At 35.7% G+C, this 55,943-nt stretch overlaps 3 protein-coding genes and 4 long non-coding RNA genes across 9 annotated transcripts; 4 read left to right on the top strand and 3 right to left on the bottom strand.

Moving 5' to 3' along the window:
* Positions 1 to 6,314: 6,314 nt before the first annotated feature.
* LOC147568072 (uncharacterized) lies at positions 6,315 to 8,919 on the top strand. 2 transcript variants are annotated; one of them, XR_015230953.1, is made up of 4 exons: positions 6,315 to 6,617; positions 6,759 to 6,822; positions 6,959 to 7,008; positions 8,169 to 8,919. It is a non-coding gene; the product is annotated as an uncharacterized LOC147568072 (long non-coding RNA). The 2 variants fall into 2 exon arrangements; XR_015230952.1 differs by having other exon boundaries at positions 6,358 to 6,617; positions 6,787 to 6,822.
* Positions 8,920 to 9,911: 992 nt separating this feature from the next.
* On the bottom strand, positions 9,912 to 11,199 carry LOC147568071 (uncharacterized). The gene is made up of 2 exons (XR_015238069.1): positions 11,073 to 11,199; positions 9,912 to 10,152 (listed from the first exon to the last, which is right to left on the bottom strand). It is a non-coding gene; the product is annotated as an uncharacterized LOC147568071 (long non-coding RNA).
* An 8,567-nt stretch (positions 11,200 to 19,766) lies between these two features.
* LOC147568070 (uncharacterized) lies at positions 19,767 to 25,520 on the top strand. Of its 2 annotated transcripts, XM_086654513.1 has the most exons (8): positions 19,809 to 20,064; positions 20,401 to 21,584; positions 22,027 to 22,145; positions 22,969 to 23,673; positions 23,790 to 24,081; positions 24,717 to 24,885; positions 24,995 to 25,097; positions 25,197 to 25,520. In XM_086654513.1, exons 2-8 carry the CDS (start codon positions 20,439 to 20,441, stop codon positions 25,312 to 25,314), a joined length of 2,652 nt encoding a protein of 883 aa, XP_086510639.1. In that variant the 5' UTR covers positions 19,809 to 20,064; positions 20,401 to 20,438; the 3' UTR covers positions 25,315 to 25,520. The 2 variants fall into 2 exon arrangements, with proteins under 2 accessions (XP_086510638.1, XP_086510639.1); XM_086654512.1 differs by having other exon boundaries at positions 19,767 to 21,584.
* LOC147568069 (RING/U-box superfamily protein) lies at positions 25,460 to 26,571 on the bottom strand. Its single transcript, XM_086654514.1, has one exon. It carries the CDS (start codon positions 26,436 to 26,438, stop codon positions 25,608 to 25,610), a length of 831 nt encoding a protein of 276 aa, XP_086510640.1. The 5' UTR covers positions 26,439 to 26,571; the 3' UTR covers positions 25,460 to 25,607.
* A 10,720-nt stretch (positions 26,572 to 37,291) lies between these two features.
* Positions 37,292 to 38,266, top strand: LOC147568068 (uncharacterized). Its single transcript, XR_015238067.1, has 3 exons — positions 37,292 to 37,353; positions 37,434 to 37,571; positions 37,761 to 38,266. It is a non-coding gene; the product is annotated as an uncharacterized LOC147568068 (long non-coding RNA).
* Positions 38,267 to 39,369: 1,103 nt separating this feature from the next.
* On the top strand, positions 39,370 to 40,980 carry LOC147568067 (uncharacterized). Its single transcript, XR_015230951.1, has 4 exons — positions 39,370 to 39,859; positions 39,953 to 40,124; positions 40,215 to 40,561; positions 40,637 to 40,980. It is a non-coding gene; the product is annotated as an uncharacterized LOC147568067 (long non-coding RNA).
* Positions 40,981 to 42,352: 1,372 nt separating this feature from the next.
* On the bottom strand, positions 42,353 to 46,821 carry LOC147568066 (uncharacterized). Its single transcript, XM_086658945.1, has 9 exons — positions 46,804 to 46,821; positions 45,268 to 45,320; positions 44,607 to 44,687; positions 44,394 to 44,438; positions 44,153 to 44,233; positions 43,815 to 44,034; positions 43,182 to 43,636; positions 42,963 to 43,073; positions 42,353 to 42,890 (listed from the first exon to the last, which is right to left on the bottom strand). Exons 1-9 carry the CDS (start codon positions 46,819 to 46,821, stop codon positions 42,353 to 42,355), a joined length of 1,602 nt encoding a protein of 533 aa, XP_086515071.1.
* Positions 46,822 to 55,943: the final 9,122 nt, after the last annotated feature.

Here is a 55,943-nt window from a genome sequence, read left to right as displayed (position 1 = left end):
TAAGAAACTCTATAGAGGCACCCATAATTGTTAGTGGCACTTCTTCGGACGAAGTAGTGTTAAATGTAGAAAAGGGAAGAGTGGAAAGCACCCCATAAATTTAAAGGCACCTCCCAAAAGCATGTGAGAAGAGAGCCCCTAACTAGGGGTGGGAAAAAGATCCGGAAGACCGCTACCCGACCCGTTCGACCGAGATAAAAAGTGTCCATGGACACCCGATGGTCATAACGGTCAGTGTCCGACCGGCCCGAAAGAATTGGCGGACGGTCACGGTCAAAATTCTATGTCGAAGGATCGACCGCTAACCGACCGGTACGAGTGACCGAATAGGTTGACCGACTAAATTGTCCTCATTTTTAGAAGTTGACCGTTGAATTTTATAGACATATGAATATATGATGGTCATTGGCTATAGTCATATAGTCCTCTGGAAGACCAAACATTAGTGCATGGCTTAATTATATCTTGTCAAATGATGATCAACTGTGTTTCTTCTTTTTTATATTTACTTTTGATTTCTTGGCTAAACATCTTCATTTGTAAGTAATTTTGCTTGTGGTAATAAAAATAAAGCTCTGAATTAAGTAAATTTATTGGAAAGCCCGGACCGAGACCGTCCGGTGTCCGACTGGCCCGGTAAAATAAACGGTCTTGGACGGTTAATGGACAAAGAATTCTTGAGAGTGACCGTCCGAGTCCGCCCGAGTAAATAGGTGGTCACCAACAATTTATGTCCGAGTCGACCGGTTCGATGAAGTTAGAGTCCGGTACCGACCGGTCCGGACCGATTCCCACCCCTACCCCTAACGCTTATGGGGTGGGGATTAAAAAATAATTTTGTACCAAATAGGCAACTAAGAGGCGCTTTTAGCAAATAGGAGAGATGCCTATAGAACTTGCCCTCACTAGATCCCTGCACTGCCAATGGTGCTTTGTTGGGCAATTTGGAGCTATAGAAGCAAAGGTCAATGTTAGGCTTGTAACCTATTTATTTCCCAACCCGAGTTGGTTGGTGAAAAAAAAAGAAGCAACATAAAGTGGGCCAATTGATGTTGATAGTAGAGAACTAGAGGCGCTATTAAAACCCTAATACATTTTTATAGATTAGGTATAAATGAGAAGGAGACAAGGTAGATAGTAGACGGGCATGAAGTACAAAATGACAGATGAATCTTGTTGATATTCATTCCTCTTTTTCTTATCTCTTTCATTGTTATTGTCATTTTGCCAATTGCCAAATGCTAAAATTCAAATTAATATATAATTCACTTTACTTACTCTTAATCATGTAACTTTTTCTTTGTAATGTGGTCATCCTAACCAAATTTCATGTATGTTAAGATGTTGACTACCAATTAGATGATCGAAACTCTACAATAACATATAAGGAAATTGTGCAAGTCATGTTTTGGTTTCATTTTAGGCCATGTTACAAGGTTGTGCGGGTTAAGAACACTCGTGAATGTACTTATGTGTCTTTTATTCCATTGAATCTCGTCCATGAATTTATACGATCAATGATGAACCATATTTTTTGTATGATTTAATACCCATACGCATGCATGCACCATAATTACCTCTCTCCATTGATAATTTATATTTTACTCGCCGTTCCCATGTATGATACATGGATATTATATTTTACTTGTTGGACCATTCTTCTGTGTTTGGATCCCCATGTATCCATAGATATTTTGTACTTATAAATATGTTCAAACTTCTAGAAACACATACATATATTATGAACTATCAATTTTTAATTTATGGAGTGGTTACTAATATAGAATCTAGAGCAACTTCGTATAATATATTGAATGTATATCATTTGTGTAGAATATAATTTTTCTCTCATCTTAAGCAATTATATGTCTTATCACTTCTTAGATTCTGTATAATATAGGGCTAAGATTTGAAATTCAATATATCAACTAAACATAAGTATATTTATTATTTATATAAGCCATTCACGTTTAAAGAGGTTGTGAAAAGAATGAAAGATAGGTTCCTCCTCTTTTAAGCAAGGATATATTATTAATAAAGTTAATATTAAGGACTCGATGCACATGAACCTAAAGTACAGGGGTGAAGTAGGTGGGTCCTTTTGTTAGGCTTTCTCCTTGTTTTTTCTTTTGATCCACGGAAGTCTTGTTATGTGGTCACGTATGTTGGTGATCAAACGACCACACTGTCTTTCAACTAAAAAAAAAAACGACCACACTGTCTTATTTTTTTCCTACCACTTTAGGCATTTTATATTTTTGATTATCCTAATGGCTTGTAGTGTTTAATCATATGTGGGTTTAATTATCCTATGGGGAGAGAAGGGATGTAGATGAAATGTCTGAGTTCCTAGCTTGTGGTTGGTCATGTCATTCAATATCTTTTTTTTTTGTTGCAAATGTCATTCAATATTTTTTTTTGTTGCGAAGCCATATTTCATTCATAAGTGATACAATTACAAAGTTACATGGATGATAATTGTTATTCCTTTGAGAACTACATGAGAATTACATAAGATAAGTTCATAGAACTCTACACAGACTCAAAAAAACCCTAAAGGTCGACAAAAGAGATCCTAAAGATCGAGAATTAAAGACCCTGAAGTTCGACAGCGCAGAATAATATTATACAAATAAAATGGAAAATTAGAAGTAGTAAGATGATACTGAAGGAGATATATTCTAAGTCCGAAGGTATGACCTTCCTGAATAAAATATATCCTAAAGTCTGAAGATATAACCTTCCGAAGGAGTGTCCTTAGACCAAGATGGCAATGCATATGATTTGACTAATAGGATAATGATGACCTTATTTGGAAGATCAATCAATCCGGTTCAATTAGGCGTCGTAATGCTTAGCTAGAAGCCGCTTACGATTGTCGGATCACTTCGGTTATCCGCGGCTAACATAGACCGGATCCTACAACGGGTTACACATAAGAATGGTAACTTGAACAGTGAGATTAGACTGATGGGAACTACTATATCGATGGATATGATCCAGTCTGATAATACTTAAAAGATAGAAAAGAATCGGACTCGAAAGAGAAGACCGAGAAGACAAAAGCACACTTTTTAGGCCGGGAAGGGAATCCCTTATAAGCGTTCCCCTGGCCGGCCATATAAGAGAAGTGGGCCGGCCAAAACAAACCCATAAGGGGCTGTTGTGGCCGGCCACACTAAAGGGGAAATCCCTAATTAGGGAATCCCAGATAAATAAAACTCTTTTGTGCTTATCTTTTCTGAGGGACTTTTAGGATTCCTTATTTGAGTAGGATTCTATTAAGATAATGTCTATATAAGGACCAGTTTAGAGTTCAGAAAAGGTGTGGAAATTTCTTAGAAGGAAATCCCTCTCTTCACACAACTATTAGAGAGAGAAGATTTTAGAGAAAATGTTCCCAATCTATCTATCAAGTCTAGAAGAAGGAGTTCTTCATCTCAACCTTCAAGAAGGTCCTAGTTGACTGAAAAGAGGGAGTTCAAGTTATACATTCGGTGTCTCAAGTAGAGGAGCTACACTTGAAGCTCTATATCTTCTGAATACTAGTTGGGATATAGTTCGTGGGAAAGCGAATCCTGGTATTTTTCTTTTTTCTAGTTCATGTATATGATCATGGACAACATATTGTTAATCATATGATGATTGAGATTCCGCTTACAACACTAGTAACATGATTAGGATATGTATTAGGTACATGTAATTCCCAACAGATACAAGTATTAAAACCAATCCAATGAAGAGATTACTTAGTCAATTCCCTTCGTTTGATTTTATTCTTTTAACCCAGATCTACAATGATGTTTATGTATGCACCTTATCCGAAGTCCATCTTCTCCTCTCCACGAATCACAACCATGAAGAGAGCGACTATGAAACCTTCAGAACCGTCTCTAAATCCGTTTTTAGAGCGATAAGGTCTCATGAAAACCGTGTTTGAATCTTCATCAATACCGTCTTTGTGCCATTACAAAACCACCCGACAATGGAATTGTTGTTAATGAAGTCTTCATCTCCCTCATTTCTTCCTCTCTGACTACTACAAAATTTTCTTATTATAGATCTAAAAGTAAAACAAAACTAGAAAAGAGAATCCGGAGGAGGGATCCCTCATCCTGTAAGCAACAAAACTTTGAAATTGCCTAAATAACTAACTCTCCCGTTGAAAGCTCTTATTCTTATTTAGTCCAGAAAAAAAAAATATTATTTTAGAAAACAACCCTATGTTTTAAGCAGTTGGGGATGCACAATTTGGAATTGTGTAAGCAAAGTTATATATTTAAACAAAAAAATTGCAAACACAATAATCATTAATCAACAAAAGAAAAGATGTCAACACAAATACGTTGTATATTATAGTGCATTACAAGTATATATCAAATTAAAAGCATAACCAGGATTTTAAGTCAGACATGACTCACCATAAGTTAAAAAAAAAATAAGAAGAGAAAAACGATTCACATGACAAATTTTGAAGGAGACACTTTCAAGTTTAATACATTCATTTAATTGTCAAACGATTTTAGTTTCTTTTTTAAGGTCAAATGATTGTTTAGAAAACTAAAACTCATAATATTTTAAATTATTTTTCCATCTAAAAAATCATCAATGACTTTTTATTGGCCTTAACACCTCTCTCAAATGTTCGAAAATCCGGAAGTTACAAATTCGATTCATTTATTCCCTTATATTAAAGGATATAAATAATAATTTTTGAGTTCCTAGTCCAAAAATCTACACCTAAACACGCAGTTAGTCCACCCTAATATTAATATAGGATTTTAAGCCAAAATAATAATTATAAAGGATATTTAGTCCAAATTAGTTAAAGTATGTCTAGATGTCAAAGTTACAGTGTTTTTCTGTTTATTGATTCTTGTTTTGTTTCATAAATTACCTGTTATTTATTGTTAAAGTTTCATATTTTATTTCATTTTTTTATGTGTTATACATAACACATTATGTATCAACAATGTTTCTTTCAAAACGGAAAAGGACTAAAACCCCATTTTCTGGAAAGATTGGACCTTAAACCCTTTTTGAACTTTATTTTGGACTTAAAACCCATGGACCCTATGAATAATATAAAGGTAAAAGGGCTTGCAAATTCCCTAGGATAGACATATGGGCCTTTATATGGCCTTTAGGGCCGAAGATGTATGTTTTTTATTATGATAGTTATAAAATTTATTCAATTCATGATGTCGTTTCGTACTATTCTTGCTGTCTGCATGGCGTACTTAATGTAATGATTCTTCGAGTTCATTTGAAAAAAAATAAAACTAAAATTAAGTATCGTTTTAGAAATTTAAATAATTACAACTGCAACTGATTATACTTTTGATTAGAAGAAGAATTTTTTTCTTTTGTGGAAAATCGAAACGTTGAAGTAGCTGAGCACAAAGCACACCGTCAATTAGTGAACTAAAATTTTATTTAAAACTATATAATTTGAAAACATAGAACTTAATTGAAAGTTAGATGAATGATGAAGAGATTTAACCCTAAGACGTCTAATGCCTCAATTAAACTAAAAGCCACTAAGCTACTACTTACATGCACAAAAATATTCACTCATAATTTGTTTTCCTTCCAAATTGCATATCTAGAATTCCCAGTTTATTCTAATATATCTAAACTTCTGAAAAAAGAAGCTCCGAGTGGATTCCGCCTATTCTCTTGTTTTCTTCTCTTCTGAAATCAATATTCTGGTGTGTCTGAAATATAATTCTGATTTCAGAAATGTATTAAGGAGATTGTAGATCAACCAAATTGCATTGTACATCAAATGGAGTGTGAAAGAGTCGTTGCGTTAAGTTGATTAATAAAGTTTAGAAATGATTTTCTTGAAATAATTTTTTGGAATGAATTTAGGGTGATTTTATGACAAAAATAAATATGACATGATATAGAACTAATTTTGGAAAGATTTTGGGAATAATAAGATATGATTTACATAAATAAGTTTAGAAAAGATTTTTGGGAAGTGATTTTAGAAATTACTTTTTAGAAATAATTAATAAAGGATGATTTACATAACAATTTTCGAGTCTAAGGTGCAAATACAGGAGGAGTAATTAGTCATATATCCACTCTTAAATCTATATAACAAAACACAATGTTTTGTGCTGACTGGGACAAACCAAGAGACAAATCCGGCCATTCGTTGCGTTTGATCTTAAATCTTGTCCAGTTGATCGCTTACCTACCTCTAAAAAACAAAATTCGTTTACCCACCCAAAATGCGTTTGATCTTACTCACATTTGCACACGTATCAAACGAACCCTAAATCTCCACCGTCCAATTTCACATTAACACCCGTTATTATTAATTTATCATTAATACCCGTTATTAATTCTTCAGTTTTGTTCTCTAATTTCTCCAGCCCATAACTTTCTCCCTAAATGCTTCGTTAGGAAAATAATGAAATCGTCCCTTCCTCTCTAGAACGGATGATATCCAATTTGTAACCGAAATTCCACTTGCTCTCTCATTAATTCGTCCAAAAGTGAAGAAATTACTCCTATTTGTTGATTAATTTTCCTTTACCCTCTAACTATTATTGTTTTTGGTTTTTTGGCTCTTCAAATGTTCTAGGTTTGTGGATTTGCATCAGGTATTCCTTCTTACTCTCTTTATCAGATTGGTTGCTTTATGATTTGATTTGCTTGCTCATTCATGGTATTAGGGGTTTTTTTTAAATTTTTGTTAATGGTTTTGAGCTTTGAGTTTTTGTCAATTTGTATCTTGACTATAGTGGTTTATTTGATGGATCCGTGATATAGGAAACCGCAACTACAGAATCTGGGTGATTAATTAAGGTAAGCCATCATCAAGCTCTTGATTTGTGAAAGTATGGGATCTTGAAGATTTTAGATTTTCAACACTTTACTTTCAAGCTTGCTACTATTCTTCTTCTTTTACGTATCTGTTTAGTCTTCCCTTCATTGATTGCAGATATCTTTATTCTACTTATATCTCTTACCTCTTAGGTTTCCATCTCAAAGGTACAATTCTTTTTTTTTTAGTCTACATTTCAATGTTTATTACTTAGAGTATTTCTTCTTGGTTTAAGAACTTTAATATTTGCTTAGAAAGTGTTTCTTCTTGGTTTTCTCTTGCTTCGAAAGTGTTTCTTCTTGGTTTTCTCTTGCTGAGGAAGTGTTTGATAAAATGTCAAGGTGAAATTGAAATGCTTCCGTCTTGTTTAGAAAGTGTAATGTGATTCAGTTTCGAATTTTCCTTCGTTTGGGTGTGAGTTACCGTTTTAGAGATCCGAAGTGCAGTCCTACTACTTTGTGTTTTACGAAGTGTTGAGATACTGCGATTTGTTTAATGGTAAAAAGCAACTAATGTACTTAGTACATGTGCCACGGGAGAGATATGTTTTTATATCTCCCATTAAAAATCCTTCTTTATTGTAATTGTAATACATATATGATAAGATGCATAAGTAGTTAAGGAACACTTGTGTTTTCTGCGGAATTCCTAATAACAATGGATATATGCAACGACTTCGTAGATAAGATTCCCCTTTCCTTAAAACAGTAAAAGACACCCCCTTCAGTCAAGTAGTACATCACTAGAAAAATTAGCTTATGGATCCAAATAGGATGAAATAAGAGTACAGCGGAGTAGTTCGACCGTGTGACATTGGGCTACTTATCATGAAGGAAAACAGTTCCTGAGTACCAAAATAATGTACAATATCTCTTAGTTCAGACCTCAAACAGAAAAAAGACATTGTGACATTGTTAGTATGGTTTTCAAATGGCAATTGAAATAATATCTTTGGTAGTGTATCTATTCAGATATTTGTGTTTAGTCATGATAGTTGGAAGTTAATTGGACCTAATAGTAGGCAGTGATGTAAATTTTCATATTTCTGAAACTGTAAATTTTTGTTGTTAAGATTATAATAGGGATTTTGGAAAATTACAACTTAAAGCAATATATGTTGCTTGAGGGAGAATCGGAGAATTACTCGGTTCAATCATCTGAACCTTCATGGAGACTTCGCATAAAGTGTGTCTTTTCTTTTTTGCTTCACCTTGTAAAATATACGAGTATTTCAATTTTTAAACCGATTTTTTTAGCCTAATTTTTGCTCTCTTTCTTTCTCCGCTCGTGATTATATTTATGATGTATGTTTATTTGTTTCTGAGAGCTATGAAGCAAAGAAAAGCAACTGCCAAATCTGTTCCGGATAACGAAAAATCTCGTGGAGAAATGGTTTGCTGCTAATACTATTCATATTTAATCAAATTTCTGTTCTAAGATACAGTTTGCTACTTGTTTATGTCCATTTTCATTTCTTCCGAGTTATGGTACCTAAATCCCTTTAGTTGATTTGTTTTTGGTTCTTAAACTTTTTATAAATCCTAATACTAGGAGAACATAAACTTTTTATAAAAAAGTTCTAAAGTAAAATATGTCTTTCCCCACTTAAAGATATTTAAGGGTCATTTCTTACCTAAACCAAATATTATAAAGGTCTGATTTCCTATACATCCATACAACCATTTTTTCAAGTAAAATGTCACTGTTTTACTATATTTTACAATGTTGTTAGTGAGGTTCATCTTTATGCCCCTACATATTCTAACTCAGACCTATGTATATGCATTTGGTATTGTGTTGTGTAATTACAGATATATATCAGAAAAATTTGGGAGAGACATTTGGGCGACATTTTAGTGCTATATTGCTTATCGTAGAGAAATTGTATGAATGTATACTCATTAATACTTAGAAGAAAAAATTCCACACCTGCAAAAACTTTACCTTGACTAAATTTGAAATGCGGAGACTGTAATTAAAGAGAATGCACCATTTTTATTTATTTTTCTTATGTTAGTCTCATGCACTTGTGGTATTTGTTTGACACTATTATCTATCAATACTTCTTTTTGTTAAAAGATTATCTATCAATACTTGCGTGTCTATAATTCTTAATGTTGGTGATCAATAAATTAAAAATGGACAGAAACAAAGAATTATATGAAATAATTTCAAATTTAGAATTTGAAAGTAGCGCACAGACTTCATAATGTACTTTCTCTCAGGCGAAGTCACGGACAATACCCAGCTAAAAGAAAATTGTGCTAAGCCAATTTTGTAACAAAAGAGTCACCACTTAGAACACTCAAGTTCAATAAGAATGCCCGTGCCATAGGCACGGGTTATACCTAGTGAATAAATAAAATAAAACCAAAATAAACAGAAAATGGAAAATAAATCCAAAAATTCACTTTTTCGTGGGCCTCATGCCATTTATTTTCTCCCATTGTTGCTCTTTTATAAGTATATTTTTGACCTATAGTAAACCAAGGGTTTCTTGTGGTCGAGTTAATAAATATATTCTTTCTATAAAGTTTAAAATAGAAAATTCATGGTCAAAATTTACTGGGTTAATTCCGTTTTGGCCACCAATTCGTGACCAGCTGGCCGTTTTGGCCCTCAATTGTCTATGGCATTTGTTTTGGCCCCCATATGTGTCCGGCAGTTCGTTTTGGCCCCTAATTTTTGTAAAATGTACCAAATCTGTCTTTATGACATTTTTGTAAATCCTATTTGTTTTTTTTAATTTCTATTTCTGATTTTTTTTCATCCTCCTCTCTTTATTTACGGAGATGATAAAAATCTCCACCACTGCCATTTTCTCTCTTGTAAATCTTTATATTCTAAAACATCTTCCCACCATCATCTTCATCATAAAAAAAGCTCCAAAACATGTTGCAAAGAAAAATTCATGAAAAAAAAAAAATTTTCAAGAAGAAAAAAATTTGAAGAACACATCATAGAAAAACAAATCTAAGGTTGTGTTTGTTTTTTTTTTTGTCTGAATCTGAATTGGCTGAACTGAACTAGCTGAATCTGAATTGGCTGAATAATTTTACGAGTTAGCATGTTTGTTTTTTCATCTGAAATATTATGTCTGAATTGAATTTTTTACATTTATACCCTTATAGTAAAAGAACAATTACTTCCAAATCTTTCAACAAAAAAAATCCAAATCTTTCAACAAAAAAAAAAAAATCTGAATGTGTGTTAATTTAACACTAATAACCCCTTGAATTAAAAAACTTCCACCACCAACACCACTACCACCACCACCACAACCGAACCAGCACCACTAACCACCACAAAACCTGAAACATGGCATGCAAGGAACTGTCCACGTCAGCAAAAATAAACACGTCAGCAAAATAATTGTCTCCACAAAAGGCATATACTGAAAACACAATCTGCAGACAAACTGCACACTGTAGTATTAAGGTTTCGTAGTTAGTGACTTAATCGATAACTATTCGAAAGTAGGAGACTTGGGATCTGCTAAGAAATGCTTCAAGGAGTTTTTTATAATGGATATTGTGGTTTGGACAACTATGATAGTTGGGACAACTGCGATGCAAAGTACAGAACCTTGTAGACACAATAACTTGGTCACTGTATGAGTAGATACTTGGGTCTACCAAGTGCGTCAACATTTAGCACGTCTATAAAAATATATTTGGATTCATCCTTGGCTGCATTACACTCTCTACCTATTCATGCCGGCAACTTCATAAAATTAGGAAACCTATCAAATAAAATTATAAAGATCCAACCATGACCAAGTCAAGAGTACTTGACGACTTATTACGTGGCGTCAAAGGAATAACTCCATAAAAAAAAATTAGATGATCATCAATCACCTTATGAATAAGTACTCAACATGTTAATGGCAATCACCGCCCACAAATATAACGGACATAAAGAGAATAACTTCAAAATTTTAAAGAAGAACCAAACCCCATTTCAAATAACAGATAAAACATTTTTCTCTCACCAAATAAGTATCTATCTTCTTTGTGGCATTTAATCAAACAACAAGTATGCAGTTTCAGTCCATATCAAACATATAGCAGTAACAGCATAAAAGGGACCAAATCATCTCAAAATTTCAAGGGTTTTCAGTTAAATGTGTTGATAAAGACTATAAACATAAACAAGGAACATAAACAAGGAAGAAGAGTTTGATTTTAAAACTTATAGCAGAAATTTGAACTTTCTAGAGAGAGAAAATTACCTGAGCAATATAGAAAATGATTGAAGAACGCCGAATCTATAGAGAGAAAGCTATCAGCAGCTGGAACTCCGGTGGTCTGGTGTCTCGAACTCAGCTGGAACCCTAAGGTTTTCTGAGTGAAGAAGCCGAGAAGAGAAGAGAAGAAACTCGTTTGTTTTGATTTCTAATTTTTTTAAGAGGGTTAAATACGTCATTTTACTCATTTCAGATAGTGTCCTTCATTTTCAGACTTGTTTTGAAGTCTGAAAATATCTGGACTTATTTCAGCCGAATTCAGACTTTGGGACTATTCAGACGTCAATTCAGATTTTGTAAAAAAAAAAACAAACGTCTGAAATCTGAATTGGAGACCAATTCAGATTTCAGATCTGAAATTTTGAAAAAACAAACACAACCTAAGTAACATGTCAAAGTATTCAGTCTTCACCTTCAATTTCTTTCTTTCATCTTTCTCGTCCTAAAACCCTTCACTTTCTCTCTAAAGCCCATGATTGCCATTCTATTGATCCAAAATAAACAAAATCCCTCGATATTCTTTTCAGATTTATTTCTCCTATTATGCGATTTCATAACACTTGATCATATTGGGAGAGGGAAACCCTTGGAGCGGAAGGGAAGAATCTTGATTTGGTAACAAGAACCCTTTATTTAGAACAGGATCTTAAAATAACTACTCATCCTTTAGTTAATAAACTATTCCTTTAATAATTACTCCTATTTAGCTCCCCTGTGTATCCTTATCTACAACAACAACTATCATCCTATTTTTATGTTTTATTCATCATCCTTTTTTTTTTTGCTTCCACATCACATCTCATCCTTCCCCCTTTTAATCACCACATCAGATGAGAGAGAGTTAAAGAATCTACAAACTGAACGGGATATTAAATTTCAATAACCCCAAGATTCCTTTTAATTTGCTTCAGGATCTGTTACAAAAAAATAAAGACGACGATGGTGGTGGAGGTAGTGGAGGTGGTGTTGAGGAAGATAATTTGGAGATGAGATACGAACATTACATAAAGGGAAGAGAAAAAGCAAGGAGAGAGAAAAACTTAAAATTTAAAGAGACGTAAAAAAAAACGAATTTGGAAAAAAAAAACATGAATAATTTATAGGAATGCCATAAGGGCAAAAGTGGTACATTTAACAAAAATTGGGAGCCAAAACGAACTGTCAGACACAATTGGGGGCCAAAACGAACTGCCAGACACAATTGAGGGCTAAAACGGAATTAACCCAAATTTATTCTCCATATTTACTTCCAAAATTTATACCTGTCAAACCCAACATACCAAATCAAACATTCTTGTCCTAAAAAAGAGATTTCATTCCCTCTTTATGTTCTTACAACATTTATAGTTCTACAAACTATTTTGTCTAAAAAATCATTATGAAAATTATATGTATGTTGATTAAATTTCGAATCTTCTTAAAACATTTATTTAATTCTAACAACATACTTAAATGTAGTTTTTCTTATCATTTTTTTTTTGTAATAAAAGAAGTTGAATTTTCCATCAATGCAATCTTATTTTCATAAAAAACATAATGTAAACTGATATTTATTTTGCTGATATTTTCAGTACTTTTCAACCATTTTTTTTTTGAGTTAATTCCTATATGGCCCCCTACTTTGTGACCAGCTTCCTTTATGGCCCCATTTTTTTTCGTAAATTAAAATATAGCCCCCTATTTTCAAGTAAATGTCATTACTACCCTTCTTAATTCTAAATTTAAAACATTTAAAAAAAGTTATTTCCACCTCACCCCTCTCTCTCTCTTTCCACCTCATCTTTCTCTACAACTCACCCCTCTCTCTTTCCAACTCACCTTTCTCTCTTCCCAACTCACCTCTCTCTCTCTCTCCAACTCACCCCTCTCTCTCTCTCCAACTCACCTTCATCTTCTCCGATTGAAGTCGTCCGGCCGGCGACTTCCAAAAAAAAAAAAAAAAATTTTTTTTCTCTCATCTCTCTCTCTCTAAAAATCCGGCGAAGGGGGTTTCCCTTCGCCGGAGCCGTGAACAGACCGATCTGGAATTTTTTTTTTAGAGAGAGAGATGAGAGAAATTTTTTTTTTTTTTTTTTGGAAGTCGCCGGCCGGAAAAATCTCCGGCCGGCGACTTCAATCGGAGAAGATGAAGGTGAGTTGGAGAGAGAGAGGGGTGAGTTGGAGAGAGAGAGAGAGAGGTGAGTTGGAGAGAGAGAGAGAGAGAGGTGAGTTGGGGTGATGTGGAGAGAGAGAGGTGATGTGGAGAGAGAGAGTTGACATGGAGAGAGATGTGTGGTGGAGAGGAAATGAGGTGGAATTATAATTTTATTTTTATTTTTAATTTTGAAAAAAGATTTAAAGGAAGGATAGTTAGGACAATTACATCAAAAAAGGGGGCCATATTTGAATTTACGAAAAAAAGGGGGCCATAAAGGAAGCTGGTCACAAAGTAGGGGGCCATATAGGAATTAACTCTTTTTTTTTTGCAAACACCTGGGACCTTCAGGGGTTTTTGGAGTTTATGTCAACACCTTGGAACCACTTAGGCTACCAACTGTTGACGTTTTTTCTAACATTTTATTGATTCTATTAGCATAATATGTGTGACATATGTTATTAATTAGTTAGAATAGGTAAATAAAAGTTTGATTATTTATCTAGCATCTTATTAATTCTAACATTCTTAGATATAACAGAATTTAAAATTTTTTCTAGCATTTTATTCATTTTAAAAGATACAATTATATACTTACGCTAAAAATTACTTCTAAGTTTTTAAAACAACTTAGGTGACGAATCGATGTAACAACAACATAATAATGTATCATATGTTTTCTAACTTACTTACATTATGTTAACCAAAATTTGAACACTTCTCTGGCATTTCCTTGATTCCCCTATATTACTTAAATTAGAGGAACAACATTTTAAATATTTTTCTAGAATTTTTTTTATTCTTATTATGCGTAATGCTTTTACATTTTTATGGATAATTATTCAATTCTAACAACATAATATGAGTTGTTAAATTTTTTTCATAAATTTTCTTATAGCATTTCTTTGATTTTTGCATATATTTTGGCAACTCTACCAACATCTCCTAAACTCTGAAGAATCCATCATAGAAGTATATAGATTTCTCGCAAAATTTTACATTTTTATTCTTTTACATTGATACTTTCGTATCATTCAATATTTATTTATTATGTAAATAAACATGTTACACGATCATGTTTTGTCAGAGTTTAGAAAATGTTGGTAAATTTTTTAAAATTTATACAAAATCAATAAGTTCTACACAAAATTTGAGGCCGTTGCCGACTGCATAAACAAAGCGTCAATGATTTTCTGGGTAAGTCAGAAAATTACAAAACCCAAATATGTTGTTAGAATCAAGAAAATGCTACGAAAATATACAAAACGTTCGCAAAATAATTACTTTTCATGTAAATTTTCTAAAGAAAACAAGATTGTAGTGAGAGAATTAGTGGGACAAGATCTGAAAGATTGTTTTTAAGAAAACGATTGATATCATCACTTTAAGAATAAGAACAACAAAATCATGAACGGTGCAACAATCCATCGTTAAAAAAAAGAAGAATATGGTAAAAGAAGAAATTTAATCCATTGAACATCATGTTTTTCTAGGTGAAGACTAAAAAGCGTGGATGATTTTTCTCTGCGATTTCTCTAGATTTTCTCTCGGTGAACTGAAGAAGAGAGAGGTATGATAGATTTTCTTTGGGTAAAAAAGTTATGGAAACATTCATTTAAAAGGTAAAGATAACTTTTTGTAGGGATGGAAACTTCTTATTGAGGAATTATTTTCATGAAACTGAAAATACATTTGAATCTTCTAATCTAAGTAATTTTATTTAACTTGGGATTGGTTAGGTAGTAGTAGAAAAAAGAGAGGTTAGACATGTAAATTACTCCTAGTGGATTTATATATATTTAATATTATCTTTGGGATTTAAATTAACCTATTGACCCTGTGATTTTGGACCTAAAACTCATCACCTCTTTACATAAATAGGTTAATAAGTTTAAGAAAGATTTTTAAAAAGATTTTGTAAAAGTGATTTTAGAAGTTACGTTGGAAATAATCAATAGAGGATGATTTACACAGATAAGTTAGGAAAGATTTTATGGAAATGAATCTTTTAAGAATGTTGTTGTTGGACAAATCTTTTCGGAAAGGAATTTTTTTCAACTTATCTATTGAATTTTAGAAAACAAAGAAGGGAAAAAAAAAGACGGGCTTTGACAGACTTTTGACGAGTCGGGCCCAAACCATAGGCCTAGCCCGGGCTCGGGCAGTACGGAACGGGCCGGTCCTGGGCCTGGCCTTTATAACATCACTAGGTATAGCCGATGTAACTTGAGAAACGAACATTTGACTGGTTTTAGTAATAATACCAGGGTGTTTCACTTTCTTAAGGAAAGAGAAAACTCGATCGACTCGGCTTTCTCCCTCTAACCTTCTATTCTTTGTTTTAAACTATATTATCTTCCCTTTTGATCGTGTTAAAAACAGTAAGAATTTTAGACATAAAAATCTATATAAGGTGATCTTTGAATTTATTTCAGAAAGATACTATAAAGTGTATCCCTGTTTTCATCAAGATAGAAAGATCTGGTTCTCGAGTTTCCATAATATTAGGAGAACAACAATTATCACTACCGTTAAAGAAAAATAGCAATTCGACGATACCCCCTCATCAGTAATGTCCAATTAGCGATACCCCTTTTTAATTGGATATTAGTGAAATCTCTTTTTTTTACATTTAAAAGTAAAAAAAACCCATAAATTGTTTGATGTATCTTTTTTCTTCGATCTCTTATACCTCTTCGATGTGATGTTCAGCCGACGTATCTTCATTTCTCATATTTTTTCTCTCCATCTATTTTTTTTTTTCTAATTTACCAACTCAAAAATTTAAAATTAATAAATCAAAAATTTAAAATAAAAATCATAAAATTCTAAGAAATTGTTATAAGTATTCATTTGTTTTTTTATTTTACGTTAAAAATTGATGTTTCCAAGTGTAACCAGTTTGAAAAATACCTCTTCATATTACAAATGTTAATTGAAATTATGAATTGAACGAAAAATTAAGAAGTTAGACGAAAAATTATTAATTTAACTTGAAAATTAGAGAAAAATTCATGGAATCACCGAAGGTAGAGTATTATGTCAAGACGCTAACTTAAAATTAGATAAGAAAAATTATAGGAAGACCGAAGCTAAAGTGTTATGTCGACCGTGGTTGATATGAGAGGGAAAAAAGAAAATATAATAGTGTAGGGTTATTTTCGTACCCTAAAGTGAAAGAAAGGAAGTGTCACTAAAATTCGATTAAAAAATAGAGTATCGCTAACTAATATTAGTGGTGAGGTTAGGGGTAGCTAAATTCCCCAAAGGAAAATGGGGGAGCGCCTATTTCATAAAGGATATTTTCGTACCTTAAAGTGAAAGAAAGGAAGTGCCACTAAAATTCAATTAAAAAAAAGAGTATCGCTAACTAATATTAGTGGTGAGGTGAGGGGTAGCTAAATTCCCCAAATGAAAATGGGGGAGCGCCTATTTCATAAAGGACATATAATTGCTGAACTAGATAGATTCATGTCGCGTTTAGCCCCACAACATAAAGCTAATGACTAGCATTTCTTCGGCTGTTGGGCCCGAAGGACAACTCTTACTAATTAACTATACACTAAAAGACCTTACAATATAAATTAAGTGTCTTCTTAAAGCATATTAATACACTATGATGAACCAAATGATTCAAACATAAAAGAATCATGTCTTTCGGTATTGATATCATGATCACTTATAATATCTAACTACTAGATTCTTGTAACCAAATTGGTTTGCCAGGGGAAATATGATTTATCAAAAGTTCGAACATTGTTTAAGATGTCAAAAAGTTGGATATTTTAATTCTATTATAAACTATATACATACTTCACTTATATTTAAGATATATTTCATAAATAAGAGACAGCATGCCTTATTTTGAATAATAATTGGTGTATTATTTCAAAGTAATTGAATAAGGTATAAGAAACAATTTATGATCTTTAATCACCTTCAAATAATAGGACAGTCAGTAGAAATGTTCAAAGGTAAACAAATTTTGCATACTTGGCTATTAATAATAAAACGGTACCTTTGAAATAGTATTTCATGCGAGATACTACACTAAAATAGGCTGTTTGCAGAATTAACCCTTATTTTTATGTTAAACAATAGACAAAATCCTATTGTTGATCCCTTCCTGCTCACATTGCTATTATTTTTTTTGTTAAAACCACATTGCTAGTTCAACAAAAATAAAATAAAACCACATTGCTATTGTTTGATCTATAAACTAAGGTCCACAACATACATTTGTCCAAAAATTATGAGATAGATTAAGAGAGAGTTGCTCAAGCAATGTTGGATATAATTAACAAACTCGTACTTGGATAAGATAATATTGTTAGATTTCGTAATCATATTGCTTTGTCAACCATTCTAATGATGTGAGTACGACAAATTCTATACATATATAGATCAACAAAATCAAAACTTATATAGATTGAGCCCTTCTGATATATGCCCTAATGACAAATCATAATCTTCTTCTAATTTCAACATATCAAAGTGTTAAATTTGCGATCATACAACTCAAAACCAATTAACAATGAATAGAGAGGACTTAGATATCATATCTTTCGTTACTATAGCATTATTCTCTCATGGTAAAGTTCAACTTGTGACTATGCAGTTTCAAAATTTTGAAACTCAATAGAAATAAATAAGAATCTATGTCTCATTATTGGTGTATTAGGATAATCTCAAACACATCAAAGAATCCTACAACTATAACAAGTGCCACGTTGGGCAGTATCTACATGTGCGAACTTGATTTTAGATTGAGATAGTTCATTTTTGGCCCCCTAAAGATGATTAGCTCACTAAAATGCCCTCCTAAGGATGTCCAACTTCCATTTTGATCCTTTTTTATTTTTTTTGGCGGTCACCTTTAACTGTTGAGTTATTTTTTCCGTTTCTACCCTCTCTTTAGAACTCTTTCCCTCCCAATCCCTTGTCACTTTCTTCTTCTCGGTTATCGGAGGTAGCCCAGTCATCCGTCGACGACCGTCATTAAAAAGAACTTTTTCTTTTCTTCACCTTTCTCCCCTCCTCCTACCACCACCACTAACAGTTCTTTCGGTCGACCACCTCCATCTCTCATTCTTTCACTCTCTCCCTTATATCATCTTATCTCTTTTCTAGTTTCTTTCTCTTCTAAATTCATTATCTTCTGATTCTCTTCAATTTCCAAAATTTCAATAATCAAAATATAGTGAAGTAATACATAATATCAGTTAATTAGAAAATGGACAACCACCAATCTAATTAGGTCAAAAATTCAAACACAACACATATCACCTCAGGCTCATGGCTCTGAAACAAAGTTTCAAATGATAATTACGTCACTTTCAAGCAACATAATCTAAATACTCCAGTTATTTTCTCAAACCGAACTAATTCAAATTCAAAAGTAAAACTATAAAGAACTTGGAAAATCTAAAGTAGACTGAATTACGATATGATTGAAAATTTTGAGTTGATTCCACTTAAGTTTATTAATAGGAAGCATCAAAATCACCAATTAAGATGCATAAAAAAAAATTCTAATAATAAGAGAGAATTTAAATAGAGCGTACTTCGAACATATTAATCAGTTCCAAAATCACAACATGACCACCTCAATCACCATCATCAAGATAATCGCCTTTCTTCTCGAAATTAATTGTAGATATAACATCAAGTAGGACCGAGACGGCGAAATTTGTTCAATCAGTGAACAAAACATATCTGAAAATAAAAAAATGTGAACGAACTTATTTATACCGCCGCGAATTTAGTAATGAAATTGAAATTAACAACACTCAATGGTATTAAACATACAATAGTTTCAACAATTGAATCAAAACAGAGATAACAATTTAGTTTGGCAACCCTAACCATCTTTAACTTCCTCTCATGGAGAGAAAGAGAGTTTAGTATGTCGTTGTTCCTCATTCTATCTTCTTTCCTAATTGAGAAAACAATTTCCTTCTCAGTGATGAACTCAAACGAGAAAAAGAGAAGGCGTAAAATAGCGAGACTTCTTTTTTGTCTCTCTAAATCATCACGGGAGTTTCCTACCATACGCTATGGGTGTTATATGAGCATATTTAGATTTCCAATAATTACCGCTTTCTTTCTGCTCGTACAACAACAAGATAAATTGTCCACCTTCGAAGAAGAAAGACAGAAGAAGAAAGAAAAAAATGGATAAGGAGAGATGGTGGTGGCTAGCTGGAGGAATTGGTGGTGTGAAGGAGGGAAAATAGGAGAAGTTTTTTTTAAAGATATGGTCGTCACCTAGTGACTGATTAATCTCCAATGATCGATAAGAAAACAACAGATAGAGAATGAAATAATCTTGAAGAGAGGACTAGAAAAGGATAATATAAGTCAACAATTAGAGTTGACTAACCGAAAAATATAAAAGAGGTTAAAAAGGAAGTTGGTTATCTTTGGGGGACCATATTGATGAATTAGTCATCTTTAGGGGCAAAATGGAATTAGCCCTTTTAGATTCTCTCGTACAGGTAATTGCCAACCACGTCTATTTAATCGTTGGCCCACAAATACACAATGGGACCTATCTTATTAGGTCAAATTGGCATCAAATTGGCGCCACGTTCTGCTTGAAAGTTTCCCGGGGAAAGCGATAAGTTGTCTTCAGTACTCCTCGATGTATAGGATAATAATAGGCACTCTCTCACTCTGCTTGCTGTTTTCTATTAGTTTCTTTCTCTCTCACACCACAGACCTGTTCTGTGATTTTGAATCCTCTTTCTCTCTCTAAAAAAATCTCCGTTTTATTTCAAGAAGATTAGGGTTTCATTTCTTTCTTCCTATTCTTCTCCATTTCAAATTGCGGTAGTTTCAGAGGTGAGTTTGCTTCATTACCTACTACTCTATTCTGATTCTCTTCTTATTGATTATCTCTTCCTATTGATTCTCATTCACTCTCATTACTCTTGTGTTTCCTGATTTTCAATCTTGATTTGATCGAAAATCTTTTTCAGAATCATTTTGACTGTAAACTGAAACGGATCGATTTTGTTTCGAGATGTTAATTTTAGTCTAATTTTAATGACAATCAATGTCGATTTGTGTATCGTTTTCTTATTGAAGAAATCGGATAAGACTGCCAAAGTTGTGATCTTTAAGATTTTCGCGTGAGGCGTGAAATGTTGGAGTTTTTAATTTGTTTTGGTTTTTTAGTTTGAGATTGCGGAGTTTGGCGAGGAAAATTACTTAACATGACTGAAATCAGATCGGTTCAGCGAAAACTAAAGGGAAAAGATCTGAGGAAGGAATTTCACAGAGGATTAGAGGAGTTTATGCGTCGTCAATTAGATGATTGCATGCAATTTGAACAGGAAGAAGAAGAAGAAGATGTCGTCGACGATCAACTAATGCGACGGGGTAGACATTCTGATATTGACCAAGATGATCTTGCTGAATCTTCCGCAGTAAGGCTTCGTCAGTCTCGGATATTGAGTAGATGGGCTGCACGTCAGGCTGAGGAGATGATAACCACTCTAGAGAGACGGAATCGCGAGTCTGAACTTATGGCACTCGCCCGGTTACATACTGTGTCGACTCGCGATTCTACATTCCCAGTGGCTGAATCCGAATCTCAGACATTGCGAAGTGAAGAGAGGAGTGAGAGAGTGAGGAACAGTTCATCTTCTATCTTGCAGATGTGGAGAGAACTGGAAGATGAGCACATTGTTGAGAGAGCCAGAGAAAGAAGAGTGAGAGATAGGTTAATTAGGCAAGAAAGACTTGTTAATACAAATACCAATCTTTCTAGCATAATTAGCACAATAGAGAGTGAAGGGGGCAATGAAAACGGGGCTAATTCGGTAGATGCAAGTGAGAGTGAGGACTTTGGGACATGGTCACAAGGGAACTTTGGATCAGAGAATGGCCGTGGGGATCATGAAATATCAAGCAGGGAGCAATCTCCTGATATCGGGGAAAGCGAGAGGGAAAGAGTAAGGCAGATAGCTCGGGGATGGACGGATAGTGGAGTAAGTAATAGAGATTCGGATGTTCGCCGGAGGAGCAACAGTTCGAGAGCCAATTGGCTGGGAGAAAATGAACGCGAGAGGGTGAGACTTGTGAGGGAATGGGTTCAAATGAACAGTCAGCAAAGAGGTAATGGTGGTCGGAGAGGGGACGAAAGATCAGCAGGAGTGACTGGACAGATTGATCGGATTCAGAACGGGCTTGCTGATGATGGGCAACAAGAGCATCTTCGAAGTGACAGTCTAAGAGTACGAGGAAGACAAGCTTTTCTCGATTTGCTTGCTAGAGGTGAGAGGGAAAGAGAGAGGGAGTTGCAGGGTTTGTTGGAGTACCGTGCTGTTTCACAGTTTGCTCACCGTAACCGCATTCAGGTCAGGTGTATAAAATGAATAGATGAATTCATTTTCCATTCTTATGATCATGCCTTCTACATGTTTTTGTTTGATATTTTGATGATACCATTCCTGACCTAGTAATGAATATCCACTTAGCTATGAAATAAGGACTCTGGAACCATGTACTTGATACATTCCTCTATCATTTGCCGTGTTTAAGGATATAAGTTCTCAAAGTATATAGAACTAGATATATATATGAACGATCCTTATAAGTTTTCAAATGAGAAATAGTAGATTTAGTTTGGACTTATATGGTGACCCAGGGGGTGTTCTCTATCATTGTATAACATAACATGTATTCCGAAAACTGTAGTATCCTGTTGTTTGAAATATTGTTTTCCCCTTGTTATTTAAAACCCCAATCACCAATACATTGTACTCAGTCTTGACAATCGGAAACTGCTCAATATTTCAGGCATTACTAAGGGGTAGATTCTTGCGAAGTGGGAGACCTACTGAAGATGAGAGACCACTTTCAGTGACATCAAGTGAATTAGGTTTCTTAAGTCGAAGGAATACTGTATCTGGTTTGAGGTATTGCCCTCTTACTTTATATCTTTACCCTTTTAAACTGCTTGGATGATTTTTCACTAATCTAGTGCGCCTTCCCCTGGTCATTTGTATTTCTTGCAATAACCGCCAAACTTCCCCTATAGGCGGTTGTGGCAGCTTATATCTCCTTACTGCAAACCGAGTTAAAGATGATGACAGGAGTATAAGAATTTGTCTTTGAATATCGTGCATGTACTCTAATTACCACCCCGAATCAGATATACAATTTCTTCAGCTTCATAATCTTCAGCTACTCACTGCGACTACCACAACCACACGAAGTACACAAGTGCATCGTAGGATAGAGAAGAGTGGTTACATATCTTAGGCGTCCTTTACGGAAATTTGTCAAGTAGCCTTTTTATCAGTTTCCTTTAATCGGTTTAAATCTGAAAATAGTTATCTCTGGTGAGTGGCTAGTTTCTTCTTCTGTACTATCTAATAGATCTTTTTAAACAAAGCTGACTATCAAACTTATACAGATAATAGATAGTAGGTTGCAGCTCTTCCCGAGGTAAACTAATGGCCCAATTGTATATTTTTTCTGTAGATAAGAGTTTTTATTCATAGTCCTGTGGAAGGATATCGTCCATTATATACTGTTATTATCACTTGTTAATAGTTGTTGGGTTATAGTTTTCAAACCTTCAAAACATACTTTGCGGAGGATTTATGCTGAGATAACAAAACAATACATTGACCTTTAGTATAGAGTTTTGGTGACATGTGTGCATACATGGATTTTTTATTTATTGTAAAGTAGATTAGTTGGATGACTAAACGAGGATAATATTTCTGCAATCAGGGAGGGATTCTGGTCCAGATTGGAAAATACTGTTTGTGAGCAAGTAAACACCGATCCTGATACTCCGTCTAGCAGTAACTGTAGTGGTTCGGCAAACGTGGACAACCACTCACACAGTCCACAAGAGTTCCCAGATGTAAACCATGAATCCTCCCCCTCCCAACCTAGGATTCATGAAGATTCACAAGAGTTCCTAGATGTAAACCATGAACCTTCCCCCTCGCAATCTAGGATTCATGACGGTTCACAAGAGTTCCCAAATGTTCATCGGTTCTCAGAACATATGGGAAGCAACTCAGTCAGTGAAGAGTTAACTTGGCAAGAGCCTGATTCTCATGGAGCGAACCAGGAGAACCAAGTTAGTGTGTATGAAAGTAGAGAGCTGGAGCAGTCAACTGAAACAGAGACCCAAGAAGTGCAAGATAATAATGATGAAGAGATAGATGGAACCTGGCAGGAATATGCAGGAACAAACTGGCTCCTGATAAATCCAGGAAATGAAGTTGAAGAAGATAGTCAACTTCAAGCAGCACATGAGAATTGGCCAGAGGATGAATCTCAGGAGGCTGTCAATGCTTGGCCTGATAGTCTTTATGGTGAACCTCAAAGAACTCAGATTGATGTTCCTATTAGAAGGATAAGTTCATTTGATTCACCTGATGATGATAATTCTTACAACACAGAGATCAGGGAACTCCTTAGAAGGTACTTGATCATTATCTCTTCTCAGATTACTATATTTTTGTTTGAACTGTTCATTTTATCATTGATTTCATGTAAAATTTTAGTCATCTAAATTGAAATTTGTATCCTCTTTGTAGGAGAAGTGTTTCTAATCTTCTAGACAGTGAGTTCCGCGAGAGCTTAGATCATATAGTACAGTCATATGTGGAAAGGCAAAGGCGTGCTCCCGGTGACGAGGATCTGCATATAACCTTTTCCGCACCTATTCTATCACAGCAAGATCAGGAGCATCAGATTGAGGATCAAGATGAGGGTCAGATAGAGATCAGACCTTTTCCGCTACCTCCACCTCCCCCACCACACCCACTTTGGCACCGGGAGCTACGTCATGCTAGTTGGCCTCGACAAAGCATGCAACAGTCAGAATATGTACGCTGTTTTTCTCTTTACCCTTCTTTCGATAACGTTATGACACTTTGCTTGACTTTGAGTTCTAAATTAAGGTCTAATTTTATAATCTTATTTGAGATTGTCTGTTAAAGAGTTAGTAATGCCCCTCTTTCTTGATAGGAAGTGTTCATCCTAATTATCTAATACCAATACATGCAAAATATCCAAGATGTGTCTTGATTCTGGAGACTTGGATACTTTTAGGGAGATATCCAGGTTGTGCAAGTTTTTTTGTTTTTTTAAATTTAATCATAAACACATATAAAAATAATATCTTTCAATCATAGAAAAGAATCATAGAATGGTGGGTATTGAAAGCTTTCCCTGTCAGAGTCACACTTTTGACATTTTAGTTCGCCTTTGGACAGTCCCTGTCCTAGATAGTCTGTAAATGGTCCACATTGATAATGATCTATACCAGTTCATGTTCAAATGTTTGTGTTCAATTCTGATCACAGAAATAATTTTGTTAGTTGCCCTCTTCCCTTATTTCATAAGTTTCAATCTGGTCTACCTAAAATTCTTCTGATCGATATTTAAACAACCTATTCTGCTACAGCTAGTGCTCTTATATTTCCAGTCTTAACGGTACCTCTGTGTTGGTCATGGAACAGGAGTGGGATATAATAAATGATCTGAGAGCAGATGTGGTCAGGCTAAAACAAGGAATGAGCCATATGCAGAGGATGTTGGAGGCCTGCATGGATATGCAACTGGAGTTGCAGAGATCCGTTAGACAAGAAGTCTCTGCAGCTTTAAATCGTTCAACTTCCGGGGAATCAGGTACTAAATCCATTAATTCATTCATGAACAAATGGACTTCGAGTTCTAATTGTATCAACGGCTTCGAGTCGAAAAGAATTTTGACTCAGATAGTTTCTCATCTTTCCAGGGTTAGCAGGTGAAAAAGAGACATCAGAAGATAACTGGGTTCATGTAAAGAAGGGCATCTGTTGTGTTTGTTGTGATAGTCATATTAATTCTCTATTGTACAGGTATAATCCACTTATTCCTTCAATTTTTTAATCTTGCGTATTTCGGATCAAGGTTTAAATGCTTATTTTCTCGAACTTGACTGTTTTTTTTGGTTGTAGATGTGGGCACATGTGTACATGTTCAAAGTGTGCAGTTAAGTTGTTTGAAGGGGAAGGAAAATGTCCATTGTGTCTTGCGCCGATCGTCGAGGTGATCCGAGCTTATTCTATACTGTAATATATATAAATTTATATGTTAAAAGAATAAACTATTAAAGTCAAAGAAAGAAGATTGAAGAAAAAGAAGATGCTTGTGCTTTCTCATTCTTCACTTTTTCTTCAAATTCTTCTCCAGGTTTTCATCTATAAAGATTGTTGTTATATTTCTTTATTGCAAGAATTCATGAAAAAGTGTTATAAGAAAAAAATAACAAATTTCTTCAAGTATCTACTGTTTTAGAGATGGATAGAGAGAGAAAGTATAGGTACATTATACAACAGATTTAGGTATGTACACTGATACATATGAAGTCAAAAGCTAAAGCTTCTTGTTAGTGACACTTTGTCTCTTAATCTCGACAAGCTAATACTCCTTCGAAGTCCACCACTTGATTCTTGTTCTTGTTCGCGATCTTCTTCAACTTCAATTCTTCCTTGTAATTGATTTGTACAAATGTCACCGTTCCTAGCCGGTGATCTTTCCACTGTACTTTGACCACATTCAAGATCAACCCCTTTCTCCAAAATATCCTTCTTCATCTTCTTCTTCTTGAGAGAAGTAGAAGGAAATAAGCTAGTCGAACGACAAAGTGGACATGAAACATGAGAAGAAAACCACTTATCAATACATTCAGGATGAAACAAATGCCCACAATTTGGTATCATCTTAACTGTTTCTCTCTCTTCAAATTCACTCAAACACACAACACAATCCATTGATTCTTTCGAATTCCCTTGGTAAGCAAATAATGGTAGAGATTTTACAGTTAATGGGTCTAACCCTTGTGAAGAAGACAATGAATTAGAACTAGTCCCTGACTGAAAAGAAGAAGAAGATAAAGATGAAGAAGATGATGAATTCCTTCTTCTTCTTTGTCTTCTCATTGATGACAATTCTAATGTAGAAATGTGTCTAGATGCCGCGAAGCGGCGAAGGTACATAGCGAAAAAAACCATGAAGAAGATAGCTGTTAGAAGAACTAAAGCTGTTAATGCCATGGATGAATCAAAACCTAGTGATGTTTGTACATAAGGTTTAATTGTAGTAGAATTTGATGTGTTGGATGGGAATAAAGAATCAGATGGTGTGGTTGGTGAATTGCCATCTTGGTTGTCTAGTATTTTCCTATGTTGGTTCCTCATGATAGTTACTTATTGGAAGATAAAAGTTGATCTTTTATAGAGAGAAAGGGTTTTAGAGAGAGGAAGTGGGGGAGATGGAAGGGTTTTTATGGTTGTGGTTTGTGAGAAAGAGAGTGTGGAGTGAAGAGATAGTTTGCCAAGATTGAAAAGGAAGAGCTAGAGAGAAGGTGGGGGGGTAAGACAAAAGGATAAGAATGGGGTTTTTTGGATTAGAAAGAAAGTGCTTCTATTTTTGGTGTTGGCTTTGTTGCCTTGTTTTCTTCACTTTCCCCGTTTTCTACTACTGGATCTGGTGCTTAATTGCACAATCACCCAATGCATTTGGACAAAATTAGATAACCGTCTCTTTTGTATTTACTTGTTACCCTAATTCCACTTAAATTAAATCTACATAGGTTGACCTAGTTTGGACCCTACATCAACTTTAAACAAGGATATGATAGTTTACTAAAAACATATACTCCATTAGGCCAATTTTGATTTGTTTTAATCCTACCCCTCTAAATTCATTAAGTTTTTGAATTACAATTATTCTATTTAACCATCCGTACGCTCTAGATACACTTGCAAAAAAAAAAAAAAAAAATCCACCTACACGAAGTTTTTAGAGTAGAATATTGAACGTTGGTAAATTAGTCGTAATTTTGTCTAGTATGTTAAGAAATATAACGATAGACTTTCCTAAAATATCACGATAATCTTATCTGATCCTCCACCTACAAAAGCACATCTCATGATAGGTAATTGGGTGAAAATGGGATTTAAAATATGGTCCCAAAATTCAAAAATGGAAGTGGGATAAGATGGAATGGAATAATATTGAGAATGATATTTAGTGGGATTTAAAGAGAAACACCAATTCTATCCTTATCTCTACATCTAGAAGTATCATGCACTAAATAAAACTAGGGTTTTGTTACTATATAGAGATTTAAAGGACCCACAACTAATCCAAAACAATAAGTGCTTTCTAGATAGTTCAACAACAAAAAAAAAAAAAAAAAGTGCTTTCTAGATATTAAATAATTTTATAAATAGCCATATTTGCATGAGTAAAGAATGGGAGTTATTGAATTTTTTTTTTTTTGTTGAAGGGGAGTTATTGAATTTGATATTATCCCACTTGAGATTATGAATAAAGGTTTAAAATGTAATATCTTTCATGATAATTATACGCTGAATCTTTCCGTGACATACTGGCCCAGACCTGTCTTCTTTTGCAGAATTTAAGTAGAAAAAACACAATAATTTCTCTAACTGTACACGTAAATGAGAATGGTTAGCCGACTATAATCATTTGAGATTATCGAAAATATTATCCGTAACACATTTAGTAGTAAAAATACAATAGCTTTCCAAGTGGTCACACAAGAGAAATGGTCTTTTTGCTTACTTTTGCTTGTTGGTAAGAGTCACACAATTATCTTTCTAGAAAGAGAAAGTCTCATATAATAAGAAGCATGGAAGGTTTAGGATGCTTACTATTTTTCTTCTCTTGCTTGCCTTATCTGGTTTTAAATTCAATGAACTTATGAACAAGATAAAGAGTAATCCGCCTGGTAAGAGGTGCCTACTTAAATTTCATAAATTTTATAGGCACCTCGAAGTTTATGAAGACCACCAGTAGCTAGAGGTCAAACAAGGCATTCTGCGCACTAGTAGAATTTGTAAGCGAAACCCCCTCCATATTATAAGCAAGTCATTGACTTTCATATACAAAAATTACTGTGCACACAAACAGTTAGCCACGTACACCACCCGAACACATTTTTACTACTCACACACACTACCTTCTTCTCCAATTTCAGTCGGCCACTCATCCACGACCACCACCGTCTCTCTCGTTGACTCTCTCTCTCTCTCTCTCTCTCTCTCTCTCTCTCTCTCTCTCTCTCTCTCTCTCTCTCTCTCTCTCTCCCTCTCTGTTTTGGCTTAGTCTCTTTGTCTCGCTCATTCTTTCCTAGCTAATCTTTCTCTTCCTCATTGCTTACTCAAACTATATTCTTAGCCTCGTACCAATAGGATTAAGGTTCTCGCAAGAGACAAAGAGATCCCAAAAACGTCTGGGTCGAAATATGGCTTTCAAATAAAGTTCTGAATTCGTGGATGCTGCCAAAGGGAGTGGCGATGGCAGAGGGAGGATACACACGGAGACATGAGAGGGAGGTGATGGTTGGTGAGGTTGCTGACGTAAATGGTAAGAAGGTGGTGGTCATTGTTGGGTGGTCTTGGGTCTCTCTTACCCCAAAAGCTAGCTCAAGAGGTAAGGCTTCCCCCACACTTATTACCACACCCTCGCCCCTTCCACAACCAATGTGGGATTAACCTAACAATCTCCCCCTCACACATTGGCTCTTAACATCAATAGTTATTGGGCCGAGACTTGTTATTATCCAGGCTCTGATACCAGTGTTGGGTGATCTTGGGCCCCTCTTACCCCAAAAGCTAGCTCAAGAGGCAAGGCTTCTCCCACACTTATTACCACACCCCCTGCCCCTTCCACAACCAATGTGGGATTAACCTAACAGTCATGGGTTGGTGTGTGAATAACAAATGACTTGATCAAAACAAAGTGACCAAGTCAAGTGATATGCATGTATGGGCAACAAAAAGTGTATCTTAAATTTTCCGTTCTTAGTGTATGAAAAATTCTGTTGGCACTCCTTTTATGTACACACTTCTACTTTTCGAAGAGGTAATTTCTAAAACGGTCAAAATAATATTGAAAATGAGTAGAAAAACACAAAACATTTGAAAATTATTATTCAGGTCAAAAAGTGTGTAAATACTAAAATACCCTTTTTCGTCATTTTGTGTAACTAAATTCTTTAATTTTTCTTTAAATTTTAAATCGATATAACTTTTGTTTGAGATGTCGGATTTCTATAAAAATTATATATTTAGAAATGATTTTTCATTAGCTTTCTAACAAGATCCACTTTCAATATTTTTTTTCAAAAAAAAAAAACCAGAAAAAAGCGGCGCTTTTTTCCTTTACGTTTTTCTGCAAACGTGTTTGCAACAATCTGTTCTGCAAACGTGTTTGCAACAATCTGATCTGCAAACATGTGTTTGCATAATATAAACTGCAAACTGTGTTTGCAAAATGTAGATTGCAAACATGATTTGCATAATGTAAACGAAACACTTGTTTGCAGGCAAGAACACATACGAAGAAGTTCGGGTCTAGAACTCCTTCGTGAAGACTAAGGCTTTTTCCTTTGTTGAAGTTTCTGTCAGCGAACAGAAACTAGAGAGAAAAAATTGGAGGTGGTGGTGTAGTAGGAGGAGGAAGAAGATTAAGAAAAAAAAGGTGTGGGCGTGAATAGAAGGCTGGGAGGAATCAGATTTTCTCATCGAAATCTTCTTGTTTCCCTAAAAATGTTCAGTTTTGCCAAATCACACACCACAATAGATTAGTCAACTAATTCAACCAACATATCTTAATTAGTCTGTGTGTGTATGCACAATATTTATTTGAATAAAATCTAAAAGGATCGTTCCATCACGAAGCTTCATCTGAGACCAATGTTTGTTAACCTAAGCTTGATTTGAAATTTTCTCTTTCTCAAAAACAAGAGAAGGAGATGTTTCTTTGAGACTACTAATTTTAAACTTGAACATGATCTGGAAATGGATTATAGGAGATTGTTAACCTCTATCCAGGAACTAGAGTGTTCAAGATCGGGATTATTCAAGATGGCTCCATCACGAAGCTTCATCAAGTCTGTGTGCATCAACATCCGATTCAGCACAATATGGCATCTCCCATCATTAACATAAGATTTAATGTGAAAATCGATGCCTCATCTAGAGTGAAAATAGTCATATGGAAAATCTTCATCTGGAATCATCACCAGTTCTTCTTCATTCTGTTTTATAGCTAGAGAGAAAATAATGAATCTTTTGTTAATAGAGAATAACATCTCTTAACAACAATGGAGATGAATGAGATAGATTCAAACGAAGATTGGGAATTAAAGGCAGAAGCATGAAGAATCCGGGATGAAGAAGAAGAAGGTTTTGGGGTCAAAAGTCGGGAAGAAGAAAGAAGAACAGAAAATAATATCCCTAAATTTCTTTTTGGTTTTTTTAGAGAGAGTGAATTTTAATAAGGGTATTTTGGGAATAGATTTAATAGAAAATGACCTTAATCCTAATTATCCATATTATTTTAAGCTTAATGTATCTTTACTCATAATATTTTGGTCATTTTTAGTAAATATGAAAAGATGCCTGTTTTTTTTAGTTATTATTAATAATATTTTGACCTAAATAACTATTTTCTACTTTTCGAACCCAAATCGAAAGTTGCGCTTGGTCAACTATTCGTAGTTATTGTCTGATTGAGGTATGATTGTTTTCTTTAAGATGGGTTTTATCTTATACCCACAACATTTATTGCGTCAACTAGGATATCGTCAAATCATACCGCCAGCACCTCTTCGGTCCAACTTGACGGAGCACCACTGAATTCCTCACTATAGTCGATTAGCTGTTTGGGACTGGAGTAATTGGATATGTCATTCATTAAATCATGATCTCCGTATTCCAACAACATTCTCCCACTAAAATATTGATGGTTATGATCAGTTGTTTGCACGCCATTCACATTCGGTTGTCTCAAATCCAAGTCGAATCAGTCAAGTGGATTACAAATCATAATACCAAAGAACGGTAAAAAGTTTGAATATTTCTATTAAATACTTTCTTACTTACCTTCTGCAGTTATTGACATCTTCTTCGTATTCTAATGGCAAAGAGAATCGTAAAAAATGTTGAGCAGAAACAAGATGGATTCGGTGGTTCCGAGTTAGAAGATGACGTGGAGAAAGAAGATGGATCAGATGGTTTAGGCTCAAAAGATGATGGGAAACAGGAATATGATAGGAAAAAGAAAGATGAATTCGGTACTTCGAACTCTGAGGAGGATGCCGAATATTGAGTTTTATTGTCTTTTATTATGTTTTTCGTGACAACTTCAGCTTGTATGCGATTTATGTTAGTTACTTTACGATGATACTATGTTCTTAATGCCAACATTTAGTTTTGTGTGCGGTTTATGTTTATGGTAATACTATATATTTTGGGCAAACTCGTTCTTTCATAAGGAATACACAGTACTATTTAAGATAAAATAACTAACAAGAAAAAAACATTATTCAGAGACCAAGACGATGGAGTTTTCAACTTCCTCACTTGACACCATCCCTTTCAAGTTTCCAGATTGCGTTTCAAATTTGTTGCACCATGGATCCTAATTTTGAATATTTCATCTTCTCGTAATTATGCGATTTTAGAACTGGAGGAAGCGAACACTGTGCATTGAGCTTGACTGAAATGTAGTGGTTATGATTAACGTGACGAATTACCACTTCTTCTTCTTCTGTAGTGGTTATGATTAACGTGACGAATTACCACTTCTTCTTCTTCTTCTTCTTCTTCTTCTTCTTCTTCCTCTTCTTCTTCTTCTTCTTCTTCTTCCTCTTCTTCTTCTTCTTCTTCTTCTTGTTCTTCTTCTTGTTCTTCTTCTTCTTCTTCTTCTTCTTCTTCTTCTTCTTCTTCTTCTTCTTCTTCTTCTTCTTCTTCTTCTTCTTCTTCTTCTTCTTCTTCTTCTTCTTCTTCTTCTTCTTCTTCTTCTTCCTCCTCCTCCTCCTCCTCCTCCTCCTCCTCCCCCTTCTTCTTCTTCTTCGAGTTTAAGTTTTCAATCTTCGTTCACATCTAATTTCTGTAGATTCTACTTCTTCTAATCCAAAGTAAATAGCTCATCACTTAAAAGAACTCGATTTCTTTCCTCCAGTCGATCACAGATACAGGTTTTGTAAAAACTATTTTAGTGTTCTTGGGGTTTATGCATGTAGTTTACGAACCAAATTTTTTGTAGTAGATCTTAAAAAATTATTTCTAAACCCTATTTTGTTGGTCGTTTTTTGGTAAGAGGTTTTCAAATCTTATTTGCAGTAGTAGATATGCAAATAGGGTATGTAAATGCTATTTTGTTGTTCGTTATCCATGGAATCTTATTTGCAAAACCTATTTTCAGTAGTAGATCATCAAATAAAGTTTGTAAACTATTTTGTTGTTAGTTCTTCTGTAAATGGGTTTGCAAACACTATTTTTAGTATTAGATCATCAAATAGGGCTTGGAAAATAATGTTTTATTGTAAGTTCTTCTATAAATGGGTTTGCAAACCCTATGTTCAATAGTAAATCATCAAATAGGGCTTGAAAAACAATGTTTTGTTGCTCGTGCTTTTGTAAATGGATTTGCAAACTTTATTTGCAGTAGTAGATCTGCAAATAGGCCTTGGAAAATAATATTTTGTTGCTAGTGCTCCTGTAAATGGGTTTGCAAACCCTATTTGCAATAGTAGATCTGCAAATAGGGCTTGGAAACAATATTTTGTTGTTTAGTGCTTCGGAAAATGGGGTTGCAAACAAATATTTGTAATAGTATATCTGCTACTAGGGTTTGCAAACAATGTTTTGTTAGTTCGGCAAATGGGTTTGCAAACCCTATTAGCAATTGCTGATAAGCAAATTTCAACTTGCAAAAATTGTTTGGATTCACAAATTCTCTTGAATATTTATGCAGAAAATGGTGGAAACTAGAAACGGAGAATTGCAAGTGGTGAAATCAGATAGTAGTAAAGTTGTAAAGAAAGAATATGATGTGTACAACTATAGATGCACGATGAAGAACACAATAGTGTTCATGAAAAAATAGTTGACAAAAGGAATTTTGATCAAGTTAATGCACAGCCAGAAACACCATTTGGATCCTTTTTCCAAGCTTTTTATGATGAAGAAATGGAACCTACAAATTTAGGCATACCAATATCAATAATCTATGAGTTGGTCCGTAGATACAACAAAGACAAAGGTAAATTTGAATCTGGTGAGATAGAGATAGAATTCAAAGTCGATGATTGACTATTCTTCTAGGAATGCCAAAAGAAGGGGTGCTTGTTTCTCCATTTGAAGGAAAAAAAGATGGAGAATTTGTGAGTACTTAATTTGGAGAAAAGACACATAAAGTTTCTACATCATCGATAGTAACAGTAATTGAAAGTTTCTTTGAAGAAGAAAATGAAAAAACAAATGATTTTGTGAAGTTGATGATAATGGACATTGCTTCATCTTTCTTGTTTGCAACAACAGTTGGAACGACTATACAAATGTCGTTCACGAACTTGTTAAAGTCAATGGAGAAGATAAATTCTATCTCATGGCCTACAATAATTCACAATTACATGATGAAGACAATTGAAAAAATGTGGACAAACCAACAAAAGCTTCAAGATGTCTCCTACTACTACCGGTATAACAAATTTTATTCATCTTGATTCACATTATGTAGTTTACATAGTTTGTTCCTTGTAATAATGATTGTGTTCACTTTATGCAGTTCTGATTATGTGAACATTCATATCTTTATCGAAGAATACATACAAAGAGGACAAATGTCCTCGAATTATTAGATGGAGTTTGGACCATATGAAGTTGGATTTTCTTCAAGCTTTGGAAGATGTGACAGGGAACCGGGTATATTATATTAACTTTTGCAAATCATTAACTTGAGTACTAGGGTTACATACTGTAATTTGCATAGATTGTTTGCAAAAATGTTGAATGTATTTTTTTAATTTGAAATATACTGGTTGAATTCCAGCTCTCTAAAGATTTTTTTTGTGCCACTATTGGAAAGTGAAGAGCAACTCATTTCTGGTGGGATTTTGACTGTACCTGCTGATATTGATGTTTCTTATTTGAAACATTTTCAAGATAAAGTTAAGAAATTAGAAGTTGAATGTGAAGAACAAAAGAAAATTTTGATAATAAAAAATGAATAAATTTAAAAGTTGAAAGAGGAGATATAATGTATAAGAGAATCAAACATGATTCTTATGAAGGGGAATGAAGAACTAAAAACTGCAAAAGAAACCAAGTGCAGTGAGGAAGTTGATGAGAACACATCTTAAGTCGAAGAGTCCTAAAAAAAAAAGTAGCTTCAAAATCCAGAAGTGCAATCAAGATAAAGTAGAAAAATATACTGTTGGTCATGAAGCGACTAAACAAACAAACTTTGAAGAGGTTGTTACATTTAAGTGTCAAAAAAGAAAGGTTGCTGAAACTTCTGACTTTGTAACACTAGAGAAACAAGTCAATACAAATAAGTTAAAAATTTTATATAAAAAAATAAAAGGTTCATAGGTTGAAAAAAATCAATGTCCAAGTTACTAAGGAAACATCAGAAAAGAAAACTGTGAACGAAAGTGGAGAATTCAGTGGGAGAGTTCGGAAATTTGACATCTCTTCACTGAAGAAGACCTCAAAATAATTCAAGGATTCTATGCGCACTGACCAACAAAAAGTAAGTACAGATCTACTTAATTTTTTTAGAGGCCTTGGGCAAACAGCCCAAAATCAGGGGAAGAATGAGGACCGGGCCCAAGGCAGTCCGGAATTAAGGATCAGGTCCAAAGTGTCAACCCATGAAACTGGAAAACGAAAACACCTTCGTTTTTAAAGATATTACGGATTTGCCATTCAAAAAAGAGTGTGAAATTGACCAATTTTTTTGCCAAAATCTGACGTCCAGTCAGATTTGGAATGACTGCTCCACGCCAACGTCACTTCGCCATAACCTCGATCCCACGCCGTTCAGTTTTGGAAACCGCAATTTTTCTCTCCCCATTACTCCTGATTCTTCGTTCCCCTTAACGCACACCTCTCACTCTCTCTCTCTAAAAAGCAGTTCAAAACTCTCAGGTTCTTCTTCATTTCGTTAGTACAAACGAGATCAGTGAAAGATTGTTCTTCAAAAAAGGTAAGTTTTCTAAAAAAAATAGTAGGTTTCCTTTATCACAAAGAAAAACCCTAAATCTGAAGAAAAACCCTAAATCTGAAGAAAAACCCTAAATCTGAAGAAAAACCCTAAATCTGAAGAAAAATCTCTTACAAATTTTACTTCCTGTTTGCAGATGGTTAAGAAAAACACTAAAAAAATCTCACCAAAGAAAATCACTAATGAACCAGCAACGACGAGATCGAAATCAGTTAAAGAAAAGAAGATGAAAGAACAGCAACCAACAAGGAGTAGCCTAAGGAATAAGATGAAGGTACAAAAGTCCACACTCTTTTTAGTTCCATGTACATGATCCAGTGCTCTAAAAACTTTTTAGTTCCCATGCACAAATCCTTTCGTTTTACTATTTGACAAAAGCTTTGAAGTGTTTTACGGTTACGAACCTAACTCTTTTTAATTTCATGTACATGATCCAGTGCTCTAGAAACTTTTTAGTTCCCATGCACAAAGTATTTCGTTTTACTATTTGACAAAGCTTTGAAGTATTTTACGGTTACGAACCTAACTCTTTTTAGTTTCATGTACATGATCCAGAGCTCTAGAAACTTTTTAGTTCCCATGCACAAAGTATTTCGTTTTACTGTTTGACAAAGCTTTGGTCTAGATCACTGTCAGTTTTATAATGTCCGTTTTATAGTTTACTGTAAATTGATAGTTTACTGTCAGTTTTATAATTTACTGTAAATTGATTTGTTCCAAAACACACAAAACATACCTTACTGTACACTAGACATTACATAATGCACTGTCAGTTTTATAGCTTACTGTAAATTGATTTGTTCCAAAACACACAAAGCATACCATACTGTACACTAGACATTACATAATGCACTGTCAGTTTTATAGTTTACTGTAAATTGATATGTTCCAAAACACACAAAGCATACCATACTGTACACTAGACATTAAATAATGCACTGTCAGTTTTATAGTTTACTATAAATTGATTTGTTCCAAAACACACAAAGCATACCATATGGTGTACTAGACATTACATAATGCACTGTCAGTTTTATAGTTTACTGTAAATTGATTTGTTCCAATACACATATGGCTTACCATCCTGTTCACTGTACATTACATAATGCACTGTCAGTGATATAATTGACGGTAAATAAATTAGTTCCAACACACAGCATACCATACTGTACAGAATGAATTACATAACATACTGTCAGTTTTTGAATTTACAGTAAACTTATTTGTTCCCGCAGGAAGCGGAACAAAAAATAGTGAATAATACCAAGGGAAAGAGGAAAGCAACCCAAGAACCACAGGGTCCTCTACGAAAAAAGAAGGCAAAATCAAAAGCTCAAGGAGAAGCAAGTCAACAATTATCTAATGAGTTGAAAACAGACCCGACGATCTGTATAGCAAATTGTCAAAGGCTTACAAGTGGTCCCTACGTAAAATTTGGGACCAAATGAAGACATGATATTTTAAGTTGAGTGATAGACAGAAGGAGTTGTTGGATGGGACTCCTTTCAAATACTTATTGAGAGCATTCAACGAGAACAAGCTGGAGATGGCAAACCCGATTCCTCCGAACAAAGCTATTTTCGAATTACTCAGCCTCTACAATACCAAGACAGAAAGATTTACAATAGCAGGAAAAGAGCTTCAGGTGACACCAGAGGATGTGACCCTCATCCTGGGCTTGCCAATGGAGGGGGAAATTGAAGATGTGATACCCAAGACCAAGGTATTAAGGCAACCGCAGATTGACTTTTGTGTCAAATATTTCGGAGAAGTACCGGGTTATGTGACATGTCACAAGGTATCCGATGCTCTAACCAAGGTTGTAGACGATGAAGATGTGGATGATATGGATATTGTCAGGCTGGTAATCTTATCACTATCTGCTAATCTACTGTTTGCTTCGAGTACTGGTTACTCCATTCCCCCAATCTTCCTGAACTGCTTGGAATCAATGAAAAGCATAAAAAAGTATCGTGGGCAAGAGCAGTGCACACATACATGATGGACAGGATCAGTTGGCACCCACACGATCCAATCAAAGCTTCTGGATGCCTAATTGTCCTTCCAGTAAGTACGATTTTTTTCACCACAGTTGGTATATTCAGTGACATTTTATTGGTTATATAATTGATTTTATTTCTGAATAGATCTGGTTCTGCGAGCATACTCTATGCTACGATAGAATAAGCAAGGTTAAGGATGAAGTGCCTCGATTGGTGAGATGGTCTTTGCAAGAAATCGATAAGACATTCGACGACAAACTTCAGAATCTTATAGAGGACCAGGTAAAATTCTGCATCTAATAGTTGAAACATATAAACTGTAGTAACAAATTTACAGTCTGTGTTTTCATGTATCAACAAGTTCTGTAATGTACTGTCAGTGTGGTAATTAACCGTCAATTGTCTAATTTCTTGTCAGTTTTCTAATTTACAGTCAGTTATGTAACTTTCTGATATATGGAAATCTTGCAGGTATATGAAAGAAGAATCTGGCAAGAAAATGATATTGAAAGTAGAATTTTCTCGGAAGGAGAAAATCCAAAGAGCTTAACCAATTTGCTGAAAAGAATAGAGAACCAAGAAAGAGAAATCTCCCTTTTGAGACAAGAGCTGGTCAAAGCATGCGCGGAAAGAGACTCAGCTGTAAAAGCTTATTCCAATGTGCTGCAATCAAAAGATAGAATGGAAACAGCAACATATGAAGGGGGTTCAAGTCAAGACCAGCTAGAACCTGAGGGGAAGTAACTGCGCAAGCAGCAAGGGAGGAAGAACAAGAAGAAAATGTAAGTCAGAGTGATGGGAGGGAAGAGCAGGATAAAGGACAGGAAGATATAGAAGAGGAGAAGGAACAAGAAAGAAGTGCAACTGATAGTGGTGAAACTGATAAAGAAGAATAGGGTAAGGATAAAAGTGAGACAGAAAAGGATGAGGAGAGGAATAAAAAAGGAAGTGAAACTGAAAGTGAGAGTAGAGAAGAAGAAGAAGAAGAAGAAGAGATAGAGAAAAATGAGGGGAACCAGGAAGGTAAAAGTGATAGTGAAAGTGAAAGTAGTGAAGAAGAAGAGGAGAAAAGTGAGACAAAGCAGGCAAGGCAAAGTAAAAGTGACAGTGAGAGTAGTGAAGAAGAAGAGACGGGTCCAAAGGTGGAGAAAAATGAGGTTAATAAGGCAGGAAAAAGTCAGATAAGTGAGAGTGAGACTGACAGTGAGAGTAGTGAAGAAGAACAGATGGAGATAAATGAGGGTAAGAAGGCAAGCAAAATTGTTAAGGAAAGTGAAATAAAAGAAAAAAATGGAGAAGAAAGTAGTGAAAGTGATGAAGACAAAACTGAAAGTGAAGAAGAAACTGTGAAAGACGGTCAAGCAGAGGAAAGTGACAGTGAAACAGATGATCATGATGAATCGGCCGAGTCAGAGGATGATGCAAAGAAACAAAAGCATGCCGGCAAAGGAAAAGGCAATCTCTAATCTCGATTACAGTCAAACTCATTTCAATCAAAGTTAAATAGTACTAAAAAGTAGTTAAGGATAGGAGGTTTTATGACATGTTTAGTGTTAGTGGTTATCGTATTAAAATGGTTTGAACAACGGTACTTTGTGACATATTAGGTGGTTTCCTTTTAGTCAAGGTTTTTATGAACGTATGTTTACTTTTACAGAACTTTAATTCATGTTATTCTGCATATCGTTTAACAACATGTTACTAAACGGGTACTGGGATTGAGTTAACTGATCGAGAATTTTACCCTGCATCCTCAGTTGTTTCCTTACCAGTAAATTTGAAAAAGTCAATGACATATATTAATTCCCGATTACATAAAAACAGATAAATACAAAGAGAAGGACGGAAAGGATGAGAGAGATGAGCTTTGGGGCAAGGATGTTAATTTATCGAGCGACGATGACTCTTGGCTTCAGAGGATTCATAAAAGAGAGGAAACACTAAAACTACAACATAAAGTTCACTTGTTAAAAGGTAAGATTCGCATATTTTTGATTCAAATACATGAAATTTATGTTATTATAGTGATTATAAATTATTTAACAAACCTAATCTCTAACATTGTATTAAAAAAATGTAGCAAGTAAAGACAAGGGTAGTACAATCAGCCACAACCAACTAACTGAACCAAGCTTTGATCTGGGAATTGACTGCACACAAATAGTGGTTTGGACACCACCAGAAGAGGGGACGAGCAAACATAATACTTCAAAAATTTTGCAGACACCACCCAATTCTGATTTTGCAGATATAATCAAAATGGGCAAAGAGTCAGTCGAAGAAGTGCTAAAGAAAAATGTTTCCCCTCCAAAGAGAGTAGCAAGCAAAGGAGAATCAGAGTCAAAGGCTCTTCAGAATTCTCTTATAAGAAGGGTGAAGAAAAACCCGCATGTGTGGAAAGCGACATTCAAGGCAGATACGGGAAAAGAAATTGTGGCTGTGGAATCCATGAATTTGAACAAAGAAGACAAACAGAGCTTATGTGACTGGAAAATAGGAGGGCTTTGGCCTTATGTGCTTCAGAAAAAAAGACCTCTACTGCTAGAGTGCAGCAACAAAGGCTGGAAAAAGTAAGTTTCCTGTAAATATTTTAATTTAATACACATTTGGATGTGTCGCGTACATGATTGAATGTCTCGTAAATTATGACATGTACGGTACAGACTGGAGGTGTGGAAGAAAGATAATGAACACCGTCTAACTGGAAAAGAGTTAGATGATCTAATGATGTATAGAGAGTGCGACTCTTAAATCATCGATTGGTTTGCAGACCACCTTCACAGCAACCCAGTTAACAAAAGCAAAGAGATCATATTCTTGTCAGCCATCCTCTACGTAAGATTGCTTCGCACTTTTTTGTATTATGTTACTATCAAATATTTGTTAAAATGTATGATTGGTAATTTGCCGACGTTGTTCGACCAGAAACGCAACCCCGAGACAATAACTGCAAATTTACAGACCAGAATTAGGGAGTAGTTTATCAGAGGCCATACCTCAGCGTTGTGTGTTCCAATTAACACAACATACACCGATGATGCATACTATGGTTACCACTGGACGCTTCTGGTGTATAAGTTCCATGAAAATAATTGGACACACTATAATTCTCTCATCAATGATCGACAGCTGGCTCAAACGTGCAACAAGAATGCAAGGGAGTTTGCAATGCTCCTTGCAGGTGTGTTAAATGAATTGAACTACGGACGAAGACGACTGAAGAAAAAGATCCCATTTTTAAGGGAAGAAGAATGTCCACAGCAAGGGAAAGAGTAAGTTCCATTCTCTTCTTTACTTCTTCTAATGTCTACAACTTCGTATAATGAAAATTTGTTTTTATCCGGCAGACCGGACTGCGGTCTTTACGTGATGCTGCATCTGGAAAGAATTTTCATGGACAGTCAAGACTTGAACATGCCAAATAGTTGCACGCATCCCGAACATTTTAGCGACAGAGCTAGAAGAATGAGAACGGAGGTGACGTACAAAATTTTAAGGGAGTCACAAAAGGCTTGGAGTAAGATGATGAAAAAGGAGGGCTGATAATTGTGGAAATGATGTTAAATATGGTTCCAGGTTAATGTTATTAACTTCTGTTGTACTGAAAAATACTTCTGTTTTGTATTATGCCAGAGCGGAAAACTATGTTAAGGTTTTAAAATTCTACAATTTCGACCAAAGGTATTTTATTTACATAATGTACTGTCAGTTTTATACTTTACTGTCAATGTTTCTGTTCAAATACACATACAACATACCATACTGGACACAAGGCATTACATAATCTACTGCCAGTTATATTATGTACTGTCAGTTCTATAATGTACAGTCCGTTTTGTGGTAGACAATTTGTGAAGGGTAAAAACTTGTACAACTTCGACTAAATCATTATGTACAATTTCGACCAAAGGACACAATATGTGAAAGGTACTCAATGGTTAGTTACTATCAAATAACACAATTGGTAGTATTATACTATTTTTAGAGTGGGAGTTGTAAAATGTCTGGTTCACAACTTAATGTAGTGTAAATTTATTCGTTCCTATTTCTAAAGTTTGTATATTTTCTAAGTCGCCAAGTGATTTTCTCTTACTCCCGCCTTCTAACAATGGTGATGGATCTACTGTCAATGTTTCTGTTCAAATACACATACAACATACCATACTGGACACAAGGCATTACACAACGTACTGATTGTTGTATAATCTACCGCCAGTTTTATAATGTACTGTAAGTTTTGTAGTTGACAACAAAACTTTGTGAAGGGTAGAAACTTGTAAAACTTCGACTAAATCATTATGTACAATTGTGTTATTTGATAGTAAGTAACAATTGTGTACCTTTCACATATTATGTACAATCATTATCCATCACCATTGTTAGTAGAGTTATACTATTTTTAGAGTGGGAGTTGTAAAATGTCTGGTTCACATCTAAATGTAGGGTAAATTAATTTGTTCCTGTTTCTAAACTTTGTAGCCAAGTGATTTTTTCGTACTCTCGCCTTCTAACCATGGTGAAGGATTTACTGTCAATGTTTCTGTTTCAATAAACATACGTACTGACCGTTTTATAATGTACTGAAAGTTTTACAATGTTCTGTTCCGTAAACAAAACAGTTTACTATAAAGAAACACATGTACTGCAGATCATGAAATGTACTCTACATACAACAGTAGACAACAAAAAAGAAACTTACATTTTCAGAGGAAGTGCTAACAAAATACTGGACACTTGAAGAAGTGCTAAACAAAATCAGATACATAAGTGCTAACCCATCACTATATTGGTTCGTTACAGTATGCACGATTGTGGGTCGTCAGTTGATTACATCTGCCACACACCCTCTGTCTTTTGGAAAATACCCGACACTTTCAATTCGAGTGGTGCGAAGTCTACCAGGACGTCTCTTTGTGAGAGGAGGAAGAATCATCGTGTCTGGCTCATATGATTTAGGCTCATCAAACGTAGGTGCAGGCTTAACGGGATGACTGTACGTCTTACAATAGGCTTCGGTAGTGAAATTGGAATAAAAAAAATGAAGAGGCATCACCACCGTTCATTTATATACAAAGAATCGCATGCTCACATGGTATGCCTTCTACTTGCCACTTGCGACAAGTGCAGGTCCGTTGGGCCAAGTCAACCGAATGGGTGGGCATAGACAATACCTCGTACTGAGCTTCTCCGGACTGGACGCACGTCCAACTACAGGCCACTTTGTAACGCAGTTGCATTTCTTTATCTACCTTCGGGCATAAGAAGGTAGACCAACTAGATGACTTGACTCGCCTCTCATTCATCATATTTATGATCTTCATGCGCAGCATATCCAGCATGACTGTTATCGGCATAACTCTCTCGTCTCGGATCCATGAATTGAAGGACTCAGACAAGGAAGAGCAAATTAAACCGTACCTTTTCCCTGGAAAGAAGGCATCTGCCCAGTGAACAGGGTCGACTGAATTCAAAAAAGCTTCAGCTCCAGCCCCACCCATTACACAAATCTCCCCAGTGTATTTGCTAAAATCTGAGGTAGTAAGTGCATGAGCCGCTTTGAACATCAACGACTGGAAATAATCTGACTTCTTGGCACCATTTCTAACTCATAAATTCAAATTGTTCCGCAAGTGCCACACGCAATAGGAGTGGTTGGCCGATGGGAATACATACCGAACACCATTTAATATACCATTATGCCTATCAAACATAAAAGTAAGTGATTCACCAATATCTATACATTTCTTCAAATTCCCAAAAACCAGAGCCAGTTGTGATCGTTTTCTACATCAACAACAGCATAGGCAAGAATGAAAAAACCTGCGTACAACACAATGATTGAGTATAAACATTACTGTTTCTTGTAAATGTAAGCATGTCTCGGGAACTAACAAATGGTCAGATAACGATTTAGTCTTCTGACAATTATATAATGTACGAGGAACAGTTTCAAGGAAAATAATATAATTACCGTCGTTTCCATTCTTTGTAACTGCAGCAAGAATACATCCATTATACTTTGTTTTAGCAAACGTACCATCAATAAATATCAGAGGTCTACAATGCTTGTAACCTTCTATGCATGCTCCAAGAGCAATGAAAATTCTTACAAAACGATGCGACTCTTCATCAACTTCCAGATCGATATGACTGTTAGGATTAGATCTTGACAGAGCATCAACATACCAGGAGAGTTTTGTATAGAAATCAGCTTCATCACCAAATCCTATACAAATTGCCGCATTTCGAGCATGATATGAGTAGTAGTAACTTAGTTTAATACCATAATCTTTTTTGAAGGAACTAACAATGTCCTTCGTGCTCTTGGTAGGGTTCTCTCCAATGTCCTGCAATCAATAAACTAACAGCTTCAGTCGATAGTCGAGGTTTGCGTACACCAGTGATGAAGTCTTCACACGAGTGAACGGGGTTATAGGCTTTCAAGATAAACATAGATCCCGACTTAAGAGGAGAAACCGCGTGTATTTTCCACTTGCATTTTGTACTTTTGCAAACACAGGTTACACGATCGCGGTCATTCTGCACAAACACATAATTGTAACCGTGTTTGATTGAGTATCGACTAAGAGCCTGGCGAAATGCAATCACACCGCCAGGAAATTCTTGACCCTCATGGGTGAATACTTCAGGCCAACTCTCGGACCGGAGAGATTCTCTTCTGACAAGAGCAGTAGATCCATCACCATGGTTAGAAGGCGGGAGTAAGAAAAAATCACTTGGCGACCTACAAAAATATACAAAGTTTGAAACTAGGAACGGATTAATTTAACCCACATTTAATTGTGAACCAGACATTTTACAACTCCCACTCTAAAAAAGGTATAGTACACAAATTACTGTACCGATTCAACTCTTGTGGAATCATTGAAGTGTATGATCGAGACACAATTGACGAATTAGGAATAAAAAAACCACATTCCAACCTGCGTAAGTTAAAGAAATATATAGATATATAGGAATCGGGAACTGAAGAATGTACTGTAAACTATCCAACTACGAGGGAACGGCCTAACGGATAAGGAACGTAAAATTGTACAGTATAGTTGAACAATAAAATCGAACATATAAGGAATGAAAATGTACCGATTCGCAGTTAACGTGTTAGGATTAGAGATATGACGTTCCAACCTGCAAAAGTTAAAGAAACGAAAAGTATAGACATATTGCAAAACGGGAACTGAACAATGTAAGGTCAACTTGGCCACTGTAGGGAACCGGGAGAACAGATGCGAAACACACAAATGCATAGTTAATTTCAAAACGAATAACCGGACGATAGAAGGAATGAAAATGTACCGATTCATTGCTTCTGTACTCATTGAGGGTGATGATCTTAACAAATTTGAAGCATTCGAAGGGAAGAATTCAAGTTCAAACCTGAATAATTACAGGAATAAGGTAAAGAGGAGAAGGAACATGTACAGAAAACTGACCAAGTACAACAAACCTTATATAACTAAGTAGGAACTACAAAATGTACAACCAACTATAAAACAAAACGGGAACTATATACTGACTAGTAAATATACCGATTCATTAAGGGTGGTGATCTTGAAGTACTTGATGGGTGGGAACTGAAGAATTCACGTTCTGATTCACCAATGGACTCTTCATTTGACTGGCACGCCATTTCTTCTCTGTTCATTCTGCATAAGAGAAGGAATGAACCCGTGTTACAGTAGATCATTTGTTTTTGTTTAAGGAGTTTAAATGATTTGGAAGTATATCCATCATCTTTAAATGATTTCATTCAATGCAAGTAGATGAGTTTAAATGTTTTTGTTTTTGTTTAAGGAGTATTCATGGCAGAAACATGAAAGGGACAGTCAAGCAAAAAAAATATGTATGAGTTCTAGAGTCTAACTGTTTGTCTTTAAGGATCAGTCCAGCAAAAGAAACATTAAATTATAACATTCAAGGCTAGAAGATGAGTTTTAAGAACATTAAAATCACTAACCTGAGTTTTAAGAACATTAACTGTTTGTCTTTGAGAAGATGATGACCTTTTATCTATTAATAGAGGAGGTAGAAAAAGTTGAAAATGTTTTGGGCGGGATTTAAAATTTCAGACGAAAATTTGGGAGAAAATGGCGCCATTTACCTATCTTTCGTGAGAGTAAACAGAGGATAAAGAGAGAAAGTAGGAAACCAAGGAATGATTGGGGCGGGAATTTTGGGAAGGAAATCAGATTGGAGAGGGAAGGAAATAAAATTGGAGATATTTTCTCCTCATTTAATGCTAAGGATTAGACCATTCCGGCTCATTTAATGGAAAGGAATAACCCTTTGAAACAGGAATTGTCAGACAAATCTGACATTTTGGACCTTTCCCTCAATTCTGAAATGGCCTGGGGCGGAAGCTAATTTACCCCCCTTTTTTTGGTCCTCTCCCTCAAAAATCCTTTTCTTTTACAGTGGAATTGCAATCCTTTGTCAGCAAATAATGGGTTGCAAAATGTGAAAGTTCATGTTAGTTGGTAGAATAGAAGATACAAACTAAAATAAATAACACAATGGTTTAGGTGGTTCGGTCGGAGGATCACGACCTACATCCACGGAGAAAGCCAGGACGGCCACATACTTTATTATCCACAATTGTGGAGATTCGTTACAATGATTGATTAATAATCGAATGCTTAAACTCCTAGAACCCATCTCTTACTTATAGGGTTTAGGGTTTTCTAGTTTCTCCTAACTAAACTAGGAAATAATATAATCTCTACTCATATTACTATTAAATAGTTACAATAGATATCCTAAATATATCTTTAATATCTTTCATATCTTCCAATATCTTGGACTCATCTTGATCGTCGGATTTCTACATGTTGATTTGTCTCATCTTCATTTATCTTGGACGGCTGATATTTGATATCTTCGGATCTCGATTCATCTCGATCCTTATACTCTAACACAAAATGTTGTCTAAAAACAGTTGGTTGCAACCCATTGTCTGCAACTGAGGATTGCAAAATATAATATCTGCAATTGTGGGTTTCAAATTAGTGATCAACTTTTGGTTTATATTTTTTTGTAGTTCAATTGCATGGAATAAAAATTCAGACTTGATCTTCTTTGAAGACCATATCGAATCTTTGATTATGAACGAATTTGTTGATAGTCAAATTATAGATTAGTACCTACTAAAAAAAGTGGGACCTAACAAGTATACAACTGTTTTCAGCTCAACCATTTTGGTAAGTTCTTTCAAACAGTACTATTTTGTATTTAGTTTTGGATTAGTTATCTAATTAGATGAACATTAATCTATATGTAGGCAGTAACAAAATGTGAAGCTTTAGAAGGCAACATCTCTGAATTACTTACCAAAAAGCTTAAAGAAGCTTTTACAAAGAAGAGTAATTGGTTTCTATTCCCACCCCTAAGTCAGGCATACAAATCAAAACATTTGTGGGATCCAGTCATTAAAAAAGTCTCCAGGCGGCTTTTCTGTTGGGAAGGCTAGTTTTCTCTCTAGGGGAGGTAAACTAACCTTAGTGAAAGCAGTCATATCAGCCCTTTCGATTTACTTTCTCTCTTTATTCTCTGCCCCTGTTTCAATTTGTGATGCCATAGAGAAGAAATTAAAAGACTTTTTTTGGGATACCAACGAAGTTCATAAGAGGATGCACTGGGTGGTTTGGGATCTGATTTGTAAACCAACTCTTCAAGGTGGTCTGGGCATTAAGAGGCTGAATGAATGATGCTCTTATCTCGAAATGGTTGTGGAGATTTGGCTGAGAAAAGGATAACTTATGAAGGAAGATTATTGTGGAGAAATATGGGGAATCAGAGAATGGTTGGATAAGTAGGCAACCTAAAGGTAGTTATGAGGTCTCAGTTTGGAAAGGAATTTACAATAAATGATATCGATTCAAAGCTCTCACAAAGATTAAGATCGGTAATGGCAATAATATTAGCTTCTGGTCGGATATTTGGCTCAAAGACAAACCTCTCAAAGAACTCTACCCAGTGTTGTGATAGTCCCACATCGCTCACGAGAGTGTCCGAAACCTGGGCTATGGTGCACGCTCAAGCTTGGTAAGTGGCGAGGCCTTTTGGGGGGACTCGTGGAGTCTTCGCCAAGAACAAAACCCTCTACCCGTGTGTGGTGCAAAAGGGGGGGACAATATCGTTAACTTCCTGGAGGCTTGGGGCGTCACACGTGGTATCAGAGCCGAGGACGGCTCTTTGATGAGGGTGGGGGATTGTGATAGTCCCACATCTCTCACGAGAGTGTCCGGAGCTTGGGCTATAGGTGTACGCTCAAGCTTGGTAAGTGGCGAGGCCTTTTGGGGGGACTCGTGGAGTCTTCGCCAAGAACAAAACCCACTACCCGTGTGTGGTGCAAAATGGGGGGACAATATCGTTAACTGCCTGGAGGCTTGGGGCGTCACAAGTGCTATTCAGAATCTTCACTAAAAAGAAGGGCGATGTGTCAGATTTCTTCAACAGATCCTCTAGTTCTTGGAACCTGAAAGTGAGAAGATCTCTCCATGATTGGGAATTACAAGATGTTAATTACCTTTTGAATGATCTAAATCAAATTTCTCTTTCTGACCAGGATGACTGTAGGATTTGTTCTTTTTCCAATTTCACATACTTATCTGTTAGATCCGCGTATAGCCTTCTAAATCAGGAACCGAGAACCGCCCTCCTATCTTCTCTTCCATTTGGAAAAACTTAACTCCTTACAGAGTCAGCCTTTTCTAATGGGCAGCCTGCCTAAACAAGATTCCGACTATGGATCTTTTAAGGAAAAGAGGTCTCATTGCCCATAGCAGATGTCGTCTCTATGGCAAGGATGAAGAATCGGTGAATCAACTATTGTTCATTGGATGCTTGGTCTCTCATGGTATTTGGAATAGTTTCATCCAGAGTTTGGGAATCATATGGGTGTTACCAAACTCCATTTCGGAAGTGATTCTTGCTTGGATGGGATGAAAGGAAGTAAACACAAGAAGATTATCTTAGACATCAGGGCCGGCCCAAGTAGTTGGGGGGCCTAAAGCGAAAAAAATTTTGGGGCCCTATATAAAGTTGGGGAAATTTCATAGGAAATTGTTAAAGGCAATCTCGCTAAAGGCAGTCCCTAGTTTAGTTAAAGACAATGTGGGTTGAGGAGGCAATGCATATTGGCAAGTCGCCGACCAAAAATGCGTCAAGTTGTCAGTCGATAATTCTGACCCATGACCAAAATTTGAAGAAAAAAAAATTCTCTCTTTTCTTCCTTCTTCTGCTCCCTTCTTCTTCATTCTTCTTCTCTTCGTTTCTTTACCCTCTCTCACCTCTGTCTCCGTCGGAGAGTCCGCTGGTTGGAATTTTCTTTTTTAGAAGTTAAGGTCGGTGGTTGGAAATTTTCGACCGACGACCTTTGTCGGGAAAAAAGGGTATGACATTGTTTCTAATTAAATTTAGTCAACTTGTTTTGAGTAAGTTTTGAAGTCAAAATACATTGCCTTTAACAACTTTAAGCATTGCCTATAAGCACTGTTAGAAATATAGTCCAATATAGTCCCACATTGCTCAATTGCTTAAACTTTTCTCTTGTACTACTCCTTATAATGATCTTATGTAATAGCTATGAAGAATAATACAAATCAATACAATTTCTCTTTTCTTATGTGGTATAAGAGCTTCTAGGTTTGTTTCTTGGGTTAGTCGTTTATAGTCTTCCGCTAGCCGGCGGCGGTAGTCCCATTAATGGCTACCGTCCGCCGGACTTTTATCGGTTTTTAGTTCAAGTTTAGTGTTTTTTTTTCTTTCAAATAAGAGTAGTTCTCTTCTAGTGTTGAGATCTAATCATTCTTCAATACTTTTCTCAATAGTATTTGAAGATGATGAAGATTAACAAGAAGATGAAAGATCCAAAGAAGAGTGTTTTGTTGAAGAAATCACATGATATACTCTTCAATGATCTCAAGCATTTCAAATGTCAAGTCCTCCCCAACATCAATTCTATGTGTATCCATGGTCCATGAAGTTATATTTTGAGAGAAATTGGAAAGCTATTAGAGAGGGGGAAAAGAATTCATGGATTTCTTTGTTAGAATAGTTATATACCCCATATTTATCTTGAAACTATATCTATAGTTCTCCAAAATCTTGATTTACAATATGATGCACATGAAGTGTTTGATAAAATGTATCAAAGAAATCATGCTTATTCTCAAAGATGGTTTTCTTTTGATATTTTTGAAAACATGTTTGTGGGTTCCTTTATGGCAAAAGAGTTAATTCTCTTAAATTGATTTGCTTGTACTTCTTTTATCCAAGATGAGAACTCTCAAATGTTTGTTACTTTAGTAAGCTACTTGGTTCCATTATATTTTCTATAAGATCAAAAGAAGAGGAGACATGAGAAAGAGTATAAATGAAGAATAGAAGTGGGAAGGTCAAGATCGAATGATTGCTAGTGTTTATTTTCAACAACACATAAAATCAAGTAGATCAAAAACTTGAATTGGATTGATGATGTTGGAGTAATAATCATGTGTGGGGGCTATTAAAAACCAAGGTAGGAAGATCTCCAAATCCGGGCAATGGTTAGTAATTGTCAACCAGGCAATGGTTAATAATTGTCAACCGGACAATGGTTAGTAATTGTCAATACCTGGCAATGGTGCCAACTTTTCTTCATATGGAGAAACGCAAAATCAACAACATCAACATCAAAACCTGACAATGGTGCCAACTTTTCTTCAAGTGGAGAAAAGCAAAATCAACAACAATATCAACATCAACAAAACCTGGCAATGGTGCCAACTTTTCTTCAAGTGAAGAAAAGCAAAATCAACAACAAACAACAACATAGCAACCTCACAATGATGCCTCCATCAAGTCAAAATCTACAAATTTGTTTAACAAACTCATGAATTTTTCACTAGCAAAAGTCATTCGTTTGAGGGAGAATGTTAGAAATATAGTCCAATATAGTCCCACATTGTTCAATTGCTTAAACTTTTCTCTTGTACTACTCTTTATAATGATCTTATGTAATAACTATGAAGAATAATACAAATCAATACAATTTTTCTTTTCTTACGCTCAATTAAAAATTAATTTTTTTGACGTAACAAATAAATTAGGATGAAACAACATCATTAAAATCATAAACATGAACTATCTACTGAATAAGTAGATCTAATCTATAAATTGCCAATCCAATAAAAAAGTGTGTAGTTAAAATCTAATATAACAATTAAAAGAGGTCCAAAAAGAAAAGAATATAATATAGTAATTATTGTTTGTTAAGACTTAATTTAAAAAAAAAAACAAAATCAACACTTATCTTAGACATTATGATAGAAATTTGTCTTTTTAAGAGGAGATGACATTAAAACAGAATGAGTGATCAGAAAAAAAAAATCAAATATAATGAACTAAAAAAGTATAAAAGAAAATGAACAATCATGAAAACAAAGAAGAAAAACAGAGACCATTACCTCTCGATAAAGTTTAGAGAAAGAAAATTAGACAATTGAATTGGTAGAAGCCACTAGAGAGGAGAGAGAGAGAGAGAGAGAGAGAGAACAAAGAAAATGTTATAGAGGGAAACAAAAATTTACAGAGAAAAAGAAAACGAAAAAAAATAAATGTAAGGGTTAGACAAACTTATAGATCTCCTAAACTGGAAACTTGATTAGGTTTAGAGTATGTTCATAGTTTTTTACTGTGGGCCCCACGATTTAATGGTCATATTAATCACACCTGCTTCCAAGGTACGGTGGGAAGGGATTTTAGGGCCCATGTAAGTTAATGTGTATTTGTTCTTTTTTCAAGGCACCCTCCTTTAATTACTGTAAATTTTGGGGCCCTTCTACAAGGTGAGGCCCAAAGCAGCCGCCCCTGCTAGACATGATCCCTTTTGCTATAATTTGGGCTATATGGAACAGTAGACATGACACTATCTTCATCAACAAAATTCAATCCAAAGGGCACAACTTCTTCTCTACTAAAAGTCTCATTTACTGATCTTAAAAAGTGGGTTTTTGAGGAGAGAGAAGGAGCCGTCTGACGTCAGCCAAGACGACTCTTCTTCCCCCTCCTTTCTCCCAAAACTTAACCTAATAACAGCATACTGCCCACCACAACTGATGAATTCCTAGCCCTAATCTCACATGCAAAGACAATACACGCATACCCAGCAATCATAATAACCAACACCCAAAAAATTAAAGACAAATTCTCACTCATATTGAAGATAATCTCCAAAATATCAGAGGACACAGACGGCAGAAATCAAAGCAAATCTCACCTAGGAAACCAGCAAGCAGAGAGGGATCGACTAAGGACAGGGAAGTAACGCTAACTCTCTATCTTCTTTTTACATTTGTTAGTTATATTGTTTTTGTTTGAACATGTGTCGTAACTAAGCTTTAGATCGACTAGGCTGATCATTATAATCTCTTGAGCGTGCGCCGATTCTCGGGTTTTCTACCCCGTGGTGCGAAATCAATACTTTCAGGATCAGATTACAACAAGTGGAGTTGGTTGGGTGGTTGTTCAGATTGTTCTTCTCTCTAGCAGTGTAGTTTGACGGCAGATTACACAGTACGCCCTTTCCCTAGGTTAACCAATGGTAAACTTTAACCTAGGGTTAGTAGTACTGAGTCAACTCATCTCATTTTATAAGCTATCCTTGCTCATTCGACTTCCCCTTAAGTGGATCTTATCCTTGTTCTCCTGGTTTTTCATGTCGAATCTCCCATCTGATCTCTCTGTTGAAGCACTCAGTAATAATATGGCAGTTCAACTCAGTCTTTCCAACTATGGAAACCTCACCATCACGTACCCCAAGCCATCTGAGAGTAGAGACCTTCAGGAGATCACTTCTGGTTTTGTTGCAAGGTTATGTTGTTCTTACAGCTATGGAATAGGGTATATTAGGAAGCACTTATCAGCTCAATCCAGGTTCTTTAGAGAATGTGTCATCTCTCCTGCAGTCTACAGCCCAAACCACTTTCTAATCAAACCAAGGAATTTAACAGTGATGAATGAGATTAACCAAGGGAGGCCTTGGCTAGTTCGAGGGCTGTTAGTTGTGATGCAGGAAGTTGACTTCCCATATGAAGGAGAAGAGCCTGAACTGATGTTTGAGCCGATGTGGTGCAGTTTTTCGGGGTTACCTACAGATTTACAGAACAAGCATGATCTCGATATTATATTTTCGTGTATGGGCTATATTATTCAGATTCAGCCTAAGAATTTCAGTATGGTGCCCAACTCCCTGATACGGATTCAATTCATGTACGACGTTCGAACTCCTTTATTGGCAACGTTGAATTCAATCTTCACAGACTGTGGAAAACCTGTGAACTTTAGCTATCTGAGATTTCCGAAGGCGATATGTCACTTCTGTCGTATTGTTGAGCACTCGGCGGTTCCTTGCATCAAACCAAACTCTAAGCAGCCCACAACACCAATGGAAGTAGTGCCTCCTTCCCCTTTACCTTCCAACCAGTGGGCTCTGGCTGTGGTTCAAGCTAATAGCCCTCAGTATGCAGCTACACTCCCGCAGGCTAATCCGAGTCTGAAAGGTAAGAGAAAGGAGTCTGACATGTTGATGGAGGTGAAAATAGAGGAAGAGGAAAGTAGAATGCTTGGAGTTAAGAAATTCAAGGACAGATTCAAGGGGAACAGTTCTCATCAGGATGATAGCAGGAGGGGTCGACATTCAGGTTACTCGTCAGACTCGTTGGACCAATCGATCTCCTATCCTTCTAAGTGGTTAAACAGCTCTCAAGAGTCGTTGGACAGCCAAGAAGAGCGAAGGAGGCACTTGTTTGCTGATTCCTTATTGGTTTCGCCTGGTATCTCAATGGAAGCTCGTGAGGAGAGTACTAATGATCAGCCTAGTTAGATCGTTTTCTTATTTCAGTGCTATTTCTGTTTAGTTTAGTGTCGTTCTTAGTGGATGGTGTTTTGTTTTATGTGTTTTAAGTGTTGTAGGGATCAGGATTGATCAATCCTTGGTGATTGAGTTCTTTTGTGGTGTGATCCTGATCCTTTTCCATCTAATCTAAGATAGATGGAAGTTGTTAGTATTAGTGACTTATGGTATGTTAGATATTCTTATGTTATAGTTCCTTCTATGGTGGTTTAGTAGGGGTGTTTTCCTTATTCCTTCCTGTCTTCTTTCTGTATTTTAGTTTGTATTGTGTAGTATTTGCTTCCTTCTCCATTGCAGGTTAGATCCGATTAAGCTTTCTCTGAGCAAGAAGTTGAAAAAGAGGGGTGCCTTTAGATAGGTTAAAATTCTTTACTCGGACTCTAATATTATTCACTTAGAGTTACAAGAGCAAAATAATTGCAACAACCCGATCATCACAGGCATCTATGGTAGCCCGTACCACAAAACGAAACTCAAACCGTGGAAAAATCTTAAAGGACTGAAACCTATGCAGGATAATCCCTGGATAGTCATAGGCGACCTCAACATCATCCTAGACCCTCAAGAGAAAAGTGGTGGAAATAATAGCTCCATTTCGAACAGACCTAAGATAGCTAACATCATTAACCAATTAGAGCTCATGGATATGGGATACCAAGGAAACCCATTCACATGGAGCAACAAACAATTCGGCGATAATCTCATTCAAGAGAGATTGGATAGAGCGCTAGCCAACCAGCATTGGCTCCAGAAATATACGAACTCCTGCATTAATCACTTAGACTCTGTGGGTTCAGATCACCTACCCATTCTACACTCGGATTTCACTCACACTCACACGCAGCCTAAACCCTTCAGGTTCGTCCGTGCCTGGATGACCCATCCGGAATGCCATGAATTCATTGAAGATAAGTGGCATAACAACAACCATGACCATAATACTCGGAATATCCAAAAAAACCTTAAAGATCTCAGCAAACATCTAAGTCAGTGGAACAAAACTACCTTTGGTAACATAGAGAATAATATTAAAAAGATTACGAACACATTACAAAACAGTCTAAATCATGAGGAAGACCACAAATTACATGCTCAACTCGAACAACTCTATAATATCCAAGAAGGAATGTGGAAGGAAAAATCACGAAATAATTTTTTAACACTGGGAGACAAGAATACCAAATATTTCCACTCTCAAGCAATTCAAAGAAGCAGAACCAATAGAATTCTAGCAATCAAAGACAACAATGATACGTGGCACGAAACATTAACAGATATTCAGAGTACATTCGCCAAACATTTACTTGATATTAGTACTACATCTAATCCAGATCCTAATCCAGATATTCTTAATTTATTCCATCCTACTATTACCACAGCTCAAAACGTGGTGCTTACGAGCGTCCCAAATAGGGATGAGATTGATAGAGCCATTCATTGGTTAAAAAAAGATGCGGCCCCGGGGCCGGATGGCTTCCCTCCCTTCTTCTTTCAAGCCAACTGGGACACGGTAAGTAACGATATTTATGACTTGGTCCATAGTTTCTTCATTAATGCTACTCTCCTGGTGGAGACGAATCACACTTTCATTTGCCTCATCCCGAAAACCTCGTCTCCCCAAACAGCAGCAGACTACAGGCCGATTAGCCTTTTAAACACTACTTACAAAATCATTACAAAAATTTTGGCGAATAGACTCAAATCCACCCTACATAACATAATCTCTCCATTCCAAGCAGCTTTTGTGCCAGGCAGAAATATTACTGATAATATTATTATCGGGCAAGAGATAATCCACTCTTACAAAAAATTAAAAGGTGCAAAGGGTTACTTTGGTCTCAAAATCGATATGTCAAAAGCGTTTGACAGGATTGAGTGGAATTTCATTATAGATATTATGAAAAAGCTGGGATACTGTGAACATTGGCTCAAAATGATATTAAACTGCATCTCGACCTCGTCTATGGCGGTTTTGGTAAACGGTCGCCCAGGTGAGATCTTTCACCCGACCAGAGGCATAAGACAGGGCGACCCACTCTCCCCTTTTCTTTTCACTATGGTCATGGAAGGGCTTAGCCGCCTCCTTACCACTCCCATAGGCGATGGCAAATTTAAAGGCTTTCCAACGAACAATCCCATTCTGGAAATCACTCACTTGCTTTTCGCGGATGACTGTATCATATTTGGCCGTAACTCGATTGAAAACGCGCATAACCTCAAACATATTCTTGAAATATTCAGTGCAACTTCGGGTCAAATGATAAACTACTCCAAATCCAATATATTTTACTCGAAAAACTCATACCCAAAATTCAAGAGAATTATCATGAGATCCCTTAAAGTAAAATACGCCTCCACTTCGGAGAAATACCTCGGAGCACAACTATTCATTGGGGCCAATAAAACGAAAATTTTCAACGAGCTAGTCGAACATATTAACCAAAAACTGTCTAAGTGGAACCACTCATTTCTCTAGCAGGCAGGCCGCACGGTAGTCATCGAAGCTATAGCGGCAGCCGTACCCCGATATCAGATGCAATGCTTCGCCATTCCTAAAGGTGTAAGCAACCGCATAAGGACTCTTCAAAAGTCTTTCTGGTGAGGTAAGTCGAAAGGTATATGCACCAAAGCTTGGTCCGACATTTGTCTCCCCAAAAGGTTGGGAGGGTTGGGCCTGCATAAGCCTGATCTAGATAACATAGCTCTCCTCAGTAAGTTAGCTTGGAAGCTGAGGACTGAAC

The sequence above is a fragment of the Eschscholzia californica genome, unplaced genomic scaffold, assembly GCF_041429995.1.
Source record: "Eschscholzia californica isolate CP2 unplaced genomic scaffold, dmEscCali1.0.p SCAF_1, whole genome shotgun sequence".
NCBI lineage: Eukaryota > Viridiplantae > Streptophyta > Magnoliopsida > Ranunculales > Papaveraceae > Eschscholzia > Eschscholzia californica.
This window is presented reverse-complemented; position numbering and strand designations above follow the sequence as displayed.

Coding starts and splice junctions, on each gene's coding strand:
- LOC147568066 (XM_086658945.1), bottom strand. Junction 44,439..44,606: donor AGTACAGAAGCAATGAATCG/GTACATTTTCAT, acceptor TAACTTTTGCAG/GTTGGAACGTCATATCTCTA. Junction 43,074..43,181: donor AAATCGTTATCTGACCATTT/GTTAGTTCCCGA, acceptor TTGTTGATGTAG/AAAACGATCACAACTGGCTC.
- LOC147568069 (XM_086654514.1), bottom strand. CDS start 26,438: ATGAGGAACCAACATAGGAAAATACTAGACAACCAAGATGGCAATTCA.
- LOC147568070 (XM_086654512.1), top strand. CDS start 20,439: ATGACTGAAATCAGATCGGTTCAGCGAAAACTAAAGGGAAAAGATCTG. Junction 23,674..23,789: donor ATCAGGGAACTCCTTAGAAG/GTACTTGATCAT, acceptor TCCTCTTTGTAG/GAGAAGTGTTTCTAATCTTC. Junction 24,082..24,716: donor GCATGCAACAGTCAGAATAT/GTACGCTGTTTT, acceptor GTCATGGAACAG/GAGTGGGATATAATAAATGA.